This window comes from Erinaceus europaeus, chromosome 14, assembly GCF_950295315.1.
Source record: "Erinaceus europaeus chromosome 14, mEriEur2.1, whole genome shotgun sequence".
NCBI classification, from domain to species: Eukaryota; Metazoa; Chordata; class Mammalia; order Eulipotyphla; family Erinaceidae; genus Erinaceus; species Erinaceus europaeus.
This window is the reverse complement of record NC_080175.1, coordinates 41,756,623-41,828,421: the sequence shown is the minus strand read 5'-3', so window position 1 is coordinate 41,828,421 and position 71,799 is coordinate 41,756,623. Positions and strand designations below refer to the sequence as shown.

General features: G+C 46.1%; 2 protein-coding genes across 2 annotated transcripts in view; both read left to right on the top strand.

Annotated features, from left to right (window-relative positions):
- The window catches only part of LOC132532782 (uncharacterized), a 3,573-nt gene extending 2,801 nt beyond the window's left edge, over nucleotides 1-772 (top strand). The window contains exons 4-5 of the mRNA XM_060171572.1: nucleotides 76-394; nucleotides 598-772. Of these exons, the coding sequence (XP_060027555.1) occupies nucleotides 76-394; nucleotides 598-743 (465 nt within the window). The 3' untranslated portion in view covers nucleotides 744-772. The remainder of the gene's footprint in view (nucleotides 1-75; nucleotides 395-597) is intronic.
- A 15,740-nt stretch (nucleotides 773-16,512) lies between these two features.
- RAMP3 (receptor activity modifying protein 3) lies at nucleotides 16,513-37,120 on the top strand. Its single transcript, XM_007538935.3, has 3 exons — nucleotides 16,513-16,701; nucleotides 31,295-31,427; nucleotides 36,188-37,120. Exons 1-3 carry the CDS (start codon nucleotides 16,644-16,646, stop codon nucleotides 36,441-36,443), a joined length of 447 nt encoding a protein of 148 aa, XP_007538997.1. The 5' UTR covers nucleotides 16,513-16,643; the 3' UTR covers nucleotides 36,444-37,120.
- Nucleotides 37,121-71,799: the final 34,679 nt, after the last annotated feature.

Sequence of the window (71,799 nt, the reverse complement as noted above, 5' to 3'; positions counted from 1 at the left end):
TCTGGGCCTGGGAGGACCTGATCTCCAGACAATACTCAGTCTCAGGTGGGATTTCCTGTGTCCCTTTCTCTGCAGATGACCATGGGGGACATGCAGGATGCAGAGAGGAACCCACCAGGTGGCCTTTGCCCCTGTGACACCACGGGGAATATTCCCCCCATCATCACAGATGCTAAGCACCACCTAAAGACCTGTATGGCCCTGCTGGCACTCCAGGACAGGATCCCCATAACCCAAGGAAGACAGCAGCCCCTGACGAAGACCCCACATTGGAACAAAGGCAGAGTCTCCTGGCTCCAGGCACAGGAGCTCCTGAGGCTGCTGGAGACAACCACCCAGGACACACAGAGCCCCAGCAACCCAGTTCTGAACACGCAGCTGGCTCTGCTCAGGGGTGAGTCGTGGGGGTCCTTTGAGCACACAGGTGCGGGCTCTCAGAGGACGCAGAGCTGGGGCTGTGTCACAAATGACTCACCCTGACCTCACGAGACTGAGTGGGACAGTCCTGGGGGTCGGGGCTCTGCATGTTGGGTGTGTGGGTGCTGACATAGCAAGGACCACCTGAGCCAGGCTGACCTCTGTCCCTCTCCTCTCCAGAGTGTCTGCCTGCCCCTGAGCTGCCAGCTATGGCTGTGGCCTCAGAGCCTCTCCCCATGGAAGTTGCTCCCACATCTGAAGAGGTCTGCTTCGTGTGGTTCATCCTAATCCTACTTTATCTCTTATGGAAATTCATGTTCTTTTAGATGTCAGTCTGAATAAAGTGTGGATTCCATAGCATAGTTGCTGGTAGTCAGTCACAAGCCATGCTCTCTCCACTCCACAGAGTTTTAAAATATTCCAGAACACTGCTGATCCCAACAGGAGCGCTGAGCCCAGAGCAACACCCACCCCACCCCCAACTCCTTCTCCCCAGACCCTCCTTCCCTGTCAGTCCCAAGACCAGCTGCAAGGCTGGCGCAGCTCAACCTCACTGTGCTCTGCTCCCCAACCCTGGACCTGATGCCAACACTCCCCACTCCTGTGCCCTCCCCTGAGGGACAGCCTGGTCATGCTTGGGGCAGAGGTAGGCAGTGTTCACAGAACTGTCCTCCTCAAGGAGCACCTCAGGATTTCAGAGACCAGGAGTCACTCCATGGGGGCATTCAGTCTGTGGCTTCAACTCCTGGGGTTGTGACCTCAGAGGAGTCACTGCAGGACACAGAGGGCCCATGGGAGGGGTTAGGAGTGCAAAGTTTTACAGCGCCAACCAACAAACCTCCCCTCAGCATCCCCCTACCATTGAGTTGCCTGCTGGTTGGCACCCCCTCAACTTCACTGCACCCCCTCTGCATGGTGCAGGAGGTAGGATCCCTCCAGTGTCCAGTCAATGGGCACCTCTTTCTGTGAAGCTTCAGGAAGCCCAAGACAAGACTCATGTAGTCACACCTCCACCTCTGCCTTGACCACTGTGGAAACCCCCATCTTCAGGGTCTTGTGGGTATCCAGGAGCTGAGCTGTCACCTCTGGGGACACTGTCACCTCCCTGCAAGAGGCAGTCCTCATCCCTGCTGCCTGCTCTCAGCTGAGTGAGGACATGATTTCTTTCACTCCATGTGACCTCAACTGACCACAAACACCAGCAGAGGCAGTGGACACGGGTCTGGACTTGTTGGGGCACACTGGAACTTCACAGTGATGACCCACCAAAGAAGTCCTTCTCTGCAGTGAAGTTTCTGGTGGTGCCTGCAGTGATGAGGGACCTGGAGGGACACTCCCCAGGGTTAGGGAAATGCCAGGGAGTAGTCCCACTCCAGCCTGTGCACAGGGCTCCCTCCCCATACCAACCCTTCAGTGTGCACTCAATATACTCTCCTTCTCTCTCTCTCTCTCTCTCTCTCTCTCTCTCTCTCTCTCTCTCATTGAGGCAGAGAAACTAAGGGTGAAATTCTCAGAGAGACTCCTCCGACTGCTGTCATCAGAACAGCTTTGGTAGAGACCTAGAATCTGCTCTTTCTGCCCAAGAGTCTGCTGAGAACTCAAACAAGCTGTTCTCTCTCTCTCTCTCTCTCTCTCTATATATATATATATATATATATATATATAACCCTTAATCTGGTTGTTAGAAGTTCTTATGGGAAAGTGGATAACTGTATAAAAGGACAAGCTCCTGCACAAGGACCCAGATAAGCCCCCAGACCCCACCTGAAGGGGGAAGCTTCATGAGCAGTGGATCAGGGATGCAGGCATCTCTCTGTCTCTCTCCCCCTTCCCTCTCAATTTCTCTCTGTCTCTATAAAAGAATTAACATATAAAAAGGACAAATACAATGAACAAAGAAGAACTACAAAGCCTTAATGCACCAATCACAGACAAAGAAATCGAAACCGTTATTAAGAATCTCCCCAACAAAAGTCCTGGACCAGATGGCTTCACAAACGAATTCTACAAAACCTTCAGGAAACTGTTAATACCCATACTTCTAAAGCTTTTCCACAAGATTGAAGAAACAGGAACACTCCCTTCCACCTTCTATGAAGCCAACATCACCCTGATACCAAAAGCACATAGAGACACAACAAAAAAGGAAAACTACACACCAATATCTCTGATGAACACAGATGCCAAAATATTAAACAAGATCTTGGCCAACCGGATACAGCAGTATATCAAAAAGATTGTTCATCACGACCAAGTGGGCTTTATCCCAGGAATGCAAGACTGGTTCAACATATGTAAGTCAATCAATGTCATTCACCACATCAATAAAAGCAAAGCCAAAAACCACATGATTATCTCAATAGATGCAGAGAAAGCCTTTGACAAAATCCAAAGCCTATTCATGCTCAAAACTCTACAAAAAATGGGAATAGATGGGAAATTCCTCAAGATAGTGGAATCCATATATAGCAAACTTACAGCCAACATCATACTCAATGAACAGAAGCTGAAAGCATTCCCCCTCAGATCGGGGATTAGACAGGTCTGTCCACTATCACCATTACTCTTCAACATAGTATCAGAAGTTCTTGCCATAGCAATCAAGCAAGAGAAAGAAATCAAAGGAATACAAATTGGAAGGGAAGAAGTCAAGCTCTCATTATTTGCAGATGATATGATAGTATACATAGAAAAACCTAGAGGGGAGACTTCCGGAGGTGGGGTTACAAGCAGCAGCAGATCTGTTTCTCTCCTCTCGTCTCCTCTCCTCTCCTCTCCTCTCCTCTCCTCTCCTCTCCTCTCCTCTCCTCTCCTCTCCTTTCCTCTCCCGGATCAACTAGGAATACCAAAGGAGACCACTTGGGACCACAGCAAGACAGGACTAGAATGGCTACAGGTGTTGGGTAGTATGCCAGCTCCCCCTGGCTTCTGCTTAACCAAGCACCGGTATGCCTCTATAGGGATTGGGTTTGATCCCATTCAAAGCAGTCTATTTACATAAATCACTTTTACATTTACATAAAGCACCATACTCCCTCTAGGGCATTAGTGGTTTAGTGGTAAAATTCTTGCCTGCTCCGCCCCCTCTCCTTGTCACACCCTGATCCTCTCCTTTTCATACCCTGATTTTCACCAGTCACTTTTCTCTCCATCCTCTCTATGTCACATCCTGTTTCCACCCTACTTGGCAAGTATATATAAAGACAGCATTGTGAGTTTTAGGGTACTTGAGTTTAGCTTAGCTCGGCTTAGATTGTGCTGCATCCTGCATGAATAAAGAGATACTGCCTACAGCTCAACCATGAGTCCCTGGTAGTCTGTTACCTGCCCGTGCCTGTGAAGCCAGCCCGGCAAAAACAAATACAGGAACCCACCAAATCACCGATGAGTGCAAACACACATTCCTGGTGAAGAGAGGAGCCTAGGGAGAGACTAAGTGGCTGGCAATAGTCCGGCAGTTTATTAGTTGACACACCACCTCCAGTCTGTTCCACCAACAAGGGGACAGCTGAAGGGAGGAGAGGACTCCCCAGAGACTCACCAAGTGCAACTCTGAGTCTCCATTGCTACTGCCCTCAGAATCTGGAGCAGCGACAGGGATGGACACCAGGGGACAGATCTAACCAGGAAACTCAGGAGAAGACCTATACCTCAGTGACATAGGTGTGGGGCTGTGAAAGTCTCTTTGCATAACCACTGGACAATCTCTGCCACACCCTGCCTTATCTCTTGGTCAGGAGTCAATGATTAAGCTAAGAAGCCTACTTATAGTTTAGAAGCCCTCAGGCTACCATAGCCTACAGAGAAGGAAAAAAAAAGAGACTTTTAAATCACTGAACTCCAACTCAGGGATTAAAATATTATTGAAACAACTGTTAAATACCAACACTGTGAACCCTGTAATTACCTTACTTAGACACAAGTCAATCCAGAAAATAGTGATCAGCAATTTGAAAAGTACTAAGAGAGGGAACTCATAACACAATATATAAAATGGATAAACCAACAAAAAGAAATATTGGAGAAATGAACCAGGACAACAACCCAGCTAAAAGCCACCCCCCAAAGGGTGAAGCACAAAATAACGAGTTCAACATCCAAACATTAGCTAAGGAAATAATCACAGGAGTGAGTAAAGAGTTTGAAAGAATTGTAATCAGAAATACAGGAACAACAAATGAGACTTTGGAAGAAAACACTAACTATCTCAAGGTTATTAGAGAGCTGAAAGCTGAAATAGCTGAGCTAAGAACACAACTAGCTGAACAACCTAAAACAATATCAGAACAGGGAAACAAAATAGATGAACTCCAGAAAACAGCAGAGGGCAGAGAGAATAGAATCAATGAGGCTGAAGACAGAATTAGTAAGATCGAGGATGAATTAGAGACAACTAAAAAAGAAGTAAGAGATATCAAAAAAAGATTAAGAGATGCTGAAAACAACAACAGAGTCCTATGGGATGACTTCAAAAGAAACAATATATGCATTATTGGCTTACCAGAGGAAGAAAAAGAGGGAGAGGAAGAAAGCATTCTTCAGGCCATAATAGCTTAAAACTTCTCTAGACAACATCAAAGACATAAAGATTCAAGAAGCCCAGAGGGGCTCAAACAGAATTAACCCAGACTTAAAGACACCAAGACACACCATATTTAAGAATGGAAAGTAATAAGGGTAAAGATGGGATCCTCAAGGCTGCAAGAGAAAAACAAAGAGTCACCTACAGAGGAAAACCCATAAGATTAGCAGCAGACTTCTCCACACAAACACCACAGGCAAGAAGAGAATGGCAAGATATCTATCGAGTGCTCAATGAGAAAGGTTTTCAACCAAGAATACTGTATCCTGCTAGACTGTCATTCAGACTAGATGGAGGCATCAAAACCTTCTCAGACAAGCAACAGTTGAAAGCATCAACTATCACCAAGCCTGCCCTGAAAGAAGTTCTGAAAGGTCTTATATAAACAGCCAGACCATCATAAATAGGACATATGTCAGAACACTCTAAAACTCTACAAGAATGGCATTAAAATATCTTCAATCTTTAAATATCAGTGGCCTGAAGTCACCTATTAAAAGACACAGAGTAGGAAAATGGATCAGAAGATACAACCCAACAATATGCTGTCTACAGGAAACCCACCTAACTCAACAAGACAAACACAGACTTAAAGTGAAAGGATGGAAAACTATCATACAAGCCAATGGCCCACAAAGAAGGGCAGGAACAGCTATTCTCATATCTGACACGATAGACTTTAAAATAGGTAAGATTAAAAAAGATAGAAATGGATACTACTTAATGCTCAGAGGATCCTTCAATCATGAGGACTTAACAATTATTAACATCTATGCACCCAATGAGAAGCCATCTAAATACATCAAATGTCTACTGAAAGCTACAGCAATACATTAACAGCAACACAGTTATAGTAGGGGACTTCAACACCCCACTCTCTCAACTTGACAGATCATCCAGGCAGAAAATCAATAACGATATAAGGGAGCTAAATGAAGAGATAGATAAATTAGAACTATTGGACATTTTCAGAGTCATTCATCCCAAGAAACTGGAATACACATTTTACTCAAATCCACATGGGTCATTCTCAAGGATAGACCATATGTTAGGCCACAAGGACAGCATCAGCAAATTCAAGAGCATTGAATCATCCCTAGCATCTTCCCAGACCACAGTGGAATTAAACTAGCACTTAACAATCCACAAAAGATTAGTAATAGTCCCAAAATGTGGAAGCTCAACAGTGCACTTCTTAACAACCTCTGGGTCAAAGAGGAAATCATGGAAGAAATCAAAATGTTTTGAGACTTCAATGAAAATGAAGACACAAGCTATCAAAATATTTGGACACAGCTAAGGCAGTCCTAAGAGGGAAGTTCATAGCTATACAAGCACACATTAGGAAACAAGAAAAAGAACAAATTAACAGCCTGATCGTACATCTTAAAGACACTGAAGATGAAGAACAAAGGAACCCTAAAGCAACCAGAAGGACAGAAATCACTAAAGTTAGGCCATAAATAAATAACATTGAGAATAAGAAAACCACACAAAAGATCAACGAAAGTAAATGTTGGTTCTTTGAAAGAATGAACAAAATCAACAAACCTTTAGCCAGACTCACAAAACAAAAAAGGGAGAAGACCCAAATAAATCGGATAGTAAATGAAAGAAGAGATATCACAACAGATACCGCAGAAATTCAACATATCATGCAAGGTTTCTATGAACAACTATATGCCACCAAGCTAGAGAACCTGGAAGAAATGGAAGATTTCCTAGATACCTACTAACTTCCAAAACTAAGTAAAGAGGAAGTGGATAACATGAACAGGCCCATCACAGCTAATGTAATTGACAGTTATCAAACATCTCTCCAAAAATAAAAGTCCTGGACCAGATGGTTTTACAAATGAATTCTACAAAACCTTCAAAGAAGAACTAATATCTCTACTTTTAAAAGTCTTCCAGAAGATTGAAGACACTGGAATACTCCCTGTCAGCTTCTATGAAGCTAACATCACTCTGATACCAAAAGCAGCCAGGGACACAACCAAAAAAGAAAACTACAGACCAATATCTCTGATGAACATAGATGCAAAAATATTGAACAAAATTCTAGCCAACCAGATACAGCAGTATATCCAAAAGATTGTTCATCATGACCAAGTGGGGTTTATCCCAAACATGTAGTGTTGGTTTAATATGCATAAATCAATCAATGTGATCCACCACATCAACAAAAGCAAGACCAAAACCCACATGGTCATAGCAATAGATGCAAAGAAAGCCTTTGACAAAATCCAACATCCCTTTATGATCAAAACACTACACAAAATGGGAATAGATGGAAAATTCCTGAAGATAGTGGAGTCTCTATATAGCAAACCTACAGCCAACATCATACTCAATGATGAAAAACTGGAAGCATTTCCCTTCAGATCAGGTACTAGACAGGGCTGCCCACTATCACCATTACTGTTCAACATAGTGTTGGAAGTTCTTGCCATACCAATCAGGCAGGAGCAAGGAACTAAAGGCATACAGATTGGAAGAGAAGTCAAACTCTCCCTATTTGCAGATGATATGATAGTATACACAGAAAAACCTAAGGAATCCAGCAAGAAGCTTTTGGCAATAATGAGGCAATATAGTAAGGTGTCAGGCTACAAAATTAACATGCAAAAGTCAGTGGCCGTCCTCTATGCAAACACTAAGATAGAAGAAATTGAAATCCAGAAATCAATTCCTTTTACTATAGCAACAAAAACAATAAAATATCTAGGAGTAAACCTAACCAAAGAAGTGAAAGACTTGTATACTAAAAATTATGAGTCACTACTCAAAGAAATTGGAAAAGACACAAAGATGTGGAAAGATATTCCATGTTCATGGGTTGGTATAATTAACATCATCAAAATGAATATATTACCCAGAGCCATCTACAAATTGAATGCTATCCCCATCAAGATCCCAACCACATTTTTTAGGAGAATAGAACAAATGCTACAAATGTTTATCTGGAACCAGAAAAGACCTAGAATTGCCAAAGCAACCTTGAGAAAAAAAGAACAGAACTGGAGGCATCACACTCCCAGATCTCAAATTGTATTCTAGGGCCATTGTCATCAAAACTGCTTGGTACTGGAACATAAATAGACACACTGACCAGTAGAATAGAATTGAGAGCCCAGAAGTGAGCCCCCACACCTATGGACATGCAATCTTTGACAAAGGGGCTCAGACTATTAAATGGGGAAGGCAGAGTCTCTTCAACAAATGGTGTTGGAAACAGTGGGTTGAAACATGCAGAAGAATGAAACTGAACCACTGTATTTCACCAAATACAAAAGTAAATTCCAAGTGGCTCAAGGACTTGGCTGTTAGACCACAAACTATCAAATACTTAGAAGAAAATATTGGCAGAACTCTTTTCCGCATAAATTTTAAAGACATCTTCAATGAAACAAATCCAATTACAAAGAAGACTAAGGCAAGTATAAACCTATGGGACTACATCAAATTAAAAAGTTTATTCACAGCAAAAGAAACCACTACCCAAACCTGAGACCCCTCACAGAATGGGAGAAAATCTTGACATGCCATACATCAGACAAGAGTTTAATAACCAACATATATAAAGAGCTTGCCAAACTCAACAACAAGACAACAAATAACCCCATCCAAAAATGGGGGGAGGACATGGACAGAATATTCACCACAGAAGAGATCCAAAAGGCCGAGAAACACATGAAAAAATGCTCCACGTCTCTGATTATCAGAGAAATGCAAATAAAGACAACAATGAGATACCACTTCACTCCTGTGAGAATGTCATACATCAGAACCCTCCTGCACTGCTGGTGGGAATGTCAATTGGTCCAACCTCTGTGGAGAACAGTCTGGAGAGTTCTCAGAAGTCTAGAAATGGACCTACCCTATGATCCTGCAATTCCTCTCCTGGGCATATATCCTAAGGAACCCAACATATCCATCCAAAAAGATCTGTGTACACATATGTTCTTAGCAGCACAGTTTGTAATAGCCAAAACCTGGAAGCAACCCAGGTGTCCAACAACAGATGAGTGGCTGAGCAAGTTGTGGTATATATATACAATGGAATACTACTCAGCTATGAAAAATGGTGACTTCGCCGTTTTCAGCCGATCTTGGATGGACCTTGAGAAATTCATGTTAAGTGAAATAAGTCAGAAACAGAAGGATGAATATGGGATGATCTCACATTCAGGCAGAAGTTGAAAAACAAGATCGGAAAAGAAACCAGAAGTAGAACCTGAAGTGGAATTGGCATATCACACCAAAGTAAAAGGCTCTGGGGTGGATGTAGGGGGAGAATACAGGTCCAAGAAGGATGACAGAGGACCGAGTGGGGGTTGTATTGTTATATGGGAAACTGGGAAATGTTATGCATGTACAAACTATTGTATTTATTGTCAAATGTAAAACATTAATTCCCCAATAAAGAAATTAAAAAAAAAAATGAAAGCAGAGCAAATTGTTGATTAATTATGAACCTAAAGACAAGAATATTTCTGATACAGATTTGTGGTCTCAATTTTGGAAAAAGCTAGTAGGTCTGTTTTAGGTATATTCCATAGGGCCCATGACCCAACTAGTTTTTGCCTGTGCCTGACATCTAATGTGCAGGTGACCTAAGCTATTGTTTGGAGGGATGGTGTCATAGTTGGAAAAAGGACCATAAAGCTGGATTAGGGAAGAGAATAGCTCCCAAATATGGAAAAGTATATAAATACTGTTAACTGTAAACCCCATCAATCTGATCTGGGGCCCATGTTCAGCATAGGGGCCTATGTAACCCCTGCATCCCTGTAGGTCTGAGCTCACACTCCATTGTCATGGCTGGGAACATTCCAGACTGTGCCATTTTCAGGACCCATTTTCCTTTTTAAAAAATTTTTTATATTTATTTATTTTCCCTTTTTGTTGCCCTTGTTTTTTTTCATTGTTGTTGTAATTATTATTGTTGTTGTTGTTGGTGGTGGTGTCATCATTGTTAGATAGGACAGAGAGAAATGGAGAGAGGAGGGGAAGACAGAGAGGGGGAGAGAAAGATAGACACCTGCAGACCTGCTTCACTGCCTGTGAAGTGACTCCCCTACATTTGGGGATCTGGGGGCTTGAACCAGGATCTTTACACACTGGTCCTTGCACTTTGCGCCACGTGCGCTTAACCTGCTGCGCTACTGCCCGACTCCCAAGATGCATTTTCCTTTGGTGATAGGTAGACTATGTTATCCAACCTCCCTTCGGAGAATGGAGCATTCCCTACCATTGTTGATTCACACTGAGGGCCAGGTCCCATAGGGGTCCATAGAGGGGTCCATTATGTTGTTCCTGATGGAGATGACCAGTGACAGTGGTGAGAGGGATCTGTTCGAGGTCTAGACCCATCATTTATGTGTGGGAATCCCAGGACTCCCCAACTAGTGTCCCAGGTGATGGGGTCTGCCCCCCCCCCTTTTTAAAGATTTTTAAAAATTTGCTTATTAATTGGAAAGATATGAGGAAAGAACTAGACATCACTCTGGTACATGTGCTACTGGAGATTGAGCTTGGGACCTCATGTCTGTGAGTCCAATGCTTTATACACTGCACCACCTCCCAGACCACCTGTCCCAGTTTCCAAAAATGAGTCATCTGCCTTTTTTTTTTTTCATCAAAGTTTCCACTCCCAAGGTTTAGAGGTCCAGAGACTCTGAACCTTTACCTCCCTGCCCATCACCCACCTAAAGGGTCTGGCCTGAGTGCTGGGAGCAGGAGAATCAGAGGCCCCTCAAGGTGCTCAGATCACAGGAACCTTTCGGGGAGATGCAGTCTACCTGCACAGAGCAGGGACCAGTGACAAGGAATTAGGACAGGAAAGTGACAGGAGACGTGAACAGAATACTTTCTGCACAACCATTACTTGGACAATTGGCCACATCTGGAGCTGGATACATCTCTCGGAGCTGGTGTTGAGAACTGGGACATTCTTGCAATATTCGTGCTACAATAGAAAGGACAAACAGTGCTTCCAGGCTTGTATGCCTATCCCTGCTTGGGCAGCACCATCAGGAGCTTAGGTGAGGTGAGGGAGGTGAGGGAGGTGAGGTGAGGTGAGAGAGGTGAGGTGAGGAGGTAAGGGGAGGGAGGGGAGGGAGGTGAGGTGAGGTGAGAGAGGTGAGGTGAGGAGGTAAGGGGAGGGAGGGGAGGGAGGGGAGGGAAGGGAGGGAAGGGGAGATAGGTGAGTTGAGGGAGGTGAAGGTGGTCCCTGGGGGATTTCCCCACACCTTCTTGAGAATGTGGAAACAATGAGTTACAGAATCAGCCGGCAGGGGACGCCAAACACTCGCTCACTTGCCTTCTCCAGTCCACTGGCCTCTGAAGCTCAGTCTAGCCTTTGCAGCTGTCTGGCAGCTCCAGCTTGGATGGGCAAGTGTGCACACCCTTGCCTCATCCCCTCCTCCCCCCGTAGCTCGCCCCCTCTCCCCCTGCCGATTCCTGGGTCCTGAAGGCCTGGCTGAGGCCAGGGTGCCAGGTGCATGGGGACAGAGTGCCGGCCAGACTATGCAAGGCTCCTGAATCTGACACTCGCCCAGTGGTCCATGTGGGGACTCTAGGGTCCCCGCTTTTCGGACCAAGGCAGCCCAAGCGGGACAGGGTTAGGGAGGGGGTGGGGGAGAGGAACAGGGCAGGGGCGGGCAGTGATGGATTTCCCGGAGTGGACTACCAGGCAAGCCCAGGAGATCTGCTGTGCTTCAGGAAACAGCCCCCTCAAACTAGGGGTTGGGATGGGAGTGGTCTGGAGCACAGAGATAGAGGACTGGATTAAAGAGGAGGGAGCAGGCAGGAGGACTTCTGGCAGGTGTGAGGTCTGCTCTGCTGCCTGGGGGGTACCCCTCCTCCTCCTCCTCCTCCTTTAGATTCATATATTTCTATTCTTTTAAATACTATGACTTCTGTTTTTCTTTTACAAGAGCACTGATGGTGGTGCTGGGGATTGAACTTGAGACCTCAGAACATCAGGCATGAGAGTCTTGCAGAGTCACTATGTTATCTTCCCATATTTATTTATCACTGAGAGAGAGAGAAAAAAGGAGAGTAGAAGAGTGAGGGGGTGGGGGAGAGAAAGAGTACCAGAGTATGGATTTGGAATGTGAGGTACTGAGGCTTGAACCCATGACCTATGCTTAGGAGTCCAATGCCTTATTCACTATACCACTTTCTGGAAGCAGCCAGGCTCTTTGGAGGGGGAAGCTAGTGAACTAACTGGTTTAGTGTCAGACAGTCCCACCTTAGACCTGTTCCCTACACTGGGGTACTAGAGGTGGAGTGCAGCTTATGCCGGAGCCCTCCATGCATGGCAGCTGTGTTGAGAGGAGGCTTTTCTCTCTGAGGGGTAGAGGGGCCATGGCTTCGCTCCACCCTGATGACTGTCCACATGTGGATCCATCATAAGTTTTCTTTCTGCTGGGGCTGGGGAGACAGCATAATGGTTATGCAAAAGCCTTTCAAGCCTGAGGCTCTGAGGTCCCAGGTGCAATCCCCAGCCCCACCATAAGCCAAAACTGAGCAGTGTTATGGTGTCTGTCTCTGTCGCTCTGTATCTTTCCCTCTGGATCTATTCTTTCTCATTACAATAAACCGGGAATGGCTGCTGGCTATGATAACATCATCCCAGAACTCATTCTTAACTTGGGCCCCGCAGCAAAGAAGTGGCTCACTACATTCCTGTCCCACATCTTGGAATCCGAATCTATGCCCCAAAAATGGCATCCTGCAAAGATAACAGCAGTTTTGAAACCAAAGAAAGACCCAACACTGGCCGCCAGCTATAGACCAATCTCTCTCCTCTCCGTGTGTTACAAACTCCTTGAGAGGCTGCTTCTGTCACGAATTTCTCCTCTTACAGATAAATTCCTATCACCCACCCAAGCTGGTTTCCACCCAGGAAGATCTACCTGCGAACAAGCCCTGGCCCTCTCGACTTACATTGAAAATGGATTCCAGAAGAATTTAAAGACGGGTGCTGTCTTTGTTGATCTCACAGCAGCCTATGACATGGTCTGGCACCATGGTCTCCTAGTCAAGATCTCAAGATGCCTGCCTCCATGGGTGGCCAACACTATATCGTTTCTTCTCCAAAACAGAAGATTCCAGGTGTATCTGGGTGACAAGTCTAGCAGATGGAGACTTGTCTCAAGTGGCCTCCCCCAGGGCTCTGTTCTGGCTCCTACGCTATTTAATATTTACATCAATGACCTCCCAGAAACTTCTTCAAGGAAGTTCATCTATGCCGATGACATCTGCTGTGCAACTCAGGCATCAAAGTTCGACATCCTCGAGGAAACACTCATGAAAGACATGTCTCTGATATCTGATTACTGTAAAAAATGGCGACTAATCCCTAGCACTGCAAAAACGGTATCATCTGTTTTCCATCTACACCATGCCTCGGCCTCGCATGAGCTTAATGTGCAGCTTGACGATACGAGAATCCGGCATGAAGCCCAGCCAGTCTATCTTGGTGTCACTCTCTATCGCACTCTGTCATTTCACGAACATCTCATAAAAACTGCAGCAAAGGTGGGCGCGAGGAATAACATCATTGCAAGACTGGCCAGCTCCTCATGGGGTGCGAGCGCTTCCACACTACGATCATCATCTCTGGCATTATGCTATTCCACTGCAGAATACTGTGCCCCAGTATGGTTCCGTAGCCCCCATGTCCACTTGGTCGATTCCAAATTATATTCCTCCATGAGGATCATTTCTGGAACCATCCGTTCCACCCCGGTTCCATGGCTGCCAGTTCTTAGCAACATCGCCCCGCCAGATATTCGTCGGGATGCGGCATCATCTAAGTTCATTTCCCACGTCTATGCTCCACCGGACCTGCCAATATACGCGGATATCTTCGCCCACCCTGTTCAACGCTTGACGTCTCGTCACCCAATCTGGTCCCCTATGCCTACACTGAACTTCTCTGTTCCAGACTCTTGGAAACAGAGTTGGCAGTCAACTGAGGTAAAGAACAAACACCTCATCACAGACCCCTGCAAGCGTCAACCCGGCTTTGACCTAGCACGTTATGATTGGGCCCTCCTCAATCGGTATCGAACAGGCCATGGCCGGTGCGCTGCTATGTTCCATCACTGGGGAGCCAGAGACGACCCGAACTGCCCCTGCGGCTACAGACAGACTATGACCCACATAGTCAACGACTGCCACCTCTCCAGATTCAAAGGAGGTCTCGAAACTTTACATCAGGCTCAACCTGACGCTGTTGTCTGGCTACGGAAGAAGGGCAAACGCTAGAAGAAGACAATAAACAAAATATTTTTTTAAAAAGTTTTATTTCTACCTTTCTCCTCCCCCTCCTTCCTTTGCTATTCACCCTCCTCTTTCTTTCTCCTCCCCCTTTATTCCTTCCTCCTTCTTCTTCTAGATAGAAGAGGCAGAGAGAGAATGAAAAAGGCCACAGTATCAAAGCTTCCCTCAGTGCAGTGGGAACAGGGCTTGAACCTGGTTTCAAGCACATGGCAAAGCAGCAAAGCAGTGTGCTACCCAATGAGTTACTTCACAGGGCAACACAAGTAGTTCCTAGGCAATATCTAGTTGATCAGTATGGTGATGCTTAACCTTGATCTTGACCCCTGTCCAGACTGTCCTGCTGCTCAGTTCTGAGGACCCTTCACGAGCTCACTTTTCCACCGGGATGGCCCCAACTGTGCCTGGGACTGTCTCCTGTACCCCAGGCCTTGTGGCTCACACAGCAAATAGATACCACTTGTCAGTGCCTTTGGGGGATTGTGCTGCCCAGGACAAGCTGAGGTTGTCCAGATGTTGCCCTCAGAGCATGTGGCTGCCACTCCTGGGTGACACCCAGGGACCTCTTTCTGATCAGGAAGACTCTAGACCCGCCAGTCTCTGAGGCCCAGAATGTCCCTTCTGCCATGATCCAGGGGACACAGTGACCACAAGATAACACAGGAACTTGAGGGCAGGAGGCAGCTAAGACCCCCCAGTGACCCCCAGGCCCCTGTGCAGAGGAGTGGTATGGAGGACGGGGCCACAGCTCTGTCCACATCACCTGCTGTGCTGGGCTCAGGGCTCAGGGAGCAGAAGCCCGAGCCCTCCCCCTGGCACCTCCCCTAAGGGAAGCAGTGCAGGGTGCCTGGTTTAGCAGAAGGTGGAGGGAGAGATGTCCTAGGCTTCCATCAGGCCTGGGTGCAGCATGGGGGCTGGGGGAGGGTAGCCTTACCACTCACATTACCACCTTTGCTGGCTCTGGGAGCTTGTTCTTATGTATTTGGTCAGCACCTGGTCCCAGCTCCCAGGCTGATGTGAGCTTTAAAGTGCTACACCCCATCTAATGAGCAGCCCCACCCTGGAATCTGCCTAGGTCCTTTCCTCTGGGAATCGGGTCCTCTCTGGGTAGTTCACTGCTGGTCTCCTACCTTAAGCTCTGGGTTTATCTTGGGGGCTTCAGGGCATGTGGTGGGCAGGGCAGCAGGGTGTGCTGAGCTAAGCTCACATGGAGACACAGTCACAGTAAGTTCTGGGCAGGGCACCTGTAAGTGGGAGGTGGGATCATCTGCATTAACTTTGAACATCCCTTGGAATGACTCTGGAATCCACACAGAAGGTCCTGGTACTGCGTGAGTGTGTGTGTGTGTGTGTGTGTGTGTGTGTGTGCTCCTTACACAGGGTAGGCCAGTCCAGCTCCTGCAGGGGGTCATGGCCTGACTTCAAGACATCTCCCACTCAGAGTGGGGGGGGGGCTTGTCTAGACAGAGCACCCTCTTATGGTCTGACTTGGGATGCCCCAGTTGAGAACTATCTCTGCTTGACATTCATCCTTCTGAACCCTATACCCTGAGTCATCAGCCTAGTGAATGTTGTTGGGGGTGGGCTGTGGGCACCAGGGTGTAATGGGGGAACTCAGGAGTACATCCACCTGGGCCACTGCCAGCAGAGGAAGTTGACAGAGGTGACTTAGCCTTGCTCAGTGATCATGGCTGGATAATTGGAAACACGGTACCCCTGTTATCAGGTCGTGTGTGTGTGTGTGTGTGTGTGTGTGTGTGTGTGTTTTTGCTCCACTGTCTTTTGCTTCTGGTTTGGCTCCATAAGGTCTTGGGGTGGTGGTGGTGGTGAAGCAGTCAGGGCGTGTGTGTGTGTGTGTGTGTGTGTGTGTGTGTGTGTGTGTGTGTGTGTCCTGGGCCTGAGTCTGAGCCTGAGCCCTGAGCCTGTCCCTGCTCACGGTCCTTGTCATCGGTCCTTGTCATCGACTGGTCAGGAGGTTGTAAAGGCGTTCCCCCCCCCCCGCCCCTACCCCCCTCCTCCCCGCTCAGGACACCACAGGAGGGTATCCTGAGTCCCCCTCAATCCAGAGGCTATGCTTCAGTCCCTCACACCAGGACCTGAGGGTGGGGGAACTGGACAGGGGTGGAACCTGGGGGGGGGCACTTCTCTTGGCTGCAGACACCCAACCCCAGGGAGGGGTGCCCAGGAGTCTCCGGGCTAAAGTCCATGCCAGGCGTTGGGGGGGACGCACCCTGAGCGAAGGCACGTCTTGTGGAGCTGCGCCTGAGAGCGAGGGGCGTCTGAAGGCGGGCCCTTCCTGGCCCCACCCCTGCCGGCCCCGCCCCCCGTGGCTGCAGCTCAGCGCCCAGCCATGGAGATTTGTGAGTGCCTGCTCCTGCCGCTGCTGCTGCGGATGCTGCTGCTTGGCGGTAAGGGGGCGCAGGGCTGGTCGCCGGGGGGTGGTCCCCCAACCCCGAGCATCTCTGGGATCAGGGGACCCACTGGGCCCGAGTACTCCAGCACCCACCCTGGGCTGTGCCTCCCACTTTGCGGGAACCAGGCAAGCCCTGAGCGCCACTCTGGGCGGGCGGGGGGCGGGGTGGTGGTGGTCCCCTGAGACACGACTGGGAAGGGGTTGCCACCCAGCTGTGGGATCCCAGGCTTCCTAGCCCGGTTGGAGGACCCCCAGCCAGACCAACACCCTCAGCAAGCTTTGGGATTCGAGGCTCAGGTGCGCAGAGGTGCGGAGGGGGGAGTAGTCTGTGCAACTTGGGAAGAAAGCAGGACCCCTCCCTACTGGGTTCCTCCTTCAGTCTCCAGGGATGAAGGTTGCTCACGATTAGAGATTGGATCGAAATAAAGACAGGCTTTGAAGAATCTCTCTTAGGGGCTTTTCCAGGAACTGGAGAGGATGTGTGTGGGGGGAGTGCTGAGAAGTGGGTAGGTGGGTAGGTGGGGGCGGGAGGCTGCCCAGGCTGGGAGGGCAGAGAGGGGGGCTGGCAGTCAAGCCCCCCCACCCAGCTGTGCCCTGTCTTTGGGCCATTTGGGATGCCTGCTTGTTCCTGGAGGAACCTTGCAAACTTGGACCTGGCCATGATTTAGAGCCTAGGAGGTGGGGTAGTGGCTAAAGCACAGGATTCTCAAGCATGAAGGTCTTGAGTTCAATCCCTGACATTGCATTTCTCAGAGCAATGCTCTAGTTCTCTCTCCTTGGCGTCACTTGATGAATAAATTATATATTTTTAAGAAAAAGGGGACCTGCTGTTGGGAGACCAGGATGAGCACTTGGGTTAACATGTGCAAGGATTTGGGTTTAAGTCCCTACCTGCAGGGGGGAAGCTTCACAAGTGGTGAAGCAGTGTTGCAGGTCTCTCTCCCTCTCTATCTCCTCCTTCCTTCTCAATCTCTCTTTGTCCTATCAGGTAAAAATAAATAAGGAAATGTAAACATAGACAAAAAAGAAATAAAGTGGACTGGGGAGATAGCATAATAGCATAATAATTCTGCAAAAGACTCTCATGCCTGAGGCTCTGGTTCAATACCCAGCACCACTGTAAGTAAGAGCTGAGCAGTGCTCTGGTGTCTCTGTCTCTCTTTCTCATTAAGAAACAAAACAAAACAATAAACCAACAACTCCTGGGCTCATGTTAGCTCAGCTCTGGAAGGATGCCTTGTCCTGTCTTGATGGCCCCACTGTCCCCTCCTTTGGGACATAGAGTCGAGCTACCTGGTCAGGGAGGGGCCAGGCTGGCTTCTCAGCAGAGTGAGTCCAGTGCTGTCTCTTGCCAGGCAAAGCGCCCCAGGAAAGGGGTGCTGGGGGAACGAGGAAGGGCACCACCTGCTTGAGGTCCCCTGGGTTTGTCAGTGACAGGATAGTGGCCTCATCAGCCCTGGAGGTGCCTGCACCATTGAAGAGCCCCAGAACCACAGGATCTCTGTGACCTGATCCATTTATGGTCATCCCCATGTGGCCCCTGAGCACCTCAGAGTGGGGGTGGGGTGGGGGACTCTGGACTCAGGGAGCACCACCCATAGGAAGCCAGAGGCCCATCATGAACCATTCTGGAGAGGCCTTTGGATAGGTGCTCCTTCAAGAATCCAAATCCTCTATTTAGAAGCACTTGTCCTGGGGGTTGGGTGGTGGAGCACCAGGTAGAGTGCACATATTACCATGTACAAACACTCAGGCTTCAAGTCCCTGTCCCCATCTGCAGGGGGGAAGCTTCACAAGTGGTGAAGTGATGCTGCAGGTGCTTCATGTTCTCTCTCCTTTTTGACCTCTCCCTTCTCTCAATTTCTCTCTGACCTATAAAAAAGGGAAGAAAAAAATGCCACCATGAGTGGTAGATTTATAATACAGGCACCAAGCTCAAGTGATAATCTGGTGGCATTAAAATAGAAGAGGTAGAAGGAAATGATGAAGAAATTGCCCCCAAGCAGGGCCTTGGAAGGATGTAATCTGTCAAATGCTACCTCAGCCTGAGCTCCACGTTTGTGCCCAGCCCTTGGCCGCACCTTGAGGTCAGGGGGGTGGATGCTGGATACCTTTCTCTGCAGCTGATGCAGTTTCCCCAAATGCATTCTGGGTGTACTTTGTAGAGGGCTATTGTGACCATCAGCCTGACTCAGTTGGGGTCAGTCTCATAACCTTATACTGATCATGGGAACTTGGAGCAAAAGGATTCACACTTGAAAAGGGGGTGTATTTCAGAAAGCCCCCTTCTGAAATCCCCTAGGTTGGGGCAGGTCTACCCTCCTAGAACCTTGTAGAAACTTCTGGAAGCTACAGCCTCCTGAGTCTGGGCAGACCATGTCTTACTACAGCTGCCTGACAGCTTCAGGACTGGTTGTCACTTACTTCCATCTGGGCACGGTGAGGCTTCCTGTGTCTCATTTCCAAACGACTGGTCACGGAAGACTTTTTTTTTCTCGGAAATACATCTTTTGGGCTGTTTATAATTTGAGCGTCTGGAAGTCCCCGAGACAAAAATAAGCAGGGCCCTGCCTTTTCTTTGTTTTCCTGAGATTTTGTTTGGCTGAGATTTTTCTTTTTCTCATTTTTTTTCCTTTCTGCTTTGATTTAATTCCTGCGACTTTTGCTAACGCAACTGGTAGCTGGAGTGGCAGTGGCCCACTTTCTTGGACTCTGCAGGAATCTGCATCTTTCCCCATTAGTGGCCATGATGCCAGTGGGCTGCCCCTTATGTTGAGTGTGCTTTGGAAACGGTGCCAGAACAGCCTCCATGGAGGGCACTTGTGCCTGGTCTGACAGGTGTCCTGCTGGATTCTGTGTAGTGCCATCACATGATGTCCTTGTCCACATTCACAGCCTGGCTAGGTCAGGCACGGAGAATTTCTGCTCCTGGTGGACACAGGAGGAAAGAAAAAAAAGAAAGAGGTTCAGGGGGAGGAGCAGAATGGGATGGAGGGGAAACACTGAGCTGGGGCATAACAATGTGACAGATGGTAGCTGGGGCAGACTGGGCTGGGTGGTGGCATTCCAGTGCCAGGTGTCCCATTCAAGGGGGAAAGAACAAGTCCCAGGGATCCAGATCCAGGTGTTCAATGGCTAAGAAACCCAGGTCCTAAGGGGACAGTGAGACATCTAGCAGTGGGTGACAGAATGGAACTTGTCTGACTCAAGCCCCTGTGGGTAGTGGGTGGAGCTAAGGAGAATCACAGAAGGTGCTGGGGGCACCCATGAGGGAGTGAAGATGTTAGTCCAGGAACAGGCACAAGGACTGGCCATGGAGGACCCTTAGAAACTGCACTGGGAAGCTTGGGGATCATTGGCTAGAAAGACATGTTTTTGGACTGGCAGTGTCTTCCTCACCACCAGCTCCAGTGCCCTTAGAGCCTGTTGCCTCCCTTCCCAAATCACTGAGATACCAGGCCTGCCAATTCTTCCTGCCTGCAAGCTCTTTAGTTCAGCCAGCAGATGTCTGGCTCTCGTTGGCTCCATCCCTGTTTGGCCCGGGGACAGTCATCTTTGCACTGGGCATCTATTCAAAGCAGAAGGAGGGGGCAGGATGAGGGAGCCTTTTCAGGGCCCTTCTCAGGACAGATCCCAGCCTGTAGTTGGAAGCCAGTGCAGTGCCTTGGTACTGTTTTCATGAGCTGCTGGGAGGGAAGGCAATGGAGGTGTGAACCAAGCTGGGCACTCACGTCAGGAGAAGCAGAGTGGGGAGGCAGGCTTGGATCTGATTCATCTCCCAGAAAGCCAGGGTGAGAGTGGGGTGCAGTGAGTATGCCTCTAGGGGAAGCTCTGTAGCAGCTGGTGGGGTGTTGTTCTCTGTTGTCTTCCCCAGCAGGTGGTATAACTACTGTTACTACTACTACTACTTCTCCTCCTCTTCCTCCTTCTTTTCTTCCTCTTCTTCCTTCATTTTCTTTGCCACTAGAGTTATCACTCAGGCTCCATGCCAGCCCTACGAATCAACTGCTTCCAGTGGCCATGCACCTGATTAAGTGCACACATTTCAGTGTGCAAGGACCCAGGTTCAATCCCCTGGCTCCTACCTGCAGGGGGAAAGCTTCATGAGTGGTGTAGCAGGGCTGCAGGTATCTTTCTGTCTCTCTTTTTCCTCCCAATTTCTCTCAGTCTCTATCCAATAAAAACAATAGAGCCTTGAACTTGCCTTCCTGCAGAAACAGCTGACTTATGTGGAAAGAATGGCAGCTCTGTCCTTGCCTGCTTTGTGCCTGAGTCCAAGACCCAGGCTGAGTTAGCAGGAGATAATGTACTCCAAAAATCACCCCTGCCTTTCTGGTGGGTCTTAAATAAACCCTGGGGGCCTGCTGGCTCTGCTTCATCTGGGCCTGGGTCCTCTCTCCCATCTCCTGGGTTCCCTTGTTCCTCCACCGCTGGGTGTACCATGGCTGTGCTTGAAGTGTGACCGGTGGTGGAGGTAGACAGCATAATGGTTATGTGAAGAGATTCTCATGCCTGAGGCTTTGAAGTCCCATGTTTAGTCCCTGGTAGTTACCATAAGGCAGAGCTGAGCAGTGCTCTGGTTAAAAAAAAAAAAAAAAAAGAAGTGTGATCAGAGTTTGCATCCTGCATCCATGTGTGAATTCTCTATAATCTATATTCGCTACTGTGGGTTGCTTACTTTCTGCAGTCTGTCTGGTAATTTACACATTTGCTTTATTTATTTATTTATTTATTTATTTAATTTATTTATTTTTGCCTCCAGGGTTATTGTTGGGGCTGCACCCAGAACCCACCAATCATGATGGCCATTTTTTCTTTCTATTTTATTTGATAGGACAGAGAGAAATTGAGAGAGGTGGGGTGATAGAGAGGGAGAGAGAGAGACATCTGTAGACCTGCTTCACTGCTCATGAAGTGTTCCCCCTATAGGTGGGGAGTGGGGGCAAGCTCTTTATATATTTTGGTTATTAGCTTCTTGTCAGATGTATGGCATGTAAAGATCTCCTCCCATTCTGTGAGGGGTCTCTTGGTTTGGGTAGTGGTTTCTTTTGCTGTGCAGAAGCTTTTTAATTTGATGTAGTCCCATAGGTTTATACTTGCCTTAGTCTTCTTTGTAATTGGATTTGTTTCATTGACCATGTCTTTAAAATTTATGCAGAGGTATTTCTTTCCTTTCCTCTCCTGGGCCAACTAGGAATACCAAAGGAGATAACCTGGGACTGCAGCAAGGCAGGACTAGAATGACTTCAGAACCCAGAAAACCACCAGTGAGTGCAAACACGTGTGGCTTGTGGACAGAGAGGAACCTAAGGAGAGATTGAGCAGCTGGTAACAATCCAGCAGTTTACTGGTTGAGGCAACACCTCCAGTCTGTTTTACCAACAAAAAGACTGAGTAGAGGACACCCCTAAGACAGACCAGGTGCAACTGTAAGTCTCCATTACTGCTGCCCTCAGAGGCTGGAGCAGTAGGGGGGAGGCTCTGTGCTGACCTTAGGGGACAGAGAACTGACCAGGAAGCTCAGGAGAAGAGCTACACCTCAGTGGCCTAGCAGTGGGGCTGTGTGGTGGGAGCCTTTCCACATTGGTCTCCTGATGAAAACATGGTGAATAATTGCCTCAGAACTTACAGACTATAAATGGGACTTGTTTAGAAATTCATAGGGCCCAGCAGGTGCTGCCCGGCTTGGCAGAGAAGCTGAATTGAGCCTGGAGTTTTGGATGCTTAGGGTGTGAGAGTCTCTTTTCATAACTACTGTATTATCTCTCCCACACCCTGCTTTATCTCTTGGTCAGGAGTCAGTGATTAAGCTAAGAAGCCTACTTATAGTAAAACCCCTCAGGCTCCCATAGCCTACAGGGAATGAAAAGAACAAAAGAGGCTTTAACAGCCACTGTGCTTCAACTCAGGGATTGAAATAATATTGACACAACTGTTAATTTCCACAACTGTGAACTCTTTTAAGTACCTTACTTAGAGGCAAGTCAATTCAGGCAAGAGCGATCAGTAATTTGAAAAGTACTGAGAGAATGACCTCATAACACACTCTATAGAATGGTTAAACCAACAAGAAGAAATTTTGGAGAAATGACCCAGGACAAGACCCAGGATAAGAGCCCCCCCCCCCCCCAAAGCTTAAAGCACAAAATAATGAGGTCAACATCCAAACACTAGCTAAGGAAATAGTAATAGGACTGACTATGGGGTGATATGCTTTTTCAGGAGAATAGAACAAATGCTACAAATGCTACAAATGTTTATGACCCAGGATAAGAGCCCCCCCCCCCAAAGCTTAAAGCACAAAATAATGAGGTCAACATCCAAACACTAGCTAAGGAAATAGTAATAGGACTGACTATGGGGTGATATGCTTTTTCAGGAGAATAGAACAAATGCTACAAATGTTTATCTGGAGCCAGAAAAGACCCAGAACTACCAAAACAATCTTGAGAAGAAAGTATTAAGTATACTTTATACAGTATACAAGTATAGATGTAAAGTATACTTTTTCAGTATACAAGTCTTTTACTTCTTTGGTTAGGTTTATGCCTAGATATTTTATTGTTTTAGTTGCTATAGTAAAACGAATTGATTTCTGGATTTCAACTTCTTCTAACTTAGTGTTTGCATAAAGGAATGCCACTGACTTTTGCATGTTAATTTTGTAGCTTGAAACCTTACTGTATTGCCTGATGATTTCCAAAAGCTTCTTGCTGGATTCCTTTTAGGTTTTTGTATGTATACTATGATATAATCTGCAAATAGGGAAAGTTTGACTTCTTCTTTTCCAGTCTGTATCCCTTTAATTCCTTGCTCCTTCCTGCCTGATTGCTATGACAAGAACTTCCAACACTATGTTGAATAGTAATGGTCATAGTGGTTAGCCCTGTCTAATACCTGATCTGAGGGGAAATGCTTCCAGGTTTTCACCATTGAGTATGAAGTTGGCTGTAGGTTTGCTATATAGAGACTCCACTATCTTCAGGAATTTTCCATCTATTCCCATCTTTTGTAGCATTTTGATCATAAAGGGATGTTGTATTTTGTCAAAGGCTTTCTCTACATCTATTGCTATGACCATGTGAGTTTTTGGTCTTGCTTTTATTGATGTGGTGGATCACGTTGATTGATTTATGTATATTAAACCAACCTTGCACCCCTGGGAGAAACCCCACTTGGTCATGATGAACAATCTTTTTAATATACCACTGTATCCAGTTGGCTAGAAGTTTGTTCAATATTTTAGCATCTATGTTCATCAGAGATATTGGTTTGTAGTAGTTTTCTTTTTTGGTTGTGTCCCTGTCTGCTTTTGGTATCAGAGTGATGTTGGCTTCATAAAAGCTGGCAGGGAGTATTCCAGTGACTTCAATCTTCTGGAAGACTTTTAAAAGTAGAGATATTAGTTCTTCTTTGAAGGTTTTGTAGAATTCATTTGTAAAACCATCTGGTCCAGGACTTTTATTTTTGGGAAGGTTTTTGATAACTATCTTAATTTCATTGGCTGTGATGGGCCTGTTCATGTTATCTAGTTCGTCTTTATTTAATTTTGGAAGTTCGTAGGTATCTAGGAAATTGTCCATTTCTTCCAGGTTCTCTAGCTTGGTGGCATATAGTTGTTCATAGAAGCCTTGCATGATATGTTGAATTTCTGCGGTGTCTGTTGTGATATCTCCTCTTTCATTTACAATCCTATTTACTTAGGTCTTCACCCTTTTTTGTTTTGTGAGTCTGGTTAAAGGTTTGTTGATTTTGTTCACTCTTTCTGTTAAGTAATTTGCTTCTGATCATTCCCATTATAAACTGAGACAAACTGAGGCTGACACAGGAAATAGAGGAAGTTGTGGTATTTATTCACACAAGCACATAGAATAGCCATTATTACAAACTTACACATGTACAGACTCAGAAGCTGACACACACAGAGATCTCAGGAGACCTGAGGGGTCCCCCACCCAAGCCAGAGTGCCAAAAGTGGCCCCATTGCCTGGGAGAGAGAGATCAAGAGTTCTCTAAACTAAGGGCATATATAATGTACAGGGATGGGGGCAGTTATTATTATCTGGGGGTCAGTGGTTGACTGGGCAACTTCCACCCTTGCAGCATCCTGCTTGGGTAAGGTAAACATTCACAGAGTAATCTCTGGAATGTTCGCCTTTTCACACACAGGGTAAGCCATCACTTAACAACCCAATGGCACCTTCCTAGGCTTAAGCAAACATCCCTCTTGTAAACCTGACAAGATTTATCAAAAAACCCACCTGGCAGCCCTGGGGTTAAGCTGAGAAGGGGCAGGGGGGTTCCTTAACTTCCCCTCACTTATGGTGGCTTTGGCTCTGAAATGGAGAACTTCAAAGAAATGAAATTTGTTCAAGAAACACACTTTCTCACACTTTCAACGAACATTTACTTTTGTTGATCATTTGTATGATTTTCTTATTTTCACTGTTATTTATTTCTGCCCTAACTTTAGTCATTTCTATCATTCTGTTGCTTTAGAGTTCCTTTGTTCTTCTTCTAGGTCTTTAAGTTGTGCAATCAGGTTATTTGTGCTTTTTCTTGTTTCTGAATGTGTGCTTGTATGGCTATGAACTTCCCTCTCAGTACTGCCTTAGCTGTGTCCCAAATATTTTGATAGCTTGTGCCTTTATTTTCATTGAACTCTTGAAGCATTTTGATTTCTTCCTTTTTTTATTTTATTTTTTTTAGTTTTTTAGGCTCTTTCTTTTTAAAATTTTTTTTATTTATAAAAAGGAAAACATTGGGAGTTGGGCGGTAGTGCAGCAGGTTAAGTGCATGTGGTGCAAAGCACAAGGACCAGCTGAAGGATCCTGGTTCAAGCCCCGGCTCCCCACCTGCAGGGGGGGTCCCTTCACAAGACCTGAAGCAGGTCTGCAGGTGTCTACCTTTCTCTCCTCTCTGTCTTCCCCTCCTCTCTCCATTTCTCTCTGTCCTACACAACAACGATGACAACAAGAATAACTACAACAATAAAACAACAATGGCAACAAAAGGGAATAAATAAATATTTAAAAGAAATAAAAAGGAAACATTGACTAAACCATAGGATAAGAGGAGTACAACTCCACACAGTTACCACCACCAGAACTCTGTATCCCATCCCCTCCCCTGAGAGCTTTCTTATTCTTTAACTCTCTGGGAGTATGGATCCAAGGTCTGGCTTCTGTAATTGCTTCCCCACTGAACATGGGCATTGGCAGGTCGATCCATACTCCCAGCCTGTCTCTCTCTCTCCCTAGCGGGGAAGGGCTCTCCAGGACACATTGGTGGGGTTGTCTGTCTGGAGAAGTCTGGTTGGCATCATGCTAGCCTCTGGAACCTGCTGGTTGAAAATAGAGTTAACATACAAAGCCAAACAAATTGTTGACCAATCATGGACCTAAAGGCTGGAATAGTGCAGATGAGGAGTTGGGGGGGGGTTCTCCATTTTTTAGAAAGCTAGTAGGCATATTTTAGTTATATTCCAAAGGGCCTGTGGCTATACTAGTTTTTTTTTCCTTTTCCTTTTTTCCCCTGAGCCTGAAGTCTGATATGCAGGTGGATCCAAATTATTGTCTGGGGAGATAATGTCATGGCTGGAAAAAGGACCAGAAAGCTGGATTGGGGAAGAGAGTAGCTCCTTAATATGGGAAAGGGGTATAAATATGGTTGACTGTAAACCCCATTGATCTGATGTTACCTGGGGCCCATATTCAGCTTAGGAGCCTATGTGACCTCTGCATCCCTGTAGGTCTGAGCTCAGATTCTGTGATCATAAGTAGGAATGTTTCAAGCTGCCCCAATATCAGGACCCGTCTTCCTCAGGTGTAGCATAGAGTATATTGTTCATCCTCCCTTTGGAGGATGGAACATTCTCTACCATTGTTGATCCATGTTGAGGACAAGGTCTTATGGGGGCCCACAAAGGGGTCTGTTGTATTGTTTCTGATAGGAATGATCGATAACAACGGAGGGAAGGTCTAGGCCCATCATGTCTATTTGGGAATCTCAGGACTTCCCGAATAGGGCTCCAGCTGATGGGGTCGCCTGATAGTGACTAAAGAGTCATCGTTAAAGTATGCCAGTTTTTTTGCCCTTATTCAGCTTTTGCAGTCCTTGCTTTGATGAGATTAGCTTTGGAGTGAGTGAGAGAATTGTAATAGGAAGTAGGTAAGGAGGGTATCTAAGTCTAAATAGACACTATTTCATTATGAACTTTTTACTGACTCACTACAGACTATTGTGTATTTTTGCTTTCAGGAATATATTTTGCCCTAATTTATGGATACATGTGAACATATGCTCTATCTTACAGGACCTGGTCTATATCTAGGTTTTGGGATTTTGTTAGGAAATAAACCTCCTGGAATGGAATTTGAGAATACTATGAAAGGAAAGGTCTTACCCAAGTAATGAAGCTGAAGGGTCTGGACACAGTTTGAAGCAAATCATGCTGAAGTGGTACTCCTTGCGTTGATTAGGTTGGGATTGGTGGATGGAATATCATTTGGTATGAATTGAGAGAACCATGCAGGAAAATGAGCTCCAGCCAGGTTCCAGGACTGGGGGAAATATAGGCTCTAAAGACGAAGCAGGAGGATCCTGCTGTCTTAGGGTTTAAGAAGACAATAGATAGTTATTACTATAATCACATTATTTGGCAATTGGGTTAACTTTGAAATATCCCTTTGTTAGGATTTGCTGTATCATACACAACATCACCATAATTTATGTCCTTTGACATTATTTCTATATAGCTGTGCCACTCACTGGTTGCTTCTGTTCTCCCTGGTCTAAGCTTTTAAGAGAGTCACATCAAAGACTCAGCCTATGTATTAAAAAGACTCAGTCTGTGCTTTAAAAAGTTTGAGACATTCAATCAATTTTCTCCTCTCATATTAATTAAGTAGTGATTTATATGACTACAAATTGATAGGAGTGTACATAAACACCATTCCCAGCACCAAAAGTCTGTGTCCCATCCCCCTCCCCAGCCCCGTGAAACTGAACATCCATTTACTTTGGTGCCCTACTCCGACTACTATTTTTTAAAAGCTTGATAGGACAAAGTGAAATTGATAAGAGTGGGGGAGATAGGAATAGTGAGAGAGATACAATTGCAACACTGCTTCACTGCTTGTGAAGCTTCCCACTTGCAGGGTTGGGAGTGGGGGCTTGAACCCCTATCCTTGCCCATGGCAACATGTGTGCTCAAGTGGGTGTGCCACTGCTAGGTCACTAGACTGCTTTTTCATTTTGTTTATGGATTTCTTTGCTGTGCAGACTTTTTTTTTAAGCCTACAGCACCCAGTATTCCCAGGTGGTCTCCCAACCACCCTGCTCAGCTTCTGAGATCATATGAGATTGGCATGTTCAGGGTGGTACGGCTGTAGACATTTTATTTTAATTAATTAATTAATTAATTTTGCCTCTAGTTACTAGGGCTTAGTGCTTCAGTACTTACATTCAAGCTTTGAAAATCCCCATTGAGCTGATTTTTGTGTATGGTGTAAGATAGTGGTATAGTTTTCTCAGTACTGCTTGTTGAGGAGACTTTTATCCCCCTTATGGTCTATTTTTGATTCTTTCATCATCGATTCATTGGCCGTATAAATGTGGATTTGTTTCTGTGCTCACTTATTCCGTCCTATTGGTCTATGATTTGTTTATAAGCCAGTACAATAGGTTTTGATCGCTTTCTCAGCCATTCTTCTGTTGTCGGGCACCTGGCTTGCTTCAGGGTTTTAGCTATTAAAAATGTACTATGCTCACGACCCTGGGTCCATACTCCCAGAGGAACAGAGAAGTGGAAAGCTATCAGGGGAGGGGATATGGAGATCGGGTAGTGGGAATTGTGTGGAGTTGTACCCCTCCTATCCTGCAGTTTTATTTTTGTTAATGTCTCCTTTCTTAAATAAATAAATAAAAGATTTAATGAGTTTAGTGAAAAAATGGGAAAAAATGTACCATGAACATAGGTGTACACATATTTTTTTGGTTGGGTGTTATGGGGTCCTTGGGGTATATCCCTAGGAGAGGAATTACTAGGTCATATGGAAGGTCCATCTCTAGTCTTCTGAGGGCTCTCTAGACTTCTCTCCACCACAGTTGGACCAATTTACATTCCTACCAGAAGTGCAGAAGGGTTCCTTTGTCCCCACAACCTCTCCAGCATTTGTTGCTGCTGTCCTTGTTGATGTATGACATTCTCACAGGGGTGAGGGGGTATCTCAGTGTTGCCTTCATTTGCATTTCTCTGACAGTGACCTGGAGCAATTTTTCATGTGTTTGCTAGCCTTTTGGATCTCTTCTATAGTGAATATTCTGTTCATATACTCTGCCCATTTTTAGATGGATATTCTCAGATTTAGGAAGCTTAAAGAGCCCCCAGAAAAAGTTCATGAAGGCACATGATAATTAAAATAACAAAGGTCAAAGACAAAGAGGATTCTGAAAACAACTAGAGAAAAGCAAAGAGCTACTATTAAGGGAAATCCCATAAGTCTATTAGCTAGTTTCTCAACAGAAATTCTGAAGACTAGGAAAGACTGATAGAGTATATTCAAAGTTTTGAATGGGAAAGACTTCCGTCTGAGAATATTTTACCTTGCTAAGATGTCTGGTTTGATGTAGAAATGAAGACCTTTACAGATAAGCAACAGAAACTTACTACCACTAAATCAGACCTACAAGAAATATTCAATACTAAAGGGATTTATATATAAAAAAATGAAAATACTGTTGTTGATCCATGTTGAGGGCAAGGTCCTATGGGAGCCCACAAAGGGGTTTATTTGTTGTTCCTGATAGAGATGACCAGTAACAATGAAGAGAGGGATCTATTCGAGATCTAGGCCCATCATGTCTGTTTGGGAATCTCAGGACTCCCCAACTAGGGCCCCAGCTGATGGGGTGGCTTGATAGCGACTAAAGAGTCACATCGTTAAAGTAAGCCAGTCTCTTGCCCTTATTCAGCTTTTGTAGTCCTTACTTTGATAACGTTAGCTTTGGAGTGAGTTTTTTTTTTTTTGGCTCTATATGCTAACTCTTTTTTCAGCCACCAGGTTCTAGATGCTAACATGATGCCAGCCGGATTTCCCTGGACAGATGACCCCACCAATTTGTCCTGGAGCCCTGCTTCTTCAGAACCCTGTCCCACTAGGGAAAGAGAGAGACAGGCTGGGATTATGGATCGATCTGCCAATGCCTGAGTTCAGCAGGGAAGCAATTACAGAAGTCAGACCTTCCACCTTCTGCACCCCATAATGACCCTGGGCCCATACTCCCAGAGGGATAAAGAATAGGAAAGCTATCAGGGGAGGGGATGGTATATGGAGTTCTGGTGGTGGGATTGTGTAGAGTTGTACCCCTCTTATCCTATGGTTTTGTCAATGTTTCCTTTTTATGAATAAAAATAAAAAACTGAAAATATAGGCTATCATGGGGGATTAACAAAACAAAGAAAACAAGCAAAGCCCAACAAAGATTATTAATTTGCACTGAATCACTGATGTTAACAAAGGGGATTGTGGTGTCTGTAGGTGAAAAGTTTCAGGGATGAGGGAGCCCAGTGGACTTCGGTGGAGGGATATTGATGCTTTGTTTGGGTAGTGTGGTGTAATACATTTTGAGGATGTGATAAATTATACTAAGACATTCATAAGCTTGCAAACCAAACACACTTCAAAAAACAAAATTTATTATAAAAATAAATAGTCTTAAAAAAACTTTAGTTTTCAGATAGAGGGAAAGTGAGAGAGAGAGAAAGGAGGGACACCACAGTACTACTCTGTGGCTTGTTGGACCATGCATGGTGCTCCCATGTGGTGCTAGGGGGAAAAAGGGGGTCCTTTCCATGCTTGTTGCAAAGTATGTGCTCTACTGGGTGCTCCAGGCTCCTACTTTTGTTATATTTTATTTTAATTGGATTTCCTTCCTTCCTTCCTTCCTTCCTTCCTTCCTTCCTTCCTTCCTTCCTTCCTTCCTTCTTTCCATCTTTCCATCTTTCCTTCCCTCTCTCTTTCCTTCTCCTTCCTTCTCCCTTTCTTTTTCTTTCTTTCTAGTTGGGCTCTCACACATCTGTGATTGCATAGCTCCTAGGATGCTTTTTTATTTGGGTAGAGAGATTCAGAGAGAGAGAAGGAGATACACCACAGCATGGAGCTGTCCCTAGTGCCATAGCACCTCATATGTGGTGTCAGGATTGAACTGGGCTGCAGCATGGCCAGGCAGTTGCCCTGACTCGGTGGTTTAAAATGTCAGACATTTACTCTTTCATCATTCTGGAGGCTACAAGTAAAAAATGGACAGACAAACAAACAAACAAAAAACCCAAATTATTTATGGGCTCTTCATTTCTGTGGGAGGCCCTTTGTCAATTCTTTAAAATCACATATATTATTTGTTTGTAAGAGAGAAGCAAAGCATCACTCTGGCACATGTGAGGCTGGGCATTGAACTCAGAGCTTCATGCTTCCTGGCCCCCTTCCTTCCTTGGCTTCAGTCTTCCTGCCTCCAGGAAGTGACCCAGCTGGCTGTGAGTGCAGGTCAGCTTTCTAGCTGCAGGTGCTCATGATGTCACTCTGCAGGTGGCTGTCCCCTGGTGGGTGGCTGTGACGAGACCCGCATGCTGGAGGTACTGCCCCTTTGTGGGAAAGCCTTCTCGAGCATGATGCAGAGGGTGGACGTCTGGAGGTGGTGCGACCTGTCAGCCATCATCGGGTGAGTGTGTGGTCACTGCCGGCCCACCCATCACAGTTGCCACCTGTCACAGCTACCATCTGTCACAGCCACCACCTGTCACAGCCACCCATGTCTGTCACAGAAGCCCATCTGTCACAGTCATCCACTTGTCACAGCTGCTACCTGTCATAGCTGCTTATCTGTCACAGCCACCCATGTCTGTCACAGCTGCCCACCTGTTACAGCCACCCACACTATCACTGCCTGTGTCCCTAGCAGACAGTGGCCATGTGGACAATCACATGTTGGTTGGGTGTGGGGGGCAGACTGTTTGCTTTATGAACTGATCCAGCTGGGAGTGTAGGGCCAGGCTCCTCCTTGTGGGGGAGCTGTGGGGGAACTTCTGGAAAAGGCAACCCAGAGTGGACACACAAAGGGTCAGGGGGATGAGGGGGCTTTCATCTCACCTCTCATCACTTCCGAAAGTCTGTGGAGTAGACATCGAGCTCTAGGCCTTAGGAGAGGGCGTACCCAGCCAGTGAGTTCACCTGGGAGTCGGGGGAGCAGGTAGGCGCCACCACCTGTCCACCTCACAGGGAGCCAGCACCTGGGCAGGCAGCAGGGGAATGGGAATGTTGAGCAGCTGGGGTGTCCTGAGCCCCAGCCTGAAATGAAGCCTGTTCTTTGGGGTTGCACAGACAGGGTCAGGGCCCCCAGATCCATGAAGCCTGGGCCCCAGAGGTGGGTCTCTGGGGGCTGCAGAAATCTAGTGGCACTGCTTGCTTTCTCCTGGGCTCTGAGGAACACCATGCAGCTGCGGGCTCCTGAGCAGGGCCCTACATACCCTGGGGAGCTGCTTCCCCCACCCCTCCTCTGAGGAGCAGCACAGGGATCAACTGTTAAGTCTCTGATGCTAGTAAGAGACTGAGGATCTGGCACAGGAAGGAGACTCCCAGACTCCTTACAGCTCTAGAAAAATTAAGTCTTATCCTGTTAGTAAGTACAGGAAGCTCCAAGGACAAAGAGATAGGGCTTTATTTATCTATTTGACGAAGGTTTTTTTTTAATTTTATTTTACTAGAGCACTGCTCAGCTCTGGCTTATAGTGGTGCTGGAGATTGAACCTGGGGTCTTGAAGCATCAGGCATGAAAGCCTTTTGCAGAACCATTATACTGTTTCTCTGCCTCAAGAAAGACCCCTAAGGACAAAGAAAGAGATATTTATTTATTACCAATGATTATTATTATTTTTTACCCAGAGCACTGCTCACTTCTGTCTAATGGTGGTGCCAGGGATTGAACCTGGGACCTCAGAGCCTCAGGCATGAAAAGTCCTCTGCATTGTCACTATACCGTCTCCCAGGGGCATTACTCAGGGAGCTGGGATGAGGAGGGCAGAGGCCAGTCGTCAGACCTCATCCCTGGGGACCATGTCATGTAGAGGATAGGGCACTGGAGGGGGAAGTTGAGGGGCCTTTTGGGAGACACAGATTTGCAGCCTGAGAGGGCTGGAGCATCCCCTGGCTGAGGGCTCCTACATGGAGGTACAGGAAGGAAGACAGGGTTGTGCAGGAAACAGAGCTTGCTTCTAGGTCCAGAAACAAAACTGGGCTCTGCACAGAGAAGGAGGAGGAGAGAGTGGAGGAGGAGGAAGTGGAGGAGGAGGAAGAGGAGGATGATGAAGAGGTGGGGGGAGGAATGGGGGTATCTCCCCATCCCATACTCTCACATACCACCTGCCAAGCTGGAAGCCAGGAGAGGGGATGGAGATTTCAGGAGCCCAGGGGTTGTGATATCTAAACTGGGATGCTTTTTCCTGCCACATGTCAGTCTAATGAGGCAGCAAAGTGCAAACCCTGCCAGCATTCCTGCCTCTACCTTTCCTTTCCTGGGTTTCTGCTCTTAGGGAGCAGTGGTGGTTGTGCTCCCCAAGATAAGTGACAAGACCTTGACTCACAGAGATGAGTACTGGGCTCAGCCCAGGGTCCTTAGCTGCAGGAAGGGGTGTGTGTGGTGGTTCAGGGGAGGGAGGGACTTACCTGCCAGGGACAGATTTATGTCACCTCACATGTGGTCCTCCCACTCTCCTGATGGGCTAGATATGAGCCCCATCTGAGGCTCGGCAGGGCTGTCAGGAGACTGTGGCTGAGCTGGGGTTGGACCTATGCTACTTCATGCTGTCTTCTGTGGGTGGAGTCATGTACCATCTCTTGCTCCTCCTCCAACTGCCCCTGTATGCCACTGCAGGCTTGCTGCCACATAGGGCTGTCTGTCTGTCTGTCTGAGTGAGCTCCATTGAGTACTGGGTGGGATGTAGTGGCATTCCTGGGAACACTGGGAGAAGTGTGTATGGAGAGGGGAGCATGGAGGCAGAGCACAGGGCTCCATGATGCTCCAAGGCTGGGGGTCCCTGGGAAAGCTTTGGTGTGGTTGGTGTCTGGTTAGCCGATCCTGGGACTTTGGGCAGTGAGTCCCCCTCCATGGTGGGGGTGGGTGGGGTGGGTCTGGGAAAAGCCTGGCTCTGCTTGTACCCTGCAGGCTGGACACTGGCTCTGGATAAGGGTCTGAGGTCATTTCCTTTTCTTCTGGTTCCTCCTACCTGGTGTGGGCCTTTCTTTGCTAATGCTCCTCTCCTCCCCTCTGCTCCCCTCCCCTCCCCTCCCCTCTCCTCCCCTCCCATCTCCTCTGCTCTCCACCCCTTCCCCTTCCCTCTCTCCTCCTCCCGCTCCCCTCTTTCCTCCTCTCCCCTCCCCTCCCTCTCTTCTCCTCTCCTCTCCCCTTCCCTCTCCCCACCCATCCCCTCCCCTCCCCTCTCCCTTCCTCCTCCCCCTCCCCTCTCTCCTCCTCTCCTCTCCCCTCCCCCTCTTCTCCTCTCCTCTCCCCTTCCCTCTCCCCACCCATCCCCTCCCCTCCCCTCTCCTCTCCTCCTTCCCCTCCCCTCTCTCCTCCTCCTCCTCCCCTCTCTCCTCCTCTCCCCTCCTCTCTCCTCCTCTCCCCTCCCCTCCCCCTCTTCTCCTCTCCTCTCCCCTTCCCTCTCCCCACCCTTCCCCTCACCTCCCCTCCCCTCTCCTCTCCTCCTCCCCCTCCCCTCTCTCCTCCTCTCCCCTCCTCTCTCCTCCTCTCCCCTCCCTTCCCCCTCTTCTCCTCTTCTCTCCCCTTCCCTCTCCCCACCCTTCCCCTCCCCTCCCCTCTCCTCTCCCCCTCCCCCTCCCCTCTCTCCTCCTCTCCCCTCCTCTCCCCTCCCCTCCCCCTCTTCTCCTCTCCTCTCCCCTTCCCTCTCCCCACCCTTCCCCTCCCCTCCCCTCTCCTCTCCTCTCCTCCTCCCCCTCCCCTCTCTCCTCCTCTCCCCTCCTCTCTCTCCTCCTCTCCCCTCCCTTCCCCGCCCCCTCCTCTCCTCCTCCCCCTCCCCTCTCTCCTCCTCTCCCCTCTCTCTCCTCCTCTCCCCTCCCCTCCCCCTCTTCTCCTCTCCTCCCCCCTCCCCTCTCTTCGCCTCTCCTCTCCCCTTCACTCTCCCCACCCTTCCCCTCCCCTCTTGTTTCCTCTCCTCCTCCCCCTCCCATCCCCTTCCCTCCTCTCCCTTCCCCTCCCCTCTCCTCTCCTCCTCTCCCCTCTCTCTCCTCCTCTCCCCTCCCCTCCCCTCTCTTCCCCTCTCCTCTCCCCTTCCGTTTCCCCTCCCCTCCCCTCTCTTCTCCCCTCTCCTCCCCTCCCCTCTCTTCTCCCCTCTCTTCCCCTCCCTTCTCTTCTCCCCTCTCCTCCCTCCCCTCTCTTCTCCCCTCTCCTCTCCTCCCCTCCCCTCCTCTCCTCTCCTCCTCTCCCCTCCCCTCTCTTCTCTTCTACCCTCCCCTCTCCCCTTCCTCTTCCCCCTTCTCCCCTCCCCTCTCCCCTCCCCTTCCCCTCTCCCCTCCTCTCCCCTCCTCTCCCCTCCTCTCCCCTCCTCTCCCCTCCTCTCCCCTCCTCTCCCCTCCTCTCCTCTCCCCTCTCTTCTCCCCTCTCCTCCCCTCCCTTCTCTTCTCCCCTCTTCTCCCTCCCCTCTCTTCTCCCCTCTCCTCCCCTCCCCTCCTCTCCTCTCCTCCTCTCCCCTCCCCTCTCTTCTCTCCCCTCCGCTCTCCCCTCTCCCCTTCCTCTTCTCCCTTCTCCCCTCCCCTCCTCTCCCCTCCCCTCCCCTCCTCACCTCTCCTCTTCTCTTCTCTCTCTAATCTGACCTGCAGCCCAGCCCAGGTGATGGGAACTGGCCTGGAGAAGGGGAGTAACCTGGCTGTGCTCTCTGTTTCCCACCCCCTGTCTAGGTAGAGACAATGGACTGTGCAGGAAGTTTCTTGTAAGAAGTGGCTTTTTCCTGTTGAGGGCACAGGCCAGGCTCCTAGGGACTGCAAAGGAGAAGGGTGTGTCACAGCACCACTGCCCTTCCTGTGCCTGGAGATGAGCTTCAGCCCTGCCCCTGTCCTGCAGGGGGCAGTAGCCAGGTGTGGGAGGTAGGACAATGGGTGGAGCTGGTGAGCTTGGCAGGTGTCAATGGTTCTGGACGCTGCTGGTCACGCTGCTGGTCACACTCCAAGCTTCCTGGAAGTTTTTCACTCTGAGCTCCTAATTGCCACCAGGACCATCCAGTGTCCCCCTGTTTCACCACTGTGGCTCCTTGTGGGTGGTTTATTGAGTGCCCAACCCAAGTTTGATGAAGGAGTGGAGCAGACAGCGGCCTTGTGTCCTGTCGGTGCTCCCTGTCTCCATTGCACCAGGAGAGGGTGATCTCCTGGGGTCCAGGTCACTGTGAGCAGGGGTCACACCCTGTGCCTTTGCAGGTACTACGAGAGCTTCACCAACTGCACGGAGCAGGAGACCCACAGTGCAGGCTGCTATTGGCCACACCCTCTGACCCACAGCTACATCACCGGTGTCCACAGGCAGTTCTTCTCCAACTGCACTGTGGGCCTCGCCCAGTGGGAGGACCCCCCCGACGAGGTGCTCGTCCCGCTCATCGCCCTGCCAGTGCTGCTGACCGTGGCCATGGTGGGATTGGTGGTGTGGCGCAGCAAGCACACTGACCAGCCTCTCTGAGCAAGCCTGGGGCTGCGAGAGCAGGAAACACCCCCACCCCCTGTGAACTTGTGCTTCTCACCGGAGCTCCTCATGCTTTCCTGGTCTGGGGACAAAATGTGACAGAGTTGGAGCTTGGGTGTTGGGCACAGTAGTTGATGCTGCCCTGCCATTGCTCAGGTTGGGCCCTTGGGGGGGCATCCACCTCATCCCCAGCCCAGTCCTGGGTACCTCCTGGCAAGCTCATCTCTCACATTCTCCTCCTTCCTATAAGTTCCCCAGATTCTGACCCCCTTAGTCCCATGCCCCAGGTCCTCCCCCAATCATTCCCTCTCTCTCACCCTTACTGGATCTGACCTCACCCTTCACTCTGACCTCACTTGAGCTAGGGGTGAGGGGGAGAGGGTGAGGGCTTGGAGCCCTTTTTTGCTTTGCCATCCTGGAGTGTCCCCCACTCCCAACCCACGCCCTGGCAGCAGGAGACTGAGGCTGGGCTGATGGGGTTCCCAGGTGCCCTGTGGGACTTGCAGACCTGCTGTCTGTGCTGGTGACCTGGGGCTGAAGTGGGAGAGTCTCCATGATGCCTTTCCTAACAAGCTCCTCTGGAAAAGGGGCTCCTGGGGATGGGGTGGGTGGGGTGGGTGCTGTGAGCTATTATCTGCAGTTTGTGCTTTTCCTCAGTAAAGTGTTGTCCTGTGTCTGAGGTGTCCTGTCTTACTGCAGGGGGTCTCCCCTCCACCGGGACTGTGAGGGTGGGGAGTGTGTCAGACCTCGCAGAACCTGGAACTCATGGGTGCCCTGTGGGGATGTGGATGGTGGGCAGCTCTCAGAGGAGGTCCACTCTGAAGTCAAGTTGTTAGCTGCCAGCATTCTGAGGTTGTCTGAGGCTTGTCGGGACCCCACCTGCTGGGTTTGCTGGGGAGGGGGATCCCCTGGGTCACGCCTGGAGGTTGGGGCAGCTGCAGGAGACATTTTGTCCCTGTCCAACCATGCTGAGGTGGCCATGTTCTCATGTGGACCCTGGGCTCTGGCACCTGGCAGAGTCCCAGAGGTGCGGCTGGAGGTGGAAGGGACTCTGCTCCCTGTGTCACTCAGAGACTCTAGGTGCCCTTCTATCTAGCACAAGCTAGGGGGGGGGAGCCCTTGATGTGGAAAGTAGACTGAATGAATGTGAGTGGGAGGGCTTGGATCAGAATAGGGTGAGAAGGTGAGGGGTAGATAGCATAATGGTTATGCAAACAGACTCTCATGCCTGAGGCTCCATCAAGTCCCAGGTTTAATCCCCCCGCATCACCATAAACCAGAGCTGAGCAGTGCTCTGGTAAAAAAAAAAAAATTGGGGTGAGAAAGAGACTAGAAGGGGATGCAGAATCCCCACTCCCTTACCCCCCAGGGATAGTAGAACTGGGTCATGGGGGATGGACTGGTCCTGTCTGAGCAGGATAGAAAGGCAGGTGTTTTCAAGATGAAACCAGGCTGCTTGGAGAGTGGACTTGTGATGGGGTGTATATGGGGGGGGAGGGTATATATTTCCAAGGATAGTCAAGAATATTGGGGTGCTCTTTACCTCCTGTCTGTACGTCTGTGCCCTCCTTGTCCAAGGTTTTGGAGACTGGGTCTGCTGTGCTGCAGGAAGTTGAGACATGGTGTCTCTGGAAGAGATTGTGGTGAGTATGTCAGATCAGAGGGTTTGCACACCTAGTGCTTGGCTGTTAGCAGGAGGGGTCTGTCTGGGCCTGGGTGGGGACTGTGCTTGCACAGCAGCTCTCTGCCTGCCTGCTAACATAGAGCTGCATTTGGCCCCCAAGAGCCACTCATAGCCACAGGGTGGGTCAGTTTCTCCCACTCGCTCAATTCAAGCTCAACTCAACATTCCCAGGGTCCTGCCAGGCAGCCTGCCTTCCACTTCTGCTTCTGGTACCTTTCACCCACCACTGCTGTGGTCTCCCTCAGGTGACAAAGCACCCCCTGGGTGCAGTATGGAGTAAGCTCTTTAGCTACAGGGTGAAGGCAGAGGAGAGTGGGGTTGAGGGAAAAAAAATCCCAGGAAAGGCTGGCTCCCCATGATTCCTTCCATGGCCCTGAATCCAGAGCAGCTCAGTGGGGCTTCATGGCCCCAGGGGACCTCACTGCCTGGAAGGCCCCCCTGAGCTCTCTGAATCAGCTGAAGGCCCAGATATCTGCCTCTCTAGCACTTCATAAAGATACCTTCTGAGTCAGTCTTGCTGTCATTACTGAGGTCCACCTGGGTGGTATGGGGAGAGGCCTCACTTCCTGGGGAGCCTGTGGTGGGCCCTCTTGTGCAGTGCCTGCTGCTGGCACCTCTGACCCCATTGAGCAGCACTAGGCTTTTCCCTGGGCAGCTTGGTCTGGGAGCCACACCAAGGCACAGGTGGGCAGTAAGGGCTTTGAAGGGTAATTAAAGGAAATGTCTTTACCAGAGCAGACTTTAATACTCACATGGTTAGAGTCCTCCTAAGAAGAGGAGATAAGATTCCCTCAGGGTTCTCTTAAGCTCTAAGACTGGGGAACAGTGGACAGTGGCTGTGGTGACAAGAGGTCCTCTACCACACGTTGGGGGCAGACAGCATCTCAAGTTCCCCTATGCAAAAAAAAAAAAAAAGAAAAGAAAAAGAAAAAGAAAGGAGATCAGAGACTAGGGAGAGAGCACAGTGATTATACAAATAGACTTTCACACCTGAGGCTCCAAGGTCCCAGGTTCAGTACCCAGCACTGCCATTAGCCAAAGCTGAGCACTGCTCTGGCTATACAAAGAAAAGACTGAGATGCAGAGCACAGAGGGACAGCTGTGTGAGGATGTGTGAAGGAGATGGTCTTCTGCATACCGAGAAGTGAGGCCACTCAGAAGCCCACTCAGAAGCAGTGAGGCCTGCACTGCTGATGTTATAGTTGTCTGGCCTTTAGGGGCTTATACTGGTGCTCAGAGCAGACTCTGCAGGTGTTGTGACCTGCCTCTTCTGCACTGTGACATTCAGAGAGCTGGCGCTGTCAGGGGTCCTTGCACATGTAACTGGTGTCTGACCCCCTCCCCCATCAGTGTTTGCTCATAGGAATCTGAACAACATGGAGCCAGTTTTTGTAAAGCTTTTTAAAAGTTTTGTTTTTTTTTTAAATTCAGATGGAAAGAGGAAGAAGGAGAGGTGCCACAGCCTCAAGGTTCCCCTAGTGCCATGCCACCTCCTAATGTGGTGCTGGGGTTCAGGTGTCACTGGCGCTGGACACTACTGGTTCCCCACCCTCCAAATTTACTTATTTATGAGAAATAGGTTATTGGTTTATTTATTTATTTATTTATTTATTCCAGAGTACTATACTCTTCTCTGGCTTATGGTGGTATGGCAGAATTAAACCTGGAACCTTTGGTGACTTAGGCATGAGTCTTTTTTGCAGAACTGCTATGCTATCTCCCCAAAAGAGAGAGGGTTTTTGATAGAGGTAGATCTTATCACTTAAGTCATATGTGAGAAAAAGAGAGAAATAAGCCAGAGTTCCACACTGCTGTGTCGTGCCAGGGATGGAACTTGGAGGCATGCCTGCTCTCTACCAGCTGAACTGAGTCCTCAGTAGTAGTAGTTGTCCATCCTACTCAGTGGAGACTCTCATTTTGGCCCATGGGCTCTGGGTATAGGTCTGCTTGACTAGAGGTCTGTGTGTTTTTACCTTGTGCCATTCTGACCTCTGTTCCACTTCCTGCGGCTACATCTCAGGTCTCTTGACTCCACCTGGTCCACTGGGCGCTCACCTCTTTATCTTTTCTGTGGAAGTCTTCTTTTTGGCTGGAGGTATGATATAAACATCCTCCATTCAGCTGCATGTGGGGAAAGGTCACAGAGCAGTCAGCAGACTTCTCAAAATCTTGTGTTTTAAATCACTTTTCTGGGTGACAAGTGTTGGTAAGGATGTGAAGAAAAAGAAACTTTGCTACACTGCTGGTGGGAATGCAAACTAGAGCAGCCCCTTTGGAAGACTGTATGGAAAGTCCTTCAACAAATGAAAATTGAGATACCTTATGATCCAGCAGTAGCACTCCTAAGCATTTAGCCAAAAGGACATGAAAACACTAGTTCAAAGGGACATATGTATCCCTTATGTTCATAGCTACATTATTCATAATAGCCAAGGAGTGGAAGCAGCTTAAATGCCTATGGACAGAAGACTGGATAAAGGAGTTATGGGAAATATACTCCATGGACTACTACTCTGCAATAAAAAATGATGTAGTGTCCTTCAGGGCAGAATGGTTGGAACTGGAGGTGATTATGCTTAGTGAAGTTAGTCAGAAAGGAGGTAAGAAGACAACTTCCTGATGATTTCACTCACATGTGGAATCTAGAGGACTAAAACACATGAAGTTGGGAAAAAAGGAAGTAGAAAGAAGGAGTAATGGGGCCAGGCAGTGGCACACCTGGTTAAGCACATATATAACAGTCTGCAAGTATCCAGGTTCAATCCCCTGGTCCCCATATGCAGGGTAAAGCTCCACAAGTGGTGAAGCAGGGCTGCAGTTGTCTATGTCTCTCTCCCTTTCTATCTTCCCCTCCTTTCTCAACTTCTCTCTGTCTCTACCCAATAATAAAAAATAAAAATATTAAAAATACATAAGAAATAACTTTTCTTTTTTAAAATTTTATTTACAAAATGGAAGAAATAATAAATTCTTAAAAAAAAACATATTGTTGACTAATCATGAACCTAAATGTAAGAATACTGCAGATGAAGATTTGTGGCTTCCATTTTGGAAATAGCTAGTAGGTCTATTTTAGGTATATTCCAAGGGACCTATGACTTTACTAATTTTTGCCTGGGCCTGACATCTAATATGCAGGTGGACCCAGGTTATTGTCTGGGGAAATGGTGGTCATAATTGGAAAAAGTGCTAGAAAGCTGAATCAGGGAAGAGAGTAGCTCCCAAATATGGGAAAAGTATGTAAATATTGTTAACTGTAAACCCCATCGATTTGATCTAGGGCCCATATTAGCACAGGAGCCTATGTAATCTCTTCATCCTTGTAGGTCTGAGCTCAATGCGCATTCTGTGGTCATGGTTAGGAACATTCCAGGCTGCACTAACTTCAGGACCCATCTTCCTCAGGTAGGAGGTAGAGTATGTTATCCAACTTCCCTTCAGAAAGTGGAACAGTCCCTACCATTGTTGATCCACATTGAGGGCAAGGTCCTATAAGGGCCCGCAAAGGGGTCCATTATGTTGTTCCTGATGGAGATGACCAGTGACAGTGGTGAGAGGGATCTGTTAGAGGTCTAGGCCCATCATGTCTGTGTGGGAATCCCAGGACTTCCCAACTAGGGCCCCAGGTGATGGAGTGGCCTGGTAGTGGCTAAAAAGGTCATCGTTAAAGTATATAAGTCTTTTGCCCTTATTCATCTTTTATAGTCCTTAACTTTGTCTGACAAGGAAAATTTGTCCTGTTTTATATCTTAATTATTTTTCAGCCACCAGGTTCCAGATGCTATCATGATGCTAACCTGACTTCCCTGGGCATATGACCCCACCAATGTGTCCTGGAGCCCCACCTCTTCAGATCCCTGCCCCACTAGGGAAAGATAGAGACAGGCTGGGAGTATGGATTGACCTGCCAATGCCCATATTCAGGGGGGAAGCAATTACAGAAGACAGACCTTCCACCTTCTGCACCCCATGATGATCTTGGGTCCATGCTTCCAGAGGGACAAAGAATAGGAAAGCTACCAGGGGAGAGGATGGGATACAGAGGTCTGGTGGTGGGAATTGTGTGAAAATGTACCCCTTATCTGATAGTCTTGTCAATATTTCCGTTTTATAAATAAAAATTTAAAAAAATGGAAGGAAGGAAGAAAGAAAGAAAAGAAAGGAAGAAAGAAAGAAAGGGTAGTCTAATTCATTGTTAGCCTCTGGGGTTGAATCTGTAGGGAGGAGAAAGCAACCCATCCCCTTGCACCTGATCTCACAGTGAGTACCTATAACCCAGACCTCAGCATGTCTCCCTGGCAGTGAGCAGAGAGACTGGCTGCTTTGCCTTGTGCCCCACAGAACTGGGGAGCCTCAGGCAGTCCCTTCGTCTGCTCAGGTGAGGGGACAGTTCCCAAGCTCTGTCTGGGGACACAAATGTTTCCCAGGGACCCAGGCTGTTTCTTGCTGACAACACTTTCAGCTTTGCATCAATGAAAGTGACACAGGCAGGCCTGTGAGATAGCTCACCTGGGAGGTCGTCTGCTTTGCCGTGTGCTTGATCTGGACTTGGGTCTGGCCCCCAGTGCTCTGGGAGCAGTTCCAGTGCTGGGCTGTTTTCCCCCTCTCCTTCCGTCTGTCTGTCTTTCTCAATATGAAAAGGTGTGTCTGTAGTAAAGTCCTGGGAAAAAATGTCATATGAAGCACCAACTATGTATTTTGGACATTTAAACATGCATATGGGAGACCTCAGGATAGGCCAGCTGGTAGGGAGTGTGGTTTACCATGAGCATGACCTGGGTTTGTACTCTGGCACCACACGAGAGGGTGTCGCAGCATCAGGGGAAACTCTGACACCATGCTGTCTCTCCCTCTTACTGAAATGAAAACAGGTTGGAACCTTCATCATCTCTGGAGTGGTGAATTGGCATGTACACAAGGCATTACAATAACAAGAAACAAAGAGAAAATGAAATGGGTCATTAGACTCTTGAGCACTTAGGAGGACACACCTTGCTGTCCGTTTCAGGACTAAGGAAAACTATCCACTATGGGGCAATGCTTGATCATTTTTGGAACCATGATGAAAGCACTCAGAGTTTTGTCTGAAAGCTGCTGAGGATGAAGAGGGATTTGAGAATTTGAGTAGCAGGTTTTATTATGCTAAACCCTTTCAGAATTTATTTTCCTGGTGCAGAACTTGTTTCAGAAACCATAGTTCATTCAGACTGCCTCAGTGGTAGCTGTGTTTTATTTTTACTTTTTATTTTTTTAAATTTGCCTCCAGGATTATCGCTGGGACTCAGTGCCTATACTACAAATCCACTGCTCCTGGAGCCATTGCCACTCCCCCATTTTTGTTGCCCTTGTTGTTATTGTTGTTGCTGTTGGACAGGACAGAGAAACTGAGAGAGGAGGGGAAGACAGAGAGAGGGAGAGAAAGACACCTGCTGACCTGCTTCATTGCCTGAGAAGCGACTTCCCTAGGTTGCTGGGGGCTTGAACCGGGATCCCTACACCGGTCCTTGTGCTTTGCACCGTGTGCGCTTAACCCACTGTGCTATTGCCCACCCCCTTTTTTCATTAAAAATTATTTATAAAATGAAAATAACGACAAGACCGTAGGATAAAAGGGGTACAGTTCCATACAATTCCCACCACCAGAGCTCTGTATTCCATCCCCTCCCTAAAAGCTTTCCTATTCTTTATTCCTCTGGGAGCATGGACCCAGGATCATTATGGGGTGCAGAAGTGGAAGGTCTGGCTTCTGAAATTGCTTCTCTACTGAACATGGGTGTTGACAGGTCAATCCATACTCCCAGCCTGTCTCTATCTTTCCCTAGTGGGGCAGGGATCTGGAGAGGTGGGGCTCCAGGACACATTAGTGTGGTCATCTGCCTAAGAAGTCAGGTTGGTGTCATGGTAGCATCTGCAACTTGGTGGACGAAAGAGTTAAGATGTAAAGTAGAACAAATTGTTTAATAATCAGGAACCTAAAGGTAAGAACATAGCAGATGATATTTGGGGTCTCTATTTTGGAAAAAGTTGGTAGATCTATTTTAAGTATATTCCAAGGGACCCATGACTTTACTAATTGTTACTTGAGTTTGTCCGACAGCTAGCATGCAAGTAGGCCAAAGGTATTGTTTGGAGAGATGGCGTCAGAGTTGGAAATAGGGCTAGAAAACTGGATCTGGATAGAGAGTAGCTGCCAAATATGTGAAAAGTGTGGATATATATTGCTAGCTGTACACCCATCGATTTGATCTGGGACCTATATTCAGCATAGGAGTCTGTGTAACCTCTGAATCTCTGTAAGTCTGAGCTCACATCCTGTGGTCATAGCTAGGAACATTCTAGGCTGCACACATTGTTGAACACATCTTCTTCGAGTGGTAGGGTATGTTGGCCCAACCTCCCTTCAGGGCTGTATTAGAGGTCTAGGCCTATTGTGTTTGTGTGGGAATCCCAGGAATTCCTGACTAGGGCCCTGGGTAATGAGGTTAACCAAAAGAGTCATCATTAAAGTATGCTGATATTTTGCCCTTATCCAGCTTTTATAGTCCTTACTTCGTCCGACAACGTTAGCATTGGACTGAATGAGGGAGTGAAATAAGAAGGAAGTGAGGAGGGTGTCTAGGTCTAAGTAGAAACTATTTGACTAAGTACTTTATGGTGCCTTTATTTATTTATTTTAATATTTATTTATTCTCTTTTGTTGACCTTGTTTTATTGTTGTAGTTACTGATGTCATCATTGTTGGATAGGACAGAGAGAAATGGAGAGAGGAGGGGAAGACAGAGGGGGGAGAGAAAGATAGACACCTGCAGACCTGCTTCACCACTTGTGAAGCGACTCCCCTGCAGGTGGGGAGCCGGGGGCTTGAACTGGGATATCTGCGCCAGTCCTTGAGCTTTGCGCCACCTGCGCTTAACCCGCTATGCTACCGCCTGGCTCCCTATGGTGTCTTTTTTTTTTTTTTTTTTTTTACATCTTTCTACTTGCTTGCTGCACTTATTGAGTCACTGCAAACTACTGTGAATTTTTGCTTTAAGGTATATATATTTCCCCTAAATTATGAATACATGTGTATATATGCCCTATCTTATGGGCCCTGGTCTACAGCTAGGTTCTGAGACTACTATTTAAATTGGTAAACCTGACTGAATTTTAACAGTGGGCTTAAATTGTTAATACATATCTAATAATGACTTTTTCTTTGAAATATTAAATCATCTATAATCGTAGACCAGGGAGACAGAAGCAACTTGTTGCATCACTATATAAGATACAATTATATGCAAATAATATTAAATGACACTATTAATCATAGTGAGGTCTTGTATGATACAGAAAATCCTAACAAAGGGATTTTCAAAGTCAGCCAAATTTCCAAATATCTTGGTTATAATAATAACTATCTACTCCTTTCTTAAACCCCAAAACAGCAGGAATCTTCCCCATTCTCTATAAAACCCATTTTTCTCCCAGTCCTGGAACCTCTGGGGCAGGGCTCGCTTTCCTGCATGCCTCTCTTGATTCATACCAATTGATACTGCATCTGCTGATCCCAGCCTAATCAGTGCAGCTAGGACCACCTCCACATGTTACACTTCATATTGTGTCCAGAGACACCAGGCATCGAATGTCAACCCTTCAGCTCCATTACTTTGGTGAGACCTTTTCTAGCTCATAGGACTCCTTAATTCCATTCCGAGTGGTGCACTTCCTACCAAAGCAGCATCTGGTTTTTTTGTTTGTTTGTTTTTTAAATTTTGTAGATAGAGAAAGGCAGAGAGAGAGAGAGAGAGAGAAAGAGAGAGAGAAGGAAAGAGATCACAGCACTGAAACTTCCTTCAGTGTGGTGGGGGCTGGGCTGGAACCTGGGTCTTGAACATGGTAAAGTAGCGCACTGCTGATTGAACTATTTTGCTAGCCTGGTTGTTGTGAGTTTAAGGTCCCATTTCTTGCATGAACTATTCAGGTAAACAAGGGGCCAAAGAAGAGACTGCCCAAGGTCAGTTCACTAAAATCAGAAGGGTCTCATCTTTTAGCCACCAGGAAAGCTTTACCCTGCAGAGGTTCACATTGTGTCTGACACTACACCACTGAGCTTGGTGCACAGGTGCGACAATTCTGGGGGTTTGCTGTGACAGTATTAAAGATTCTACAAGTAAAGATTCTTTGCACACTGCTTCAAATGTGAGTCCATGGTCCCAAAGTAAAGATAGAGCGTAATCATGTGCCACTTGGTACCTGATCTCCATTGTGTGATGTCAGGTCTCTATGAGAGATTGCATGAAAACCCATCCTGCATTCATTACCACCCACCAATTCATCCATCCATCCATACATCCAATCTAAATGACCAGTTTGTGATTATGAAGGTATGTAATAATAAAATACTTTTTTTAGATATAGGCAAAAAGACAGATATCACAGCATAAAGCTTCCATCCACTACCTATCCATTCATTTGCCCATCCACCCACTATCTATGCATCTATCCATTCCCATCTATCATCCACCTATGCATTACCTACCCAGCTGTCATCTACTCAATATCCACTCACCTATCTACTACACATTCATTCATCTGATCATCCACCCACAGCCATTGATATATCCAGTCATTCATCAATCCATCCATCCATCTATCCATCCACCATCCATCCATCCGATATCCATTCATCTTCTGCCCATCCACCATCCATCCAATCCATCCATCCATCCATCCATCCATCCTTCCATCCATCCATCCATCCATCCATCCATCCATCCATCCATCCATCCTTCTGTCATTTGCAGAGAGGACAAGCAAGGGGCACAGAGAGGTGATAAGTGCTAGGCATAAGGATAGGCAGGCTCCAGGCAGTAGAGCTCACTATCATGGCCTCTTCTACTGTCAAGAGTTTCTGTGAGGTGGGACTATCCAGTGTCACACCATGATCTTGATGGTATCACAGAGCACCAGCTTCTCTTTGAATCCCAGAGCAACAGCACAGGTGCTGTTCTTGTTGAGTACTAGGGCCAGACATAGGAAGAGCTGGAAAGAGAAGCAGAACATTTTATTAAAAAATTTTTCTTAATTAAAAATTTTGTTGGGGGATTAATGCTTTACAGTTGACAGTAAATACAGTAGTTTGTACATGCACAACATTTCCCAGTTTTCCACATAACAATACAACCCCCACTAGGTCCTCTACCATAAATTTCCAGGACCTGAACCTTCCTCCCTTCCCACCCCAGTGTCTTTTACTTTAGTGCAATACACCAACTCCATTCCAAGTGCGAAGCAGAACATTTTAAGGGACATGGGCCAACTGGGGAGAGATTCAGCCCACTTTCTGGGGCTGAGGCTCCCAGTGGAGAGAAAAGCTAGAGGGGCTGGGTCGACTAGTTGGAGGAGGTGAAACATCATGGAAGAGAAGGATTTGAGGTTGGAGACTTGAACTCAAGTTCAGGTTGTGTGGCTAACTAGTTCAGTGTCATGTTTGTCAAAACCAACTTGTAATGCAGTGAAGGTGGGGAGGACAGTGTCCTAAGGCTCTGTGGTCACCCCCAGTGTGGGGGAACCCTAATTTCCAGAGCAGGACCTGTTCCTGGACACTGGCATTCCCGTGAGGTGGCACCCTGTGACTTGCTAACGTCCATTTCCTTCCTGTTGATGCTCTAAATTCTCACACCCTGTTCCCAAGGAATGGTGCTAATAACAGAAAGCCACAACTTTGGCTTTCACAAAGAGATCACAACATTCAAAAAGAAAGGAAAGGGTTAGGATGTGTTTGTGCCAGGCTCTTAACTTTGGCCTAAACCAGGGCTCCCCACAAACGTCTCCTGTCATAAATAGTGAACAATAAATGACAGAAACTCCAAATACAGGTGCTTTCAGCATGGTCCAACAATGAGAGTACTGTGTGAGCAGGACAATGATCAGTATGATTCTGGGAAGCTGGTGGTAAGCACACAAGCACTCCCCAAACTGTATGTACTCACAATGGAGCGTTTGAAAACGTGGAGATGCAAAAGCACAAACAAATAATTCCTGCCATGTTCTTGCTTACCTGGTACAGCACATGCATTACCACATGAAAAGACCTGGGTTCAAGCCCCTGGTTCCGTTTTAGAGGGAGAAGCTTCATGAGTGATGAAACAGTGTAGCAGGAATCTCCCCCTCCCACTGTCATCATCTATCAAACAGAAAGAAATAAAAAAGGGGAAAAATAATTTTGATCCTATGGGTTAGAGATATTTTGGTTAAAGTTTTGGTCTATAAACTTCCATTCTTTTGCAACACACACACACACACACACACACACACACACACACACACACACACACACATCTTTTCAGTACATATGTAACCAATCAAATGTACCACCTTAAAACCAATCAAATGCACTCCACTCCTGGCTGGAAGGATATAAGCAGCTTTACAAATCAAGCAGTTGGTCTAGCTTGGCAGGAGTCAGTTGGAAACCTCAGGCATAATAAAGTATCTCCCTGCCCTCCATGTGGTCATGGCCTCAGACTCTTCCTTTAGATCTGCTGCACCCTGGAGCTGAAACACGTGGAGCTGTAACACTTGGAGCTGTAACACTCAGAGCTGTTCTGTAACACATAGACTGTATTTCAACATCATTTTAATGGACTACACAATATGCCATTGCATGAATATGCCTTAATTTTTATTGTGATTTCTATCAGTAGAGTTGTGCTCAAGTTCTTAGTGTATTTTTACTTACTTACTTTTAGATGTTTTATTTATTTATTAGGTAGTGACAGGGTGAAATTGAAAGGGAAGGGGGGGAGATAAAGAAGACAGACACATAGAGATACAACTACATCACTGCTCCACTCCTTGTTAAGTTTCCTCTGGCAGGTAGAGACCCTGGCCTTGAACCTGGGTCCTTATTTAGCATAAAATGTGAGTCCAATGAGGTGCACCACCACTGGGCTCCTGTTAATTAATTAATTAATTAATTAATTAATTTTTTTACTTTATTGTGGGGGTTAATGATTTACAATACAGTTGTTGACACATGGGTCAATCTTTTATGTGAATTTTTATTTTTTTAATTTTACCACCAGGGTTATTGCTGGGGCTTAGTTTGACAAGACCACTTCACAGTGTCCAGTGGCCATTTTTCTTCTTCCTTCCCTCTTTTTATTCCTTCCTTCTCTCTCTATCTCTCTATTTCTTCCTTTCTCATTCTTTCTTTCATTGATAGAGAGAAGTTGAGAGGGAAGGGGGACATAGGTAGATAGAGAGAGAAAAGGAGAGACACGTGCATCACTTCTCCACTGCTTATGAAGCTCCCACTTTGTAGGTAGAAATCAGTGACTTAAACCCAGGTACTTGTGTGTGGTAACTCTACTGGGTGCACCACCTCTGGGCCCCAAGTTCTTAGTGAATCAGCAGTGCTTTGCATCAGCTCTGGACACTGACTTTTAATGATACTCCTGTGCACCCTGGGATGCTTACAGGCTATTGGCTGTGGGCTTCTACCGTCCACCAGTGTCTCGGACTGTTGGATCCTGTGTATGGGGGACTTCTTGTCTAATAGGAAATTGAGCATGTGCTCAACATCTCAGCCACCGGACCCATGGGCAAGTAGGGTGTGTGAAATGTGCATGGGGAGGAGGCAGAGGTGCAGGAGGGTTTCCCCTTGCAGGAAGAGAGCGGATATAGCAGCAAGCAAGGAAACTGCCAGGGCCTCCAGCCTGCAGTAAGACAGGCCAGGTCACAGAAGACCTTAACTGCCTGATTATATATGGTTCTTTCTTCTGGGGAATTCGTATCCTAGCTAGCCAAGCTCTGGAGAGCTTTCTGCACCCCACAACTCCACACTTGCTCCCTCTTCCCTAAAGCCCACTTTGATGCTTCTCATCTTGGGTGTGAGTGGGGGACCTGCAGCAGGGCACATGCCTAGGTGATCCTTGTCTCAGTGACTGGACCTGACAGTGTCAGTCTAGGGTTTACTCACTTTCCTTCTGCACTGAGATTTCAAAATGCTGTCATTCTGTAGGGTTCTTTGTTGCTAAAACTGAACAAGGGCCATTTGCCTTGTGCCACAGAAAGCCAGACCCTGTCACTCGGGCTTTTGCATAAAGGGAAATCTGCTTAATCGACATTCAAGGTTCAGTGGGTTTGAGACCCCACGGGCCCCAAGATCAGTCTCTGGCACCTGTGTCAGCAGAGGAGTGCTCTGGTCTCATCACACATAAATGTGGGACAATGTGAAAGCATGATAGAGCATAGGGGAACTCCCCACTCTAAAGATGGAGGTCTGAAAAGATACCCCACCTGTCAGCCTATCCCTTTTAGGGATGGAGCTTGGAGGGAAAAGCTTTCCTGACTCAGTTCCCCCTTGTCAGTCTCCCAGGTTTCACAAAGGCCTGTACTATCTAACAGTTAATCCATTCTCCTGCTACAAATCAAATGGTTGCCTGCTTGAAAGTTCACTTAAAGTTCACTATAAGTTCACCATCTTTGATCACATACAAACTATTCTTCATCACTCTGCCTTATCAGTAACTTAACAGTGAGACCCACATATTATTTCCTCATTCTTTGATCAATATCAATTCTCTTACATCAATATACTGCTCTTCTCTGTTTATCTCACTCTGCTGGTTTAACTACCATGTTTTTTTTAATACCTTTAGTTAATTAGTACCCTTGCCTCATGGAAACTAATCGTGCTGACCTTTCTACTACCCCTATCAATTCCCCTCGTTCCTTGGTTCTCCAACAATAGGGGCACTGACCTTTTGGAAACCCATGATTATTGACATATGTGAAAAATGTTCTTCGTGCCACTCTGCTATGTAAACCCTGCCTGTTTCTGAATAAAACGGATTGTTCATACCTGAATTTTACCCTGAAAGTTCCCTTCTGTTTGCGCAGTCCCTTGAACTGGCAAAGGGAAGCCAGCAGCTTACCTCAGTTGTGAGGCCACCTGCATGAGTGCCAACACATAAAGACAGATAACAATACAGAAATATATATTTTTTAAAGTCGGTGTGGGGCTAGACATGTTGTACTCAGCAGAGCAAACACATAACCATGTGCATGACCCTGGTTTAAACCCCCGGTCTCCACCTACTAGAGGGAAGCTTATTGTCCTCTCTGAATTTCTTGTCCCTCTGTCCTCTCAAAAAGGAAAAAAAATGGCCACAGAGAATGGTGCAGTCATATAAGTACTGAGCCCCAGGAAGGACAGATGGAAGGAAGGAAGGAAAGGAGAAAAGAAGTACAGGAGGGTCAGTGTTATATGGGGGTAGGGCAAGGCTGGACAGGCAGGAGCTGAACTGGGGTTGGAGGCACCCCTATCTTTGTTCTTCTTTGTTCAGTCAGGGAGGGCTTGAAGGCACACCCATCTTTGTTCTTCTCACAGCCCCAAGAACCAGGCCATCTTATGGGCAGGCCCAGCAGAAACAAGGTGTGGGGATGCCTTCTTTGTCCTGTTAGAAGCTCAAGTTATTACCTTTCATATGTGAAAGCCAACCCAGTCCTGAGGTAGTTTCTGTAAGTTTCTTCAGCTCCACCTGCCTGCTGACCCAACCCAGGGCTACATCATACAGTTCAAACCTGGTCCTTCTGCGGCTTCTTTGAATACTTATGTAGATTTCTCTCTCTCTCTCTCTCTCTCTCTCTCTCTCTCTCTCTCTCTCCTTTCTTTTTCCTTTGAAGAGCACTACTCAACTCTTGCTTATGAAGGTGCTGGGTGTTGGGATCTCAGAGCCTCAGGCATAAAAGTTTTTGCAGAACCACCATGCTGTTTTGTCCACTCTTGATCATATCTTAGAAGCCCCAATCAGGGAGTTGGGCCTTAGTACAGCAGGTTAAGCGCACGTGGCACAAAGTGCAAGAACCGGCTTAAGGATCCTGTTTGGAGCCTCTGGCTCCCCACCTGCAAGGGAGTAGACTCACAAGCAGTGTCTGCAGGTGTCTATCTTTCTCTCCCCCTCTGTCTTCCCCTCCTCTCTCCATTTCTCTCTGTCCTATCCAGCAGCAGCAACAACAATAATAACTACAACAATAAAAACGGGCAACAAGAGGGAATAAATAAACATTAAAAAATCCCAATCAATACAGGTGCATTTGTTTTAAAATAAATGGAAATGACTATATCATTGTTTCTGTTTTAAAGTCAATACACTTTTACTTGTATAAAACTATGAAATAATAAGGGGGTGGAGTACAATACAGAAAGTAAAATTGTAATCTCACCATCCAGAGGTGAACATTGTGTCAAGCATATGTTTCCTTTTTATCTGCTATTCATCCATCCATTCATCCATCCATGATTCCAAGGCAAGTTACCTCAGTCAGAAGTCATCTCTCCTGCCACATCAATGCAAAACAGGAGGAAAACACTGAATAAAAGACTGACCACATCCTTGAAGGCAAATCTGTGAACAGGGCCAGGGGAACAGTATAATGGCCTTGCAAAAAGACTCTCACAAGTAGGTAGCCATACCTACTCAGGAGCTACTGGTAAGAGTCCTGCAGTTGAGGCACCACCTTCAGTCTGAGTTTTATTAACAAATGGTGCAGGCACCACTATGCGAGCTGCTTGACACTGTACCAGTTTCACAGGAAGTTCAGCACGGCTGGACTCTCCAGGCCAAACTGAAACCATCTTGCCTTTTGCCATGTATAGGGCTTGGTATTAAGTTCTGTGTGGTCTTAATAATATTTACCTATCGCCAGGCTCAGAGCCATATATTTGTTAAATATAACAAAAATAATGACAAAACCTGCACTGCACTCTGTAAGATTGAGCATAATACAACAAGCAATATCAGTAATGCAGAAATTTTCAGGAGGCTCCAATAGGAAAAATGTTTTCCCCTTTATCTATGCCACTTACTTTAGTATTCCCCCCTAAAATATAGAGAAAGATTGGTGCTTCCCACAGTGGAAGGACCACCTTACATAGCATAATTAATAAATGGTAAGTTATGGTACCCACCTAGATACAATGGGCCTTTTAATTTACCACCCACCACTAGCTTCCACTTCCTTATACAAGAATAGTACACAAGAACCTAGGCCACATAGTGAGCATACAAGAAAGATGGATTCCAGCTAGAGAGCTTAACTTTATGAAGAGGCTGGCCAGGTCAGCACCACCTTGGTGCCTTCTCAGTAAGGAACAAAACAAAACTCCTTGATCAAACAATGGAACAGTTTTTATGAAAAATGGGCTGCTCAATTTGTTTAAGGCCCCTAGAAACATAACAAGCTTGGACTTTCTATGAACTATGGCTTCAGATGCATAGGGACAAGAGGATGGCATAAACATATAGGTATAATATTAATCTTAGTCAATAGGACATCTGCCTCGCACACAGGTACAGGAATAATAAAAGACATAGACACTGTGATGGGATCTCTAGGGAGAAAAGTGCCCCTGAATGTGAATGATCCATAAAGCAAGAGGGGTTCCCTACCTGTGCTGTTCTTAATTGGTGACTTTTGTATTAATAATCAAAGCCTTGGTGATTTTTGTATTAGTGACCAAGCCTTGGTGATTTTTTAAAAATAATCTATACCTTGTTGATTTTTGTTTTAATGATCTAAGCCTTATGAGACTATAAAAATAAAGTTCTGCTTGAGTATGACAGAGATGTCTGCTTGAGCTTGATTCAGCATCAACTCTCTCACCTCTCATTCTTCCTCATATTGTGCCGACGCCCCTCATCTTTCAGGGTACCCTAATAACCTGTTGGGGCTGGCCCCTGGGAAACAAGTAAACTGTTGACAGGAGGAGACATTCCCTAAGGCTCACCAAATGCAACTGTGAGTCTCCATTGTTACTGTCCCTGGAGACTAGAGCAGCAGTGGGGAGGCCCTGTGCTGACTTCGGGGGCAGAGACCTGATACGGCAACTCATGAGAAGACATACACTCCCAGTGTTTTGGAAGTGGGTCTGTATAGTGGCACCCTTTCTACACTCCTAACGAATTTGGAGACACATTGAATAATTTCCTCAGAACTCATGAAGTACTAATAGGATTTGTTTGGAAACTCACAAGGCCAAGGGTTGCTGCTCTTCTTGGTTCTGGCTGCTGTCAGAAAAGCAGAATTGGGCCTGGGGATTTGGACTCTTGGTGTGGGAGTCTCTTTGCATAACTACTATGCTATCTCTCCTCCACCCTGTTTTATATCTAGGTTAGGAGTGAATAATTAAGCTAAAAAAACTACTTATAGTTAAAAAGCCTGCAGGCTTCCATAGCCTACAGAGAAGACAAAGAACAAAAGAGGGGGGAGTTGAGTGTTAGCTCAGTGGGTTAAGTGTACATGGTGCGAATTGCAAGGACCAGCTTTTAAGGATCCCAGTTTGAGCCCCCAGCTCCCCACCTGCAGGGGAGTCACTTCACAGGCAGAGAAGCAGTTCTGCAGGTGTCTATCTTTCTCTAGCCCTCTCTGTCTTCCCCTCCTCTCTCCATTTCTCTCTGTCCTATCTAACAATAATGACATCAGTAGCAGCAACAATAATAACTAATACAACAATAAAAAACAATAAGGGCAACAAAGGAAAAAAAGAACGAAAAAGGGTTTAACAGCCAACCTTTTCACCTCAAGGATTGAGACAGTATTGAAGCCACTGTTAATTTCCATAACTGTGAACTCTTTTAGACACAAGTCAATCTAGGCAAGTGTGATTAGTGGGCTGAATAGTATTGAGAGAAGGACCTCATAACTCACCACATACAATGCTTAAACCAAGAAGAAACTTTGGAGAAACAAATCAGGACAAAAGCCCAGATAAGCACATAAGAATGAGGACAAGATCCAAACATTAACTGAGGTATTAGTCACAGGAGTGAGGAAAGAGTTTGAAAGTAATATCAGAAGTGGGGAAATAACAAATGAGATTCCAAAAGAAAACACTAACTGTCTTGTGGTGATTAGAGAGCTGAAAACAGAAATAGCTGAGCTAAGAGCACAATTAGCTGGACAAGCTTATAGAGCATCAGAACAGGGTAACAAGATATCTGAGCTACAGAAAACAACAGAGAGGGGAGAGAATAGAATAAGTGAGGCAGAAAACAGAATTAGCAAGTTTGAGGATAAATTAGAAAAAAACTAAGAAGTGAGAGATCTCAAAAAGAGATGAAGAGATACTGAAAACAACAGCAGAGGGATATGGGATGACCTCAAAAGAAGTAATAATGCATTATTGCCTTGCCAGAGGAAGAAAGAAAGGGAAAGGAAGAAAGAATTTTACAGGACATAATAGCTGAGAACTTCTCTACTCTAGACAAGATAAAAGACATATAAAGGTTCAAGAAGCTCAGAGGGTCCCAAACAGAATTAATCCTGACTTAAAGACACCAAACACATCATAATTAAAATGAAAATGAATGAAAATAAAGAAAAAATTCTGAAGGCTGTAAGAGAAACCAAATAGTCACCTACAGAGGAAAACCCGTAAGATTAGCAGCAGATTTCTCCACACAAACACTAAAGACCTGAAGAGAATGGCAAGATATCTATTGAGTGCTCAATGAGAAAGTCTTTCAACCAAGATTACTGTCTCCTACTAGACTGTCATTCAGACTAGTTGGAGGCATAAAAACCTTCTCAGATAAGCAGCAGTTGAAAGAATCTACTATCACCATGCCTGCCCTGCAAGATGTTCTGAAAGGTCTCCTATAAACCGTCAGATCACCATAAACATGCCATATTTCAGAACACTCTAAAAATTCTACAATAATGGCATTAAAATTTCTTCATTCTATAATATCAAGAAATGTCAATGGCCTGAATTCACCTATTAAAAGGCACAGAATAGGAAGATAGATCAGAAAACACCATCCAACCCTATGTTGTCTGCAGATATCCCACCTAACTCAACAAGACAAACACAGACTCAGAGTGAAAGGATGGAAAACTACCATACAAACCAATGGACCACAGAAAAGGGGAGGCACAGCTATTCTCAGTCTGACATGATAGACCTTAAAATAAAGAAATTAAGAAAAATGAAAAAGCTGTAAACAAGACCTGATATTGATCCATCTGTTGACCCTGAGTCTGAGTCTAATGTCACCCTAATAAAATCTCCATATGGACCTATGGAGCACCTGACACTGTGACAGTTCCAGAAGTGAGAATAATGGTTAGAAGAAGGTAGCACCCTGGGGTCTGGTGAATCTCCCTCTTTCCTAACAGCACCCTTCTTTTTAGCTCTCTACTGAGCAGTAATCAGTCCCTTAGCCCTAGCACACACTGCCTTTCCAGATGGATCCCATATAAACAAACAGAACCCCCAAATGAACAGAGCCTGGCTGGCTCTGAAGCTTGCCCACTCCCCCTGAGTGTGTGCTCTCAACTCCCCTCACAGTCAGTCTGAGCCAGCTGTCACCTGTGGGTGTCTCTTGAAATCTTTCTTTGATTGGACACAAGTTGCATCTGGGTGTGAGCTGCATTTTCTCCCACCTTCCAGACCCCATGTCTGGTATCACACCTATGTGTCAGTCTGTCTGTTCATTCACCTACCACTCATCTGTCCATCTATTGTCCACCCATGTGTCTGTATATCTGGTTTTCTATTCATCTATTCACCATCTATCAGTCTACTTATCTCTATAATTTACTGTTTTCTCTTCTTCCCTCCTTCCCTCCCCATAAATAATTTATTTATCCATTCATTTATACACACACGCGCACACACACACTCATGCACTCCTATGGCTTTTTAAAGGAACACTACAGACATTTAAAAATATTATTGGGAGTCGGGCTGTAGCGCAGCGGGTTAAGCGCAGGTGGCGCAAAGCACAAGGACCGGCATAAGAATGCTGGTTCGAACCCCGGCTCCCCACCTGCAGGGGAGTCGCTTCACAGGCGGTGAAGCAGGTCTGCTGGTGTCTATCTTTCTCTCCTCCTCTCTGTCTTCCCCTCCTCTCTCCATTTCTCTCTGTCCTATCCAACAACAATGACAACAACAACAATAATAATAACTACAACAATAAAACAAGGGCAACAAAAGGGAATAAATAAATAAAATAAAATAAAATAAAATTATTTTATTTACTTATGTTTATTGGCATCAGGGTTATCACTAGGGCTCAGTGTTGGCATTTCCAATCTGCCACTCCTAGGGCCCATTCCTCCTCCCTTTTTTTGTCTCCAGGGTTATTGCTGGACCTCAGTGCTCGTGCTACAATTCCACTACTTTTGGGGGCTATTTTTCCCCCTTGTTATTATTATTATTATTGTTGTTGTTGATGTCATTGTTGTTGGATAGGACAGAGAGGAATCAAGAGAGGATGGGAAGACAGAGGGGGGAGAGAAAGATAGACACCTGCAGACCTGCTTCACTGCTTGTGAGGCTACTCCCCTGCAAGTGGGGAGCCAGGGGCTCGAAACAGTATCCTTAAGCCAGTCCTTGCGCTTTGCACTATGTGTACTTAACCCGATGTGCTACTGTGTGGCTCCACTCCCCCTTTTTTCTTTCTAATTTTTTTTATTGGCTAGGACATAAAGAAATTGAGAGTGGAGGGGGAGATAAAGAGGAAGAGGGAAAGACAGATACTTGCAGACCCACTTCACTGCTTGTGAGTCCGAGCTTGAACTCAAGTCCTTGTGCATGGTAATATGTGCATTTACCTAGGTGTGCCACTGCCTGGCCCTCTCACTTATTTGTTATTGAGAGAGCTTGGAGGAGAGAGATGGAAACCCAGACACTGTACACGTACTGCCAGAGACTGATCTTGGGACCTCATGCTTGAGAGTACAACCATTCATCTACTGTGCCACCTCTGGACCACACAGCAGCTTTTAGAGTTAGAGAATTGTCTCTGATGACTGTTGATCACAGACATTGGCATTACATTTGATATCTGTACCAATCATCCCAGTTCACCCTGCTTCTGAATTCAGAATGAAATAACCTGGTAGGCTCATCAGGAAATCATAGAACACTGATGTGCTTATCCATCCCAGAACCACTATTTTCTTTCCTTTTGTCTTCTCTGCCTTTTTTTCTTTTCTTTTATTCCCTTCCTTCATTCCTTCCTTCCTTCCTTCCTTCCTTCCTTTCTTTCATTCTTTCATTCTTTCTTTCTCTTTCTTCCTTTATTTTTTCTTTCTTTCTTTCTTTTTTCTTAACCAGCGTAAGTGATCTCACTAGTTCTTGTGGATTCTCTTTATTTTTATGCTTATTTTTGTATTAGCAATTGAAAATTATAAGAGGGGGCTGGGCAGTGGCACACTTAGTTAAGCACACATAGTACTAAGTACAAGGACCTGCACAAGACCCAGGGTTTGAACCCCTGCTTCTGTGCTTTGCAAGAGGCAAAGCAGGTCTGTAGGTGTTTGCTTTTCTTTCCTCTCTATCTCTCCCTCCTTTCTCAATTTCTTTCTGTCCTATTTAACAACAACAACAACAACAACAAAATTATAAGATAAGGGATATAATTCCACACCATTCCTCAAAACACTCTATTTAACTATATTCCGTTTAATTTTTTCTTAGTTATTTAATATTGATCCACAAAAGTATAATATACTAGGGGTACAATTTTACATCCTTCCCACCACTAGATGCCTGTGTTCCCATTTTCTCCACTGAAAAGTGCAGTAGTTCTCCCAAAATCACAGATATGGACTGTTTATTCTCTCTCTCTCTCTCTCTCTCTCTCTCTCTCTCTCTCTCTCTCTCCTCTCTCTATATATACACTTTTACTATAGTCCTGCCCTCTCTTTCCCTCTAAGTCACACCTTCTACTTCCAGGTGCCTTTCTTCCTCCCTTATCTTTTCTCTTTTCTCTCTGGGTCCTAATGGAGTTGGAGTTCAGACCCCTTTGACCATCTTCCCTCAACATATTTTTTGATACAGACAGAGAAATATTGAGAGGGAAGGGGGAGATAGGAGGGAGAGAAAAAAGAGACACCTGTAGCATTTCTCCACCCCTTGTGAAGCTTCCCCACTGCAGGTGGGAATTGGTGTCTTGAAACCTGGTCCTTGCACGTAGTAACATGTGCCTGGCATAGCCCTGGCTTTCTGTTCTCATGAATGGGAGAAAGAGGTCCCTGGTCTGTGAGAAGGCAAACAGGAGCTAAGGATGTAGCTGGGGAAGGCAAGGATCATGGAGACTTTATTTTTTGTCATTAGCAGGACTTCACTGTGTCAGGCTGACTTACAGATAGGTAGATAGGTAGAGAGAGACAGAGACAGAGACAGAGAGAGACAGAGAGAGTCAGGCAGGGGTAAGAGACCACAGCCCTGAAGTTTTCTCCAGCGTGGAGGGTGCTGGGCTGGACCTGGGGTTGCATGCACTGTGAAGTGTGTATGTGGGGGAAGCCCTCCCAAGCTCTGACACCTTTTCCAGGCAGATATGTACTTGTCTTCTGACAATAAAGTCCACAGGCCAGGGGCGTAGGTCCTGGGATTCCTGTGCTCAACAGTAGCACAATTGGCTATAGCCTTAACAAAAATTTAAAAATTTCAAACATCCCCCTCATATGGATAAGATAAAAGGACATCCTAGATGGCTTGTAAAAAGGGCCTGACCCCTTCCTAACCACGGGAAGAGAGTTTGCTTGTGTTTTTTCACAGGACCAATCAAAGCCTCTGTAGATATGAGCTCAGACACAAGCCTGCCTACAGACAAGATGGCCAGACTCTTCTTCATAAGTCAAAAGCCCAAGCTTGCCAAAGTGACCCTCCAGAATCACTGCTGTGCACTGAACCTGCAGAACAGCCGAGAAAGACGAGACCTACGTCTTCCTGTGGGAGGTGTGCTGTTTTACATTATAAATATGGACTGATTGAACAGAATATACAGTTCTTGACTAAATTGTTGACCACTATGCTCTTGGGTCTTCCTCCTTATGGCTGCATGGCCCATCGACCACCTGGGATCTCCCCCTTGTAGGACCCCTGATTTTGATTAGTTTTTTTTCTTCTCCTTGTCCCTTTCTGCTTAAGTTCATTCAGCTTCACATTCATGATATGACCAGAGTAATTGTTAATCAGACTTTCATTAACCTCTACAAGCCTTTACCCGCCAACCCTCAGCAACCCTATTTTGACTCTGAGATCTAAATATTTCTGCTACCCCTTCATGTAAATATATATATGAAAAATGAAGACATGTTGGAGAATAGGCCCACTGTCCCAGAAAGTCCAGGCCATTGTTTCCATGAGATCCCAGCGGGTTGACCCCCAACTCTCCCTGTAGGTCAAGAGAAGGGCTGGTTCCCCAGATCTCTGGAATTTATGATGTCTGGACCCCCAGGGACATGGGCACCTTTCTACACATGCCACCTCCCCATTTTTCCTTCTTTAATTAAAAACCATGGATTACTGTGTTAACTTTAAAACTCCAGCAAGCATTGCTCAGCTTTTCCTCTTTCCTGCTGCCCTAAAGTGCCTGCAATTTACCTCCAGAAAAATGTACATTGTAAAGCTTATGAACAGACAGTCTGTTGTTAAAAATGTAGCTATGTATTATCTTGTTCTACGTTTGGGTTAATGGATACCCCAAACCTTGCCCCCAAGTTATGGCCTATATCTATATATCTGTTTTTTCTTTCAATAAACGAATTGTCCTCTGAGGCTTTTCCCAGAACTGATTGTCCTGTCTCTCTGTGCACTTTGCCCTCGGTACGCTGAGCTACCTCAGGGCCCCTGGGGGCTGTTTTTGACCTCCATCTCCCAAGGCTGGGAGACCCAGAGTGAGCCAGCAGTCTTGGGAGTGTGTTTTGCTGCATTGCACAAAGCATAGGACTCAGGAAGGAGGGGAGGGAGGTGAGAGGGGATTTTGGGAGTATGGATGCTTTCGGGCCCTGGTGCACTATGGTAGAGGAAGCCTTAAGTTACAAATGAGAGTGTTTTGCAGACACCAGTCATGGAAAGATGAGAATTTATACACATCTGTCAACAATTGTACTGTACTGTAAACCATTAACCTACCACACCCTACAATTCTTCTTCTTCTAGTGTTTGCCCTTCTTCCGTAGCCAGTCAACAGCATCAGGTTGAGCCAGATGTAAAGTTTCTAGACCTCCTTTGAATCTGGAGAGGTGGCAGTCATTGAGTATGTGGGTCATAGTCTGTCTGTAGCTGCAGGGGCCGTTTGGGTCGTCTCTGGCTCCCCAGCGATGGAACATAGCAGCGCACTGGCCATGGCCTGTTCAATAGCAATTGAGGAGGGCCCAATCATAACGTGCTAGGTCAAAGCCGGGTTGATGCTTGCAGGAGTCTGTGATGAGGTGTTTGTTCTTTACCTCAGCTGACTGCCAGCTCTGTTTCCAAGAGACTGGAACAGAGAAGTTCAGTGTAGGCGTAGGGGACCAAATTGGGTGACGAGACGTCAAGCATTCAATAGGGTGGGCTAGATATCCGTGTATATTGGCAGGTCCGGTCGAGCGTAGATGTGGGAAATGAACTTAGATGATGCCACATCCCGACGAATATCTGGCGGGGCGATGTTGCTAAGAACTGGCAGCCATGGAACCGGGGTGGAACGGATGGTTCCAGAAATGATCCTAATGGAGGAATATAATTTGGAATCGACCAAGTGGACATGGGGGCTACGGAACCATACTGGGGCACAGTATTCTGCAGTGGAATAGCATAATGCCAGAGATGATGATCGTAGTGTAGAAGCGCTCGCGCCCCATGAGGAGCTGGCCAGTCTTACAATGATGTTATTCCTCGCGCCCACCTTTGCTGCAGTTTTTATGAGATGTTTGTGAAATGACAGAGTGCGATCGAGAGTAACGCCAAGATAGACTGGCTGGGCTTCATGCCGGATTCTCGTATCGCCAAGCTGCACATTAAGCTCATGCGAGGCCGAGGCATGGTGTAGATGGAAAACAGATGATACCGTTTTTGCAGTGCTAGGAATTAGTCGCCATTTTTTACAGTAATCAGATATCAGAGACATGTCTTTCGTGAGTGTTTCCTCGAGGATGTCGAACTTGGATGCCTGAGTTGCACACCCTACAATGATAAATAATAAATAAATACAAAAGAAAAAGAGCTCACAATAACAAATTAAAAATAAATAAATAAATAAATAAATAAATAAATAAATAAAACAAAAACAGTAGGGGCCAGGTTGTAGTGCATCCGGTTTAGTGCACACGTTACCATGCACAAGGACCTGGGCTCAAGTGCCCACTCCCAACCTGTAGGGAGTAAACTTCACAAGTGGTGAAGCAGGTCTGCAGGTGTCTATCTTTCTCTCCCTCTCTACCTCCCCTCTCCTCTCAATTTCTCTCAGTCCTACTGAATAATATTGAAAGAAAGGAAGGAAAGAAGGAAGAAAGAGAGGAAGGAAGGATGAAAGGAAGGAAGGATAGAATGGGAAAAAAATGGCCACCAGGAGCAGTGGATTCATAGAGCAGGCATGATCCATGAGAGCTGGAACACGTTAAACAGATGGGCACTGTGGTAGTCACCACCCCCAGAGGACACAGGGAAACAGAGTTGAAGAAATGGAACTGTGATTAGGAATCTCAAAGTAGAGTGCCCGAGAGAGAGAGAATGCAAGCGTGAAGAGAAAGACTGATGGTTTTGTATTCTGTTAAGACTTTCCAGAGTCAGGCAGTAGTGCAGTGGGTTAAGTGTAGGTGATGCAAAGTGCAAGGACCAGCCTAAGATCCCTGTTAGAGCCCTGGGCTCCCCACCTGCAGGGGAGTTGCTTCACAAGCAGTGAAGCAGGTCTGCAGGTGTCTGTCTTTCTCGCCCCTTCTCTCCATTTATCTCTGTCCTATTCAACAATAGCAACAACAAATAACTACAACAATAAAAAAACAAGGGCAACAAAAAGGAATAAATAAATAAATATTTAAGAAAAAAAGACTTTCCCAGGAATATTTTAAAAAGAAAATGAGTTAAGGTCAGGGAAAGAACCATTGGGAAGAAATAAAGAAAATACTAGTTACCCCTCACACACACACACACACACACCTGACAGGGGTGCCAGTACCTGCCAACATGATTTAAAAACCTCACTGTTCACTTGGTGAAGTCCTGAGGTGAGTCTGACTTCAGCACCAGGAAGGAGTTAGCCATACACTACCCCCTACTCCATCCAGAACAGCAAACACTCACAGCAGGCCTTGAACCATGCAGGCAGTGCCTACAAAGACACATGCAGCCAAGAATGAGGCTGAAAAATGTCTGTATAGATGCTAACATACCCAGGCCTGGTGAGACAAAGTCACAATGCCTGGCATTTTATCAAAAGCACATGCAAAGAGGTAGAATGATACAACTAACCAAAGTGAGGACTAAAACCAGCTGGACAGAACTAGGACAAATATTAGAATTCTCAGACAAGGACACCAAAACACACTATAAGTAGAATGAGCACATCTTGGATGGAGCTTGAAGGAATTGTGTTAAGAGAGATCAGCCAGAAAGAGAAGGATGAACATGGGATGATCCCACTCATGAACAGAAGTTGAAAAATAGGAACAGAAGGGAAAACACAAAGCAGAACGTGGAGTGGAGTTGGTGTACTGCACCAAAGGAAAAGACTCTGGGTGGGATGAGGGGCTATGGTTTAGGCCCTGGAACAGGATGGCAGAGGAGGACCTAGTTGTTATGTGGAAAACTTAGAGGGTGGGGTATAGTATAATGGTAAGGCAAAGAGGCTTTCATGCCTAAGGCTCTCAAGTCCCAGGTTCAGTCCCCTACACCGCCATAAGCCAGAGCTGAGCGGTACTCTGGTAAAAAAAGATAAAAAGAAGAAAAAAGAAAACTGAGAAATGGTACACATGTACAAACTACTGTAGGTGGTGAAGAGATTAACAGAAAACCATGGGTACAAACACATGGGTGGACAATAGGTGGACACATGAATGGTGGGTGAATGCACAGACAGACAGACGTGAGAGAGAGAGGGCACACACCTGAGCTCCCCCAAGTGCTCTGCCTCCTCCCTGTGGAAGGTTAGTGGGGGTTCAGGCCTGTGCCACATGCTTGGCAAAGCCCCTGCCTTAAGCAGGGAGCTTTCTCTACAGCTTCCCAGAGTCTTTACAAGGAAACAACAGAATTTACAACCAAGTCCAAACATCCCCGTGAGGATGCTGAGTCCCTGCGGCCAGGCTGGTCAGTTGGGTGGAAATCAGGTCTCGGGACATGGATGTGCCAAGTGTTTCCTCTCAGCCAAGATTGGATACAAATGGAGCCACAGTCCAGGACTCTGCTCACAAAGTCCTGTTCCAAGCAGCAGTCTGAGCTCAATCACCTTGCAGGCCCCTGGGTAGTCCAGGGTGCTGATCCTGCTGACAGAGAGACCCTGCAGATGGCCAACACTGGACAACGGGTAAGTCTGCCCGGGCACACGGAGTTGCCTCAGAGAGGATCTGAGCATGAAGCTCTGCTACCCAGAAATGGCTGCTGCCTTGTGCAGCCACAGGAGTCTGTGCCTCAGTCTCCTCACTGACAAGTGATGAGGAAATAGGATCAAGGAGGTGGATGAGCTTCTACCCAAAGGGACAGCTTAAAGATACCCCACACCCACCAACCAAATTCCCATTCCAGCTGGGGCTGGCCACACAGAGCGCACAGGGTCAGAAGCTCAATGGATGGGGCTCTGCATTTCTCTATCCAAAGGCACGGGTGAGAGTGGGGCAGGGAGAGCTGCAGGGTGATTCACCTGGTTGAGCACACACGGTACCATGTATAAGGTAATGGGTTCATGCCCCCAGTCACCATCTGATGGGGTAAGTTTCATGAATGGTGGAGCAGTGCTGCAAGTGTCTCCCTCACTCCTTCTCTCTCCATCTCCACCTTCCTTCTCCATTTCCGTCTCTCTCTCTGATAGATATCCATGCACCAGGAGTGGTGGTGGATTTATTGTGAAGGCACCAAGATCAGGGATAGACCAGGTGGCAATTCAAACACAAATAAATGAGTAAATAAATAAATAATAAATAAGCAATGCCAGGATGGCAAATAATAGGTTGTTGGAAATGTCATGACATGTTTGTCTATGTGTTTCTAGAAATAAAAACAAAAAACAAAAAACTGCACTGTGACTTTTCCCAACAATGAGGCAGCTCACCTGGGTGGAGTACCTGCTGTGTTTATGCTGCTCACAGGTGCAGCCTGACCTCCACTGCACTGAGGAAGACTGTGGGCTATGGTCCCTATCTATCTATCTATCTATCTATCTATCTATCTATCTATCTCTTCCTATTGAAAAAAATTAATGCACTGTCACCTCTTTGACCCAGTCAATTCACAGGTAGCCAAAAATTCAGGCATTTGGTGTAGATAAAGTCAGCGTTTAAGCTGCTGTACCAGCAAGCCATTGGGGGACCTTGGGGGCCCAGGCTTGCCACTCTGCATCCTCAGTCTTCTCATCTGCAAAATAGAAATGGGGTTGCCCGCCAGGTGCAAAAAGGATGCTGACTCTAAGCCACGGCCAGGCTCAGGAAGGGCCCCCTCTTTTATTTCTTTTATGAAAACTAGGGCTATAAGTAATCTTAGGTGTCAGTACACATTTATGAGCAAAACATAAGAACATATTATTAATTCACGTAAGCTGAAACTGGATTACATGTAGGGGAATAAGAAAGGTCTCACCATATGAGCAGTTGATTCTTGATGTGAAGGCTTGTCACAGCAAGATATACAAATGTCCAGGCGGAATAAAAAACTTATAACAAGTTAAGAGTTCACTGTTGTGTGCTTCACATTGGTTTGGTCTCAATCCCCCCCCCCCCCCCCCGCCTCTGGGAGATTGTGGTTTAGCCCCTGCTAGTTTCGTGCTTCTCTTTCTCCCTGCCCCCTACCCTAGGTACTGAGAGAGTCCCTCTTGCCTCCAGAGGAGAAAGACAGGAGAGCACATGTTTGCCCGCTCGTGAATAAAGATTAAACTGCGTTTTCAGCTCAGCCATGTGTCTCTGGTTGTCTCTGTTACCCGCCCATGAAGCCAGCCCAGCGAAAACAACATATGGCGCCTACAGCGTGGGACATGACCTGCCCATCCCCCAGTGACGATTTGGCTACCTATTCACTATGGCCTTCTCTTCTACTTGTGAAGAGATCTCCAAAGGCCTCTGCCCTTTCTTCACGAGACTGTTTCGCTGTTTCTAGAACATTTATCTCTGGACCACTCTGGTTTCCGTCCAACGCCATCCTGCAGGAGCCCAATGCCAGCCCGCATGAGCAGGCTTTCCGCTGCGTGGCGCGGGGCATTGGGCGTGGGCTCCCCCCACGCTGCTCGGCTGCTGAGAGCAGGGCAGCAGGCACGGCGGGCAGGGTTACAGCCCATCCTGGCTGCCACCCCAGGGCACCTCGGCCCGCGCCTTCTGCACAGCTGGCCCGCCCACCCTCCTGCTATGAAGTCTGGACAGATCCTGGACCACCCAGAGACCGCGGACTCCCTGCCGAAACTGGGCCCCCGGCCGAGATCCCCAACTCGGCTCTGAAGTCAGAAAAGCTAAAATACACAAAGATTCCTGCAGAGATCACTACCTACAATTCCTGGAGCTGAAGTTGCACAAGAAGCCATCGCTGGACAACGCACTCCCTGAACAGCTAAGACAGTATAGATCTAAACTCGTGTTTAAAATGACATGTCTTCGTAACAAAAGTTTTCCTCCTTGTGTATTGAAGACCATGTTTACGAGTGTGTTTAAAGTTTGGTAAACATTAACTTTAAGGTTAAAAATGTATTTAAGGCTATATTCTTACCAGACAGAGTTAAATGAAAAAGATTTTCAACATAGTTCTCATAAAGGTAAAATTAACTTACATTTAAAGTCTGAGTTAAAAATTAGTTAAAAATCAATATATTTTAACTAAGTTAGTCTAAAAAAAAACCTGGGCACACCTAGGGTGTTTCTCCATCTTCAATGGGTGTAACAAAAGGTTAAATAGACTTGTTGATATGTAAAACTCTCAAATCCTTCTCAATTTAGAAATGGTAGATTGCACAATGGTTATGCTAATGATTCTCATGCCTTAGGGTTTTTTTTTCCCCCCCATGGTTCTTCTGTTACCTTTCCACATTTTATTGTTTAAACTTTAAACAACCTTAAAATCATACTAAAAAAGACTTCCAATTGTAATAGAGTTATCAATTGTGGTAAACTAACCTGCTACAAGTTTTGTTTCATAAGTAAGTCAATTATAGCTGTCAAGTTCACTACAGAAAAGTGGAATTCCGATGGCCAACTTTCCCCATCGAGACAGACGTACAACAATTCACCCTCTGGCAATTATTCGGTGGACATCTGCTTAGGACTGGCACTTCTATCGGACTCACTTCTACACCTCTTGGATACTTTGCACAAAACTAGCAGCTTCCCTTTATGCTGCTGGGTTTCTCAAAGACTGACTGCAGCCAGTTGCCATGGGACTCTATAGGCCATACCCCCCCATGCTAGGTAATGCCCACAGAGGCAAAAAAAAGCGCGTTGAGGCAAGTGATGCCCCCCAGAGGCAAGAGAAGCCCCCAGAGTCAAGAAATGTTTTTTAGCTGATAAAGCCTTGCCCACAGAGGCAAAAACGCCCCCACAGGCCTTCCCTTGGCAACACACTGGTTCTTGTTACTCGCTTACATGTTCCTCCATGTTTATGCCAGTTTCTTTTTAAAAAATGTCTGTAAGATATAGATTTCTGTTCACCACACACTCCTGATACTATGCTCAGTTACTTAAAAAGAAAAGGGGGAATTGTTGTGTGCTTCACAATGGTTTGGTCTCACCCCCCCCTCCCCGCCTCTGGGAGATTGTGGTTTAGCTCCTGCTAGTTTTGCGCTTCTCTTTCTCCCCGCCCCTACCCTATGTACTTCCTGAGTTCCTGCCGCAGCCGCCGGAGGAGAAGGATGCAGGACAGATCTGTGTGGTGATTAGTTTAGGAGTCCCTCTCTGCCGCCGGAGAAGAAAGATAGAAGAGCACATGTTTGCCCACTCGTGAATAAAGATAAAACTGCGTTCTCAGCTCAGCCATGTGTCTCTGGTCATCTCCGTTACCCGCCCATGAAGGCAGCCCAGTTAAAACAACAGTTCACTAGAATTGATAACTCAATGATTAGAATTTCCTTAAATATCTTTATATAATTTTTGAAGGCCTTATTTAACAATGAAATGATTATCATCTCTTTAGTATAATTTTAAAACCATTTAAACAATTCAAATACATTATTAAAACTCAACTTATGAAGAAGTCAAACTCTCCCTATTTGCAGATGATATGATAGCACACATAGAAAAACCTAAGGAATCCAACAAGAAGATTTGGGAATCATCAGGCAATATAGTAAGGTGTCAGGCTACAAAATTAACAAAAGGCAGTGGCATTCCTCTATGCAAACACTAAGTTAGAAGAAGTTGAAGTCCAGAAATCAATTCCTTTTACTATAGCAACAAAAACAATAAAATATCTAGGAGTAAACCTAACCAAAGAAGTGAAAGACTTGTGTACTGAAAATTATGAGTCACTACTCAAGGAAATTGAAAAAGACACAAAGAAATGGAAAGATATTCCATGTTCATGGGTTGGAAGAATTATCATCAAAATGAATATACTACCCAGAGCCATCTACAAATTTAATGCTATCCCCATCAAGATCCCAACCACATTTTTTAGGAGAATAGAAAAATGTTGCAAATGTTTATCTGGAACCAGAAAAGACCTAGAATTGCCAAAACAATCTTGAGAAAAAATAACAGAACTAGAGGCATCACACTCCCAGATCTCAAATTGTATTCTAGGGCCATTGTCATCAAAACTGCTTCTTACTGGAACATGAATAGACACACTGACCAGTGGGATAGAATTGAGAGCCCAGAATTGAACCCCCACACCTATGGACATCTAATCTTTGACAAAGGGGCTCAGACTATTAAATGGGAAGGCAGAGTCTCTTCAACAAATGGTGTTGGAAACAATGGGTTGAATCATGCAGAAGAATGAAACTGAACCACTGTATTTCACCAGATACAAAGGTAAATTCCAAGTGGATCAAGGACTTGGATGTTAGACCACAAACTATCAGATATTTAGAGGAAAATATTGGCAGAACTCTTTTCTGCATATATTTTAAAGACATCTTCAATGAAAAAAATCCAATTAGAAAGAAGACTAAGGCAAGCATAAACCTTTGGGACTACATCAAATTAAAAGCTTCTGCACAGCAAAAGAAACTACTACCCAAACTAAGAGACCCCTCACAGAATGGGAAAAGATCTTTACATGCCATACATCAGACAAGAGGCTAATAACCAGAATAAAGAGTTTACCCATCTCAACAAGAAAACAAATAACCCCATCCAAAAATGGGGGGAGGACATGGACAGAATATTCACCACAGAAGAGATCCAAAAGGCTGAGAAACACATGAAAAAATGCTCCAAGTCTCTGATTGTCAGAGAAATGCAAATAAAGACAACAAAGAGATACCACTTCACTCTTGTGAGAATGTCATACATCAGAAAAGGTAACAGCAGCAAATGCTGGAGAGGTTGTGGGGTCAAAGGAACCCTCCTACACTGCTGGTGCGAATGTAAATTGGTCCAACCTCTTTGGAGAACAGTCTGGAGAACTCTCAGAAGGCTAGAAATAGACCTACCCTATGATCCTGCAATTCCTCTACTGGGGATATATCCTAAGGAACCTAACACACCCATCCAAAAAGATCTGTGTACACATATGTTCTTAGCAGCACAATTTGTAATAGCAACCCAGGCGTCCAACAACAGATGAGTGGCTGAGCAAGTTGTTGTGTATATATACACAATGGAATACTACTCAACTATGAAAAATGGTGACTTCACCGTTTTCAGCCGATCTTAGATGAACCTTGAAAAATTCATGTTAAGGGAAATAAGTCAGAAACAGAAGGATGAATATGGGATGATCTCACTCTCAGGCAGAAGTTGAAAAACAAGATCAGAAAAGAAAACACAAGTAGAACCTGAAATGGAATTGGGATAATGCACCAAAGTAAAAGACTCTGGGGTGGGTGGGTAGGGAGAATGCAGATCCAGGAAGGATGACAGAGGACCTAGTGGGGGTTATATTATTATATGGAAACTGGGAAATGTTATTCATGTACATACTATTGTATTTACTGTCAAATGTAAAACATTAATTCCCCAATAAAAAAATTTAAAAACCCTCTCAATTTGCTGTTTGGATCTTAATAATTTATTTATTATAAATTTACCACAAATTTATTTAATTACTTGTTCACACTTTCATATTTAGCTGTATTTTATTTCTTTTTAAATTTTTATATTTATGTATTTATTCCCTTTTGTTGTCCTTCTTGTTTTATTGTTGTAGTTATTATTGATGTCACTGTTGGATAGGACAGAGAGAAATGGAGAGAGGAGGGGAAGACAGAGAAGGGGAGAGAAAGATAGACACCTGCAGACCTGATTCACCACCTTTGAAGCAACTCCCCTGCAGGTGGGGAACCGGGGGCTCCAACTGGGCTTACTGCTGTGCTACCGCCTGACTCCCAGATATATTTTATTTCTTATATAACACCGTTGGAGTGGATATGAGTAAGGGTGGATCTAGTAAAACATTACTAGATTTTATACTTTAAAACTCTGAGATGGCAACTTAAAAGGCTAAAATAAACCTTATAGCTTAAATGTTCAAAAATAATCTTTTACTTTTATATTACTTTAAAATAACAACTTTAAACTAAATTAATTTTGTTTAATGAAGATTTGCCAAACATTAAATCTTTTATCAGATTACAAACAGAGGTACCAACTTAATTTATCAAAAATAAATCTCTGACAGTGTCTTCAAACAAACTAGATATTTAAATGTAGAAAAAATGTAAAGAGGAAACCTGAGCAGTAGCCTCAGGCATGAAATTTATTAGCATAACCATTGTGTTATCTCTTTTTTTCATTTTTTTATTGGGGAATTAATGTTTTACATTCAACAGTAAGTATAATAGTTTGTACATGTATAACATTCCCCAGTTTCCCATATAACAATACAACCCCCACTAGGTCCTCTGAATCCTTCTTGGACCTGTATTCTCCCCACCTACCCACCCCAGAGTCTTTTACTTTGGTGCGATATGCCAATTCCACTTCAGGTTCTACTTATGTTTTCTTTTCTGATCTTGTTTTTCAACTTCTGCCTGAGTGTGAGATCATCCCATATTAATCCTTCTGTTTCTGACTTATTTCACTTAACATGAATTTTTCAAGGTCCATCCAAGATCGGCTGAAAACGGTGAAGTCACCATTTTTCATGGCTGAGTAGTATTCCATTGTGTATATATACCACAACTTGCTCAGCCACTCATCTGTTGTTGGACACCTGGGTTGCTTCCAGGGTTTGGCTATTACAAATTGTGCTGCCAAGAACATACGTGTACATGGATCTTTTTGGATGGATATGTTGGGTTTCTTAGGATATATCCCCAGGAGAGGAATTGCAGGATCATAGGGTAGGGCCATTTCTAGCCTTCTAGAGAGTTCTCCAGACTGTTCTCCACAGAGGTTGGACCAATTGTCATTCCCACCAGCAGTGTAGGAGGGTTCCTTTGACCCCACAACCTCTCCAGCATTTGCTGCTGTTACCTTTTCTGATGTATGACATTCTCACAAGAGTGAAGTGGTATCTCTTTGTTGTCTTTATTTGCATTTCTCTGATAATCAGAGACGTGGAGCATTTTTTCATGTGTTTCTCAGCCTTTTGGATCTCTTCTGTGGTGAATATTC

Bases quoted from the DNA above. Each gene is read 5' to 3' on its own strand.
- RAMP3 (XM_007538935.3), top strand. From the start codon at position 16,644: ATGGAGATTTGTGAGTGCCTGCTCCTGCCGCTGCTGCTGCGGATGCTG. The intron at 16,702-31,294 runs GTAAGGGGGCGC...GTCACTCTGCAG, and splicing joins GCGGATGCTGCTGCTTGGCG to GTGGCTGTCCCCTGGTGGGT. The intron at 31,428-36,187 runs GTGAGTGTGTGG...GTGCCTTTGCAG, and splicing joins GACCTGTCAGCCATCATCGG to GTACTACGAGAGCTTCACCA.